This window comes from Lactuca serriola, chromosome 8, assembly GCF_051521515.1.
Source record: "Lactuca serriola cultivar US96UC23 chromosome 8, Lser_US96UC23_V15, whole genome shotgun sequence".
Lineage (NCBI taxonomy): Eukaryota > Viridiplantae > Streptophyta > Magnoliopsida > Asterales > Asteraceae > Lactuca > Lactuca serriola.
The window spans coordinates 75,035,747-75,107,835 of NC_136415.1; the positions used below are offsets into that span (position 1 = coordinate 75,035,747).

Here is a 72,089-nt window from a genome sequence, read left to right on the forward strand (position 1 = left end):
TTTCGCAGCCTCAAGTGTCATCTGGAAGGCTCTTGCCTTCGGCTTTGGTGGAATGTTGGGCCTAGCTGCCTCCTTCTTCTTCGGACAGTCTTTCAAAATATGCCCCTCTTCATTACACCCAAAACACATCCTTTTGTTGTTCGGACATTCATTGGCAAAATGTCCAACCTTTCCACACTTGTAGCAGGTTACATCCTCGCTACATTTCCCAAAGTGCTTTTTCCTACACTTATCACACCACTTCGCTTCGCCTCCTTTTCCTCCAAACTTTTTCGAATCAAATTTCGAAAATTTACTCTTCTTACTGGAACCAGATGTTCCTTCAAACTTCCTTTTCTCACCAACCTCAACTTTGACGGTGGTTCTCCCCTTGATCATGTTCTCCACAGACTTGGCAGCCCAGATAGCTGCCTCTAGAGTAAGTGCCTGACGTACTGGCACCTCGTACTCCCATGGAAGTCCCTTCGCATACCGATCCACCTTTGTCAGCTCGTCTGGAACGATACGCAAGGCAAACTCCATCTTATCGGTGAAGTTATTGGTGTACTCATCCACTGACATGCTACCCTTCGTCAATGTCAAAAACTTGTTCTCCAACTCCAACAGATTTTGAGCCGAGCAGAACTTGCGCTTAAACTGCACCAAGAACTCTGCCCATGACAATTGCAGTGGCTCGCTAGGGCTTAAGGTCTTCCCTAGAGTGTTCCACCAACGAACGGCTCCACCTCGGAATTGTCGCACGGCATAGATAGTCTGCAACTTGCCTCTACAGCCACATGTCATAAAGGCTAACTCCATTTCGGAGATCCAATCCATAACCCCAATCGGATCCTCCTTTCCATTGAAGGTCGATGGTTTACAAGTCAAAAAGTCCTTGTACTTGCATCCCATTCCATCATTCCTTCCATCATGGTTATCTTGCCTAACTATCGGTGGGTTGGCTGGACCAACAGACCCACTGAAGTTTCCACCTTCCGAGTGCCCTTCATTCAGTTCAGGCTCTTCCACACGAATCGACAGTTCTTCACGATTTTGTTGAAGCAACCGTCTAGTTTCATCCATCTGACGATCCAACATCGTCTGAATCATCAATTGCACACCAGCCATGGTTATTGGCTCAGGTGCTGCTGCTACGACAGGTATTGGCTCAATCACTGGTGGTTGATTCCTGTTTTCGTCAGCATTTCCAACTCCACTTCTTGTTCTCACCATTTTGATCTACACCGAATAAGGTGAAATTAGATCCTCAATCATGATGGATATTCAAATCATCCTTATCACTCCGAAACGTTTATATGCTAGTTCTAATATCGTAGACGTACGCTTAGAATCCTACACACATAAGGTTTCTAGATCCGGTCGGCAACAGACCATAGATCCGAACAAATAATATCATATATGGCAACATATAACATTTAGCACATAAATCATTTTAGGCAACTTTCCTAAAATAAACTAGTGCTCGTGTCTAAATCACAACAGACACACATCTCGAAACTTCACTTAGCATTCTAAGTTTAAGTCTAGAAATCCTACAAATTCCTAGTTCGCTTAAACTAATGCTCTGATACCAACTGTGACATCCCCAAAATCTCGGCCAAAAAAGACCGATTTTCATTTATGCTTTTAAATATTTTCAGAGTAAATCCTTTTGATTTGAAAGAGTTGCGGAATTTGTTCCCAAAAACAAAACATGATAAAACATTGTTTACCGAAGCATTTCATAAAAGAAATGTATTTTCATTATAATCAAAACTCGGGGTGTCATGTTCCGATACAGACCAATAAGCATAAACGAATACATTACAAGTCATATAACAAATATAAACATATGCAGACTTGTAAACAAAACAACTTGATGGTTCATCCATCTCATGCCCTTCCGCCACTACCTGTAATACAATTTAAAACTGAGTGGGTCAGGCTTGGGAGCCTGGTGAGCATATAGGGTTTTCAACCCACAATAAATATCATATTTAATTTTCACCAACCAACAATAACCCAATTACCCATTCCCGTTATTCTCACTTTAATGTCCCTAAAACAACTAACATAAGGGACCTAGTCTAAGAATATTTCATCGGGGTGACAACACATGCTTCGGGGGTACCTCAGCAATATAAGTCAAATAAGGCAACCATGAGGGGGATGGAGTACAGCGAATGAACACCCAAGTTCATTAACACCTACAGGTGGCGAACCTGCTAATGTTTCCACAAGACTGTCTAGAATAGCCAGTGGTCGTCATCTAAACTCCGCTAGATGACTCAATCAAACAACAACGAGGCCTCTCATCTGTTTATTACACACCAACGGTCTACCCATGTTCTACCCAACATATTAGTAGATAAAAATATACATTTGTATACATAGTTTAAAGAAAACTTGTATAGCATGCTTTAATCAACACATATATCACATAACAGATGAGGCACACACACACATAACACGTATCTCATAAAGAAATAAGCAGATCTATAAGATAGAAGAGAGTGAATACTCATTCACACATAACACAACCAAATATATACACATAGCACGTATTTTTATATAAAATACTTCGTATTATTGTATTAGAAGAAATAACTACACACTCACTTGATCAGAAGATGATCGGACAGCACTACGGCTTATAAAAGTAGTATTCCTCAGCAGATCTGGAAGATCTCCTCGAAAATCGAACTTCTCGCGGGCAGAGCTTCGACTCGGGAACCGCACTTCTCGGGATCTTCGGGATCTCGGGACTTGCCTCGGGGCTAGAGTATGATATCGGGACTTCGGGATAGCTTCGGGGGTTTTTGCGCAGAGCTTCGACACGAAAACGAGAGGGAATTGGCAAAAATACCCGGAACCCTCGCATCCTATTTATAGGAGGCTGGAGCCTCGGAGTACGCGGGGCGTACTGCGTTACGCGGGGCGTACTGCCCAAAACGTCATTGCTTACGTATCCGAAGTGCTCGAGTGCGAGTGTCGACATCCCTCGGAGTACGCGGGGCGTACCTCGGATCAGATCGGTGACTCCTTCGGATAATGCTTCCGAATTTTGATTTAAAAATAAATACAAAATGATTAATAAACTTCGGAAATTCATAACTTCTTCATACGAACTCCGTTTTCGACGTTCTTTATATCCACGGAAAGGTGAGACCATGCTCTACGACTTTCGTTTAGACTCCGTCGGCTAATTTAGACTTTATTTTTATTAATTATTTTTTTATAGGCCGCGACAGAAAAACTTCGTTATAAATTCATAACTTCTTCGTTTGACGTCCGTTCTTGCCTAACTTTTTATCGTTTCAATACCAACAATGAGATCTTCGATTCTCATTTAGATTGCTTCGGCTAACAACCGCTCGATCTCAAATCGAGTAAAACAGGCTGTATATCGCTACGCCGGAACTTCGATAAATCATAACTTCCTCATACGAAGTCAGATTTGGGCGTTCTATAGATATTCGGAAACCTCGTTTCAACTACTACAACATTAACCAAATATATTAAGTTTATTTTACACTTAAATTTTGACGCTTATTTTTATTCTTAATTAATCAAACCACATAATTAAGCAATTAAGCACAAAACACACAATACTCAAATAATACAATCTTATTATTTCAAAACGGGTTACAGAGGTTAACCTAGACTATTACATTGCTACAAATGGCAAGCCCGAAACACAGGCGTTACAGGCATGTCGGTCGAAATCGCACTTTATAGTTTGTACAATCATCTTATTTTTGACCTACAATGCACAAGGAGGTGGATAGATATGTTAAACGGTATCAAATCTGTCAGGTGTCAAAGGGCACATCTACCAATGCATGACTCTATATGCCTTTGCTTGTTCCATCACAACCTTGGGTAGACATCAGCATGGATTTTGTGTTAAGTTTACCACGTATTCAACGGGGAAATAATTCAATATTTGTGGTTGTTGATTGTTTTTCTAAGATGGTGCACTTTATTCCTTGCAAAAAGATGACGGATGCAGTTAATGTTGGTCAGTTATTCTTTCGAGACGTCTACCATTTGCATGGATTGTCGTCTTCTTTTGTTTCAGAACGGGACACTAGGTTTTTGATTCATTTTTGGCACAGCCTATGGAAAATGGTGAACACTCAGCTCAATTTTAGTAGCGCATATCATCCTCAAACGGATGGCCAAACAGAAGTTGTCAATCGATCCCTTGGTAATATTTTGCGGTGTTAAGTGGGTGATCATGTGAAGACCTGGGATCAGAAGCTTTGTCAAGTTGAGTTTGCTATAATCATGCTATCAACCGAAGTATTGGATATACTCCATTCCAGGTGGTCTATTCTGTTCAGCCACAGGGACCACTTGTTTTGATGTCACTGCCTGTTTCTAGCGTTGTTCACTACAAGAAAAATACCCTTTAATGACGCGCGAACAATGACACTTGCTGATTTATGATACGCATTTTTGTGCGTACTTAAAAATAATGTCAGACTTCCAAAATTTGAAGGATAGACAACACGCATTTTTGCGAGCCCTTAAATTAGTGTCTTTAGGAAAAAAAATTAAAAACATGGAGGGCACTTTATCTTAAACGTGCGTCCTCTATAGGTTTCGCTTTATAATTTTAGTGAAACACGCCTTCAGAAGACAACGGGGGAAAACGAAACCCTAAAATTTTGAAAACCCGCCTTTCTTTTCTACCTTCTTTTTTGCATCTTCACAATCGACTCTCCCTCTTGTTTCTCTATTGTGAGAAGTGACGGAAATAAGGGAGACTGGGATGGATCTGCCGGTGATGATGAACGGAGGTGCTTTCCGGTCAATTTCGGAGATGGTGTTGTCAATTTCGATGGTTGTTTCCCTCTTGCCCTAATTATCTTATCAATTCTCCTTCCTTCCTCGTCCCAATTGCCGCCTAACCCTAGTTATCGATGCTCTTTCCTTCCTTCCTCACTTGCCTTCTTCTCTCTCTCTTTAGTGTTTCCATCTCCTTCCATCTCGGGTCATGTCTTCACAAATTCGACAAAAAGAACTAGGGCTTTGAACCAGATCTCAATAAATGTAATTAAGCTTTTCTTGTTTGTACTTCTACGGTTCTTTGCCTTACAATATCTCCAGAAGTCGATCCCGAAGCTTACCCGTGTCAATCGGAGGTCGAAACTTACGTTGAAAGACAATCATGTCTCTGCCCTTTGTTTATTCTTCGCTTCTATAACCGTCTCATCTTCCTTCATCTTCTCGGTTTTCCATCAGGTAATTATTGGTTTCGCTGCTCTTTATTTTCTTGATCTAAACTTAAGTTCTTCATATCCTATTGAATGATGTTAGTTTTGAATTTCTCAATCATTCTTACACTCACACACAAATAATTTTGATTGTATTTTGATCGAATCTAGGAAAACAAGTTCATCTTCCCTGTTTTGAATTCTACATGTCGATTTATGCATTTGAGAAAGCTCAGAAGTTGGATCCCACTTCAAAACTGTCCATCTTCAACGGCTTGAAAGGTTAAGCACTCTCACTCTCTAATGGTGTTCTGGGTTTGCCCTCACTTTATGTTTTTATCAGGAACATGATCCAAACTTTGTTTCCCTCTCATTTAATTTAAACTTTCTCTTCATTAATTCATACTTTGTTAGGGTTTGAATCTAATTTGGGGATTCTATTGATTTTGGGTGGTAACTCAAAGAGAATTTGGAATATAGCGATGCATAAACTTAAAATCGTATGATATTCTTTCTTTATAGATTTATTAGGTTATTTTTCCAATTTCAATTGACTTTTAGATAATTGTTTTTGGATTGGACATTTTTTCCCTTTCCTGGTCAACCATGTAGTGATACATACCATATTTTCTCCATTCTAGATTGGTCCGGTTCAATTGTACTTTCCCTCTTTCTCTCACAGGTAACGTGATTGATCTATTTTTTTATTAATTTTGTTTATGTTCTTCATCATTTTCTTCCATTCTAAAATTAGGGCTTTTGATAGCTAACGTGATTGATCCTTTTGTATTATTGATTTTGTGTAACAATATTAAACATGTTCATTACAGCCTCTCTAGCAAGTTTAACTTTTAGTTGTATAATAATCTTGATGTGTTTGTTTTTTGTTTGTAAGTGACTGAAATAGGAGCAACTGAGAATTGCCAATCACCTGAAAGGCCAATATATCTTATGGGTCGGGCTTTTGGGACTTGCCTTGTACTTTCTGTTGCTACACACAATCCTGAGATTGATAATCTTTTAGTTTTGTCCAACTCAGGTGTGCGTATGTTTCAACTGATGAATAATTTCTTTTTTCCACCATTAACATATTCAATTAATAATGATGTCTCGTTTGCAGCTACATATTCAATTAATAATGCTGCCATGCCAAAGAAAATTGGTGCCAACTTGCATGATATGCTAAATCTGATCAGATGTATTGAATCAAATTTACTGAAAGCTATAGAGTCCTAAAAAGATAAAGATTGTGAAAAAAATGAGTTAGTAATCACCTGTAGCAAATAAAAATGAGTTAGTAATGCATAATTCCTCTAAAAATAAAAGATAATAAATCAGAAGAAGTTGAATAACAGATGTGAGACATGAGCAAGAAACATGTTTGTGAAGCTAATTTTATTAAGTAACATACCTTGACAGGTTTCATGCTAAAGTTAGAGACATTTCGGTAAAGCAACTATTTTTTTTATGTTGGCCTTTAGTCCAGATGTCATCTCCTGATTAAATAAAATAAAAAGCATAAATAGACAGTATATAATAATATAAGAAATGTGATGTTGGTAAATTTAAAGAAGAAAAGGGGAGCAAAGGCAAGAGTTGTATTACATGAAGCCTGGTTTGAAAAACTTCATAATAACAGAGTCTTCAAAGAAGGTTAATCATGCTACATCTCACAAAGAAGATTCAATAAGTGTTTACTGATGTTGTATATATTGTAATTGCAGGACCCACCACTTCCTTCAGATCTTAAAGGAGAAACCTTCCTCGCCTAGCTGAGTTTCTTGAGGTTGCTGCTAAGCAACTAGTATAGCGACAAATATCAGTTATCTTTTTTATAAATGTCAATTTTCCTTTATTTATTTATTTATTTGTTTGTTTGTTTATTATCTGAATCATCTAGTATTTTTTGGTGTTAGTTGTCAAGGCATTAATAAGTCGTTGATTGAAAATAGTGCAATCACGTTGGATCAATGAAACTAACATCATAGACAACTAGTAGGGTACATTTTTTTTAATTTTACAGATTTACCCTCCATGATCAATGAAACTAGCATCATCCAATATCTATATAGATACTTCATTATCTGGAAATAGTAAGACCACATCAATTACTAGAGCAAATGGTGTGTACTGCTTTTAGAACTGTAGCTGACACTCTTAACCAGACTAGCTTTGGTGGGTTAAAGAATATAACAATAAAAAATCGACCAATTATACATCATCATTGCTTCTGCATTGAAGCCTTTGCAAGGTATGTGTAATGTCTCATTTACAATTTTTAGACACAAGGGTAAAATAATCATTTTTTTAATCTAACTTATTACATTGGCAGTGAACAAGCTACCAGGTGATATGGAAATAATCCAAGATGTAAAACGGCTTTGTGTTGTATTCGAACATGTGGAGAAGCTGCTAACACTTGGCAATGGCAGTGGGAATCAATGGAGTCACCACCAGGGGGAGATTGAGACTCATAGGATTCTTCTAAGTGATAAATGAATTAAATGCTAGATTTTAAAGGTAGCATTTTGTAATCTCTCTAGGTTTAAGAGCCTGTGATAGGAAGTTGTAATTGGCATCTAGAAAGCAAAGTTGTTTCTTATTAATTAATAGTTAATATCATCTAGTATATCCAGTTATTCTAAACTTATTAATTAATAGTTAATATCATCTAGTTTATCCAGTTATTCTGTCCATATGGTTGTTTGTATCTCCCTTCACACTCTCTGTAGTTGCTTTATGTTCTCCTGAACTTTTTATTCTTCTTAATTCTTTTCACAGGGTGTTCTTAATTCTCCAGGAATAATACCTTTGGCAATAAAGGACGTTCTCAACATTATACAGGATGTAAGTGTTCTGAAAGAACTTCCTCTTACATGTATGTGCATACTTGCTTGCATTACATAATACATATATGATATATGTCTGAAATATGCACACATATAATACACATACATACATGTATGTGTGAACATGCTTACATATATGCATAAAAATTTACACACGCACACACACACACACATTCTATGTGCAGTTTTGGTGTGTTTGCTTTATTATTTATATCATGGTTCTTGTTTATAAATAATGAACACCTTGTATTAACTTTTCAGATGCTAGGAAGGGAGTTCTTATTGCGTGTGTCCTACATTGAGATCTATTATAAGGTTACTTCTCTCATGGCCAATAATATATGTAGTTGCTTTATTTTTTATTTGAGGATCATAAATGAACTTTATAAGAAACATTTTTTGATTCACTATGCTCTGCTTACGTGCTTATGCTTTCTCATGTCTTTCTTCATTTTGAAAAGTTTTCATTAATGCCATGCTCATCAAGTAGACATGACTCTTCTTCTTCTTCTGGAAAAGTTTTCATTAATGTCACAAAGCAAAGGTAATAGCATTTTTAAATTTTGCTTTATTCCTGGGCGTAGTATTTCTCTTCTCTACACGATCAATAACAATGTGTACTTGTCTTAATCGTTTCCTGACTGCAGAATTCAACCGGAGGATTAGAGCTTAGCACCAATCAATGAAGGAATTATGATAACATTTTTGCTACCATTAGGATATCAGAGCCTGAACAAATCTTGAATGTCAGAATCTTATATCTTCATCTTTTAATTGTGTTTTATTAATTATACATACATGTTTATATATCTGGTTCATATTCTTCTTGAAATATCTGTTACAACAATGGGATTCATCCAAGTTGATAAGACTACAGTTTATCTTTTGGATCCCCTTCAAAGGTGTCTCAAGGTAACATAACATATCTATTTATTATTGGAGTCTTTATATATTAAGTACATGCAATCAAAATATTGGCACCTTTATATGTAGTGTGTATTTAAATAGTGATTTGTATGATCTTGTAGGACCTAGATGTATTCACTGCAGCTATTGTTGTGAGTATTGGCTTCTCTTTCATTCCTGCTTCGTTAGTTGTTGCTATTATGAAGGTAGGCCACTCTCCGATTGTATTTTTCACATAATTGACAAGGAGCTGTTGTATCTATTCAGACTAGGCTTAGAGCAATGGTTGCAAGAGATGAGTTTAGAAGAAGAAGAAACAAGGCTGCAACTATAGTTCAGGTACTAGGATGAATTATGTTTGTAAAGTATTTAAGAAAATGATTAGAAACAAGGGTGAATTTGTATAGATTAGTTAGCTACTTGCAGGTTGATCTTGAATAAGCAAAGGGGCAATGGATTGTATTTTTTGTATCTAATTTGTTTGTAAATTTTTGTTACAACTTCTATTAATTTGTTTTATCTTTCCATGGAACGATTATTTGGATGACATTAAATTTATGCAATCGATTCTATTTTTGTATATGATATTTTATTTTCTATTATGAAACATTAAATACAAATTTAATTTGAAAATAAGCAAATCTATAAATAATATTTTTTTAAACATTTAAAATTATGATACGCAAAAATGTCTGTCATCTTCATTTATGACATGGCCTTTCTTGACAGCGGCATTCTTGATACGCATTGCATGTCATTAACATGCGCATCGTAAGGTTACGACACACAAATGCGTGTCATCTTCTTTTATGATAGGGCCTTCCTTGACAAGCATTGCGTGTCGTAAACGCGCGTCGTAATTGCGCGTCGTAAATGAGCATCGTAAATGCGCGTCGTCTCTCTTTATGACAGGGCCTTCCTTGACGCGCATTTGCGCGTCGTCTGAGCCTTTTACGACGCGCAATGAGCGTCGTAAAAAGTTGTTTTTCTAGTAGTGGTTCCAAAGAAAGTGTAGGATTTTGTTGATGGACTGCTTGATGTTCATAAGGCTGTTCATGACAACTTGGTCCGAGCTAACTCCAAGTACAAGCAAGGTGCAGATAAAAAATGCAGAAAAGTTGATTTTAAAGTAGGTGACTTTGTATGGGCTGTTTTGACTAAAGATCGTTTGTCGGTTGGTGAGTACAACAAGCTGTCAGCTAAGAAGATTGGACTGGTGGAGATTAGGGAGAAGATTAATTCCAATGCTTAACGTCTATAGTTGCCAAGCCACATTCATTGTTCTGATGTTTTCAATGTAAAGCATTTGCTTCCTTATTATGGGGATTCTTCAGATGATGACCATGGTGCACATTCGAGGTTGAATTTTGTCTACCAAGAAGGGGATGATGCGGGCCCTAGCATGGAGGATCGGGCCCTTACATTCCTAGAGGCCCACAATCATGTGACTAAAGGGGCTTCACGGAAATGGCCATAACTTTGGCTACGAATCTCCGTTTTGGGCCTACGACTAGTCAAATTGAAGCTTGGAGCAAGGAGCACGTCTAGATAAGTACTCGAAGGGGACTTACCCATTTTTGAGTCCAGAAATCGCTTTCTAAATGGAGTTATGAAAAATTTTGTTATTTTTCCTTAATTTTTGGGTTTGTATTTGGCCCATGGAATTTTAGGGTTTCATTTTAATTTCTGCTTCTTATTTAACTATTTTTTATGTAATTTGGATGATCAATCATCAATTTTATGAACTTGCAATTTTCTCCCAAATTTTGTGCGTGTTAACCCAGATTTTGAAGCCAATCCCACGGTATTCGTAGAATCAATGTGGTTTTGAAGAGATTGTCCTGGCTATCCTTTTAGGATCAACAGGTTCATTCTTGGTTATCTTTGTGTTGTTTTTGTGCGCTGCATCACAATCTTATTTCCCTTCAACGAAACCCGGTATCATTATCACTAGATCTTAGTCTAATATTCATTACGACTGATTATTAGTCTAAGTAATATTAATTTTCTCGTATAATATAAGTATTACACAATACATTTCAACCACTATGTACAAACAGGGGCCAGACATGAAACACCGCATGACCTTTTTGGCATTTAAGTTGTTCTGAAATCCAACAACCCTATGCGTACCTTCAAACCAGATTCCTCGTACTGCGATCAATTAAAAGGTATTATAATAACACTTTATGTTTTATAATACTTAGCACATATATTTTTTTATAGGTTCATAATAATGATAATGAACTTAAACATAAGCTATATTTAAAGTAGGGTAAGCATAACTTGCTTATAAGGGGGTTTAGCTAAGAGTAGGGCTCTATAGGGGCATAACTTTTGAGTCGAAAACTCTTCTTCTTGGAGCCTTCTGGTGCTCCAGGACTCGCCTCTAGAACTTGGAAAGTACTAGGGAAAGGGAGGGAGAGTTTAGGAGTACTGAGAGAGAAAGAAGGGTTTTGGTGTGAGAAATATGGAGAATCCTCGCATCCATTTATATGGGGCTGGATGCGAATGTGCGGGGCGTACATTAGATGTACGTCGAGCGTACTCAATACACACAACATCCAAAGTGCTACACTGCACGTACGAGGGCCAGCTGTCAGCTCTGCATATGAGATCCTGGGGAGAAAGCAAGGGCCAGGATTCGGCCACGTTCACCTTCGCATCAGCCTATGCTAAACTTCTAAATTCCATAACTTTCGCATATGAGCTCTGTTTTTTACGTTCTTTATATCCACACATAGGTGGTGATGTAATCTACAACTTTCATTCAGACCCCGTCAGCTAATTTTGAATTTATTTTTAAAATTATATTTTAACAGGCTTACATAAATAAAGTCCGTTAAAAATTCATAACTTTGTCATCCGACGTCCGTTTTCGTCTGTCTTTATATCGTTGGGTTCCTATTAATGAGGTCTTCAATTCTCATTTAGATTGTGTCGGCTAAAAATCGACCGATCTAAAATTCGAATTTTGGGCTGCATACTTCCATGAAAAATCTTAGAAAAATCATAACTTCCTCATACGAACTCAGATTTGAACGTTCTTTTTATTCACGATCTCGGTTTAACGTATAATACGAATTTCATTTAGATCGCTCAGGCTATAAAGTATTTTATCGCAAACTCACTTTTTACGATACATAACGTCGTGCCGGTTTTCTCGCAAAACTTCGACGGGTCATAACTTCTTCGTTATAAGTCAGATTTTAGCGTTCCTTATATCCCCTAAATCCTTGTTACGCTACTTCAACTTTCTTCATAGATATTGGATCTATCTATTGTTTTATTTTTTACGCATATTTTTATTATTATTTTATTGTATCATTATAAGTACATATAATGCACATAAATCACATAAATCACATAATACTCAAATAATTATTCTTCGTTGCTTCAAAATTGGTTACAATTGTTGACCCTAACTATTACATCATCATATTAATGCTTAGCCAGAAACACGAGCGTTATAGTTTAGGCTTGGCGTTGTTTGGGCCTCGGTTGGGCCACTTTCTTGGACTTTGTTGCTTTAGGCCTTTTGGGCCCTCTAAAATCTAGGTTTTTGGTCTACGAAAATTATTGGGCTTTAGGGTAATGCCCATATGGGGATTGGGCCCAATTTTGAAAATTTGGTCGTAAGTGGGTCTTTGTGGATCCATTGGTTTTGGGCCTTATTGGTTTATAGATTTGGGCCTTAGTTTTAGATTAAGATAGGCCAGGGGTAAAATGGTCATTTTACCCCAAGAATGGATTAATTGTTATAGTTTGGAACCCAAGTGTTGACTGGTTGTTATTTTTGTAATAATAGCTCGGGGAGTCATTAGGGCAGCAACTAGGGATTTGTTTGAGTGAGATTGAACATTCGAGATGAGTTTCCTCACTAGGTTTAGCGGGTCTAAGGCACCAATGTCAGACCTTATTGATTATGTTACAATGCTAGGAATCTGTGTGACCCTTGCATGTTTTATGTGCTGCTATATATGTCGAGTGGGGCTCGATGCCAGGCGAGGCCTAAGGACTGGAACATATTCTAGTGTAGTGATCATTATATGTATTAGCAAAATTCTGCGATATAGATTGCATGTGTATAGCAGATGAGGCCCAGTGACACGCGAGGCCTGGGAATAACAGATATGTATACCAAGTGGGGCTCGATATCGAGCGGGGGCCCAGTATATGATTTATTATGTATAGTATGGGATAGTTTGGGGAACTCACTAAGCTTTATGTTTACGTTTTTTAGTTTATGTTTCAAGTACTTTTTATGGTAAGGGGAAGAGCTTGGGGTGACTGCATCGCACACACCATATGGATTCTCTTTATGGTATAAACTCTTTTTTTTATGATGTTGGACCTACTTATTTTGTTTGGGTTGTATAAACAATGATTTGGAATACTGTTTCTACTTAAATAAAAAATGAAATTTTTGGGTCGCATTTTTGGGTTGTTTCAAGTTGGTATCAGAGCCTTGGTTTGATGGATTTGGGCACACTCTCGGGTTTGTATAAACTCAAACTGAGGATTTGTTAAATTTTTTCCAAAAGAAAATTATTTTTTAGAAAAAGGGGTTTTCTAAAATAAGAAAGGGTGTGGTGCATGCAATCAGTCGAGCTCAAGTAAGTTTTCCCAAATTATCCATACATGTTATTTGATATGCGTTGGTCTATGAATCTATGAACCCCTTTCTAGTTAGGGATGAGGATTTTCTCAGTTTTTGCATGATAGAATGCAAGGATAGATGCGTTTGTATGCCTGTTGTATGAGCTTGTAGACTTGCATTGTAGTATTGATCAGTCAGTGATAGGATGGCCTAACTAGGTTATGCTTGATTCTGCTACTTAATGCTTGAATTCTGTTTGCTTTGTGCTTTTAGGACTTCTAACTAGCTTCAACTAACTAGTAAACGAATATGCTAAGTTACATATTATGGGAACTAAATAATTTTAGAAGTTTACATTTCAACTCTATTGTGCAGCTCTTGTTTGAGTTCAACCATTGTAGTGTGAGACCTCTCATTTGAAGAATTATCTAGTTTTAGTGGTATGTGATGGTATTTGTGAGCTAGTTAGAGGGAGATAATGGGAGTTCCTACTGCAGTTGATGGCGGAGTGTGGTATGGAGTTGCCCTAGGAAAACCTAGGATGAGATCTAGTGTTGGGAGCCTTATCTGTGAGGGAAGGTTAGATGGATTTAGAGTAACCTGGTTGAGTCAATGCAAAACTTGAGGTAAGTGCGGATAGATGCGGAGGGTAGTATGGGCCCATACTACTGGAAGCAGAGGATCTGTACTCGATTCAAGGAGGGTTGAAATAAAATCAGGGAGCTTGTAGAGTTGTGATTCCTCTGGTATATATATTTCGATGTATGTGTTCTGATGATTTATGTGGTATATTTTTAGTATGGTGGAATTGTGGGGAAGACCTATCGGCAGTTCTGGTGCTGGGGAGGGTTCAGGCTCAGGATCTGGAGTCGAGCAGATCGATGAGCAGACTAGGGAGTTTCTCTCGTCAGAGATACTCATAGCATTCTTGATCAAACTCCTATTATCTTCGGCTCAGTCAAGGAGGGTATCCTAGATGTTTTGGAGGAGCGTTTGAGCTCGTTTCATTCTAAGATGATGGCCATAGCAGAAGCTCAATCTTTGACATTCAAGGAGTTCTGGGCTTGTGGAGCTCCAGATTATCATGGGGTGAAGGACCCCATTGCGAGAAGGCGTTGGTTAGCAGTTGTTGTTAACACTTTCTGCACTAGTCGTTGTCTTGAGGGGGACAAGGTCAAACTAGCCTACTGTCATTTGAAGGACAGGACACAGGATTGGTGGGAGGAGGTTGGTCATGCTGTGAATGATAATGTTGTTGATGGGATTACATGCGATGATTTTTAGAGCAATTTTCGAGTTGAGTTTGCACCGGTTTATTGAGGTGAAGCAGTTGGCGCGAGAGTTTCAGGATCTCCGCCAGACTACTGAGACGGTGGATGAGATCAACCCTATGTTTAGGGAGAGGGCACTTCTTGTTCTGTCGTATGTGGTGGAATAGGAGCTAAAGAAGGCCCGAAATCATGAGATGTTGAGGAGCAACATTCGGTAGTTTGTGAGACGATCCAGCTGCAAGACGTTGGAGGATATGATAGCTCGAGCCAGGGATAGAGAGATTGACCTAGAGATGGAAAGGAAGAGGAATCCATATGAGGTTCAGACATCAAGGGGTTCGGGAAAGATTCCCAAGGTATCAGAATCTAGATCGAAGGGCCATCGGGTTCATAGCTGTTGTGGCAAGTGCGGTAGGACGCATGAGGGACCGTACATGAGTGGCAGTGGTAGTGCTTTTGGCTGTTTCAAGTGTGGTTGGACGGGTCGTTATAGCAGGGATTCTAACGCTACCACCACCCAGGGATCAGATCTGATTTGCTTTCATTGCAATCAGAGGGGCCACAAGAAGGCCCAATCTCTGAGTTTGTCTACAGCAGGAACGGTGTCAGCACCCGCTTATGCGACTCTTCAGATCACTGACGGCCGTCAGTGTGACATCCCCAATTTCATGGCCAGAAAAGACCGATTTTGTTTATGCTTTATAAAAATCATAGTACTTCTTTAATAAAAGTGTTCCGGAATTTGTCCCTAGAAAAACATGATAAATACGTTATTAAAACATTTTCGAAGAAACGTATTTTATTCATTTTAAAACGTTTGGGATGTCATCGTCAATACAGGAACATAAGCATAAACAGAACTTACATTTATTTACACTAAATATTTACATCACCTTTATTCTCTCAGTGAATTATGTCTTCGTATTGATACCTGTGATACAAAGAAAACTGAGTGGGTCAGGCTTGGGAGCCTGGTGAGCATATAGGGTTTTCAACCCACAATAATACATTTATTATATTCAATTATCAACAATCAACCCAAATACCCATCCCCATTATCTTCTTTAAGGTTTTACCCTAAGAATCGATTACACTTTCTTCATTCATTCCTAAGGGTTCATACAATTGGCACTAGGCCTCATAGTCACCAGGGTTTACTCAATAGGCACTACGTCTCATAGTCACCTGGGTTCATACAATTGGCACTACGTCTCATAGTCACCAGGGTTTACACAATAGGCACTACGTCTCAAAGTCACCAGGGTTTACACAATAGGCACTACGTCTCATAGTCACCTGGGTTCATACAATTGGCACTACGTCTCATAGTCACCAGGGTTTACACAATAGGCACTACGTCTCATAGTCACCAGGGTTTACACAATAGGCACTACGTCTCATAGTCACCTGGGTTTACACAATAGGCACTACGTCTCATAGTCACCTGGGCTTACTCAATAGGCACGAAGTCGCATCATCACCAACTATTCCATCTACCCATGTTCTACCCAACATTTTTGTAGATATAAATACAAACATAATTTAAATCATTTAACACCCATATAAAAACATCAATTCCAAATCCATCTCAAGTAGATAATTAATATATAACACATAGCACGTATTTCATAGCTAATACTTTATATTTATGTATTAGCAGATAGTAACTATGCACTTACGCACATAAACAACAATATATATAAATATACACATAACACGTATTTCATAAAATACTTCATATTTATGTGTAAGATGAAAGTGACTATACACTCACCTGATCAGAAGATGATCCGACAGCACTACGTCTTATAGAAGTAGTATACTTCGATAGATCTGGAAGATCTCCACCAAAATCGAACTCCTCGCGGGCAGAGCTTCGGCTCGGGAATAACGCTCTTTGGGATCCTCGGGGCTTCGGATCTTGCTTCGGGGCTCGGGAATGATACCGGGGCTTCGGGATATGATTAGCACGCAAATCGAGGCAAAACTTAGAGAGAGGGAAGAGTTTGAACAAGAGAAAATGGCTGATTTCGAGTTCTATTTATAGGCTGAGGGTCTGGGATTACGCGGGGCGTAATCTCAAATTACGCAGGGCGTACTCAGTACGAGGGGCGTACTCGGTTACGCGGGGTGTACTTTGACGTCACTGCATGCATCGATCTGTGGCACTCGAGTATTGGTCAGGCAACTTGCATCCGCCTGAGTACGCGGGGCGTACTCAAATTACGCGGGGCGTAATTGACTTGTCGAACTTCTAAATTGCGTAACTTTCGCATACGAGCTCCGTTTTCGACGTTCTTTATATCCACGCGAAGGTTAGACCATACTCTATAACTTTGATTTAGACTCCGTCGGCTAATTTTGACTTTTATTTTTTTATTATTTATTTTTAGAAGGCCAGGACAGAAAAACTTCGTTATAAATTCATAACTTCTTCGTCTGACGTCCGTTCTCGCCTAACTTTTCATCGTTTCGCTACTAACAACGAGATCTTCGATTCTCATTTAGATTGTTTCGGCTAAAAACCGCTCGATCTCAAATCGAGTATTCGGGCTGCATACCGCTAAGTCGAAACTTAGAAAAATCATAACTTCCTCATACGAAGTCAGATTTGGCCATTCCTTTTATGCACGCTCTCGGTTTAATGAAATCTACGACTTTCGTTTAGATCGCTAAGGCTAAATATCGCTCTAACATAAATTCGCTTTTTACGTCATTCAGCGTCATGCCGGTTCTGTCGCGAAACTTCGACAGGTCATAACTTCTTCGTTATAATTCGGATTTTGACGTTCTTTATATGTACGGAATCCTTGTAACATATACTATAACCTAGTTAAGATTATTCATTCTAAATAATCTTCTATCAGAAACTCATTTTTGACGCTTATCGTCTTTAAATTGACTAGCCCTGATCTACGGGCGTTACAATTATCTCCCCCTTAGGATGATTACGTCCCGGAATCATCAATGAAAATAGAACTTGCATAATGATTCCATACGCTATCTCTTCATCCTAGGTAATAACCGTAAATTCTATGTTTCCTCAAAAGAGTATTTAACTCTATGGATTTCTTGATCGCAGACGATGCTCAATCTTGCCTCTGTTTATCGTACTATGTTGTACTTTCAATCGCAACTTTCGAGTTACCAAATAAGTCGTTATTATGGACTCCTTTTTCTTCTCAGGATAAATACTTTCCTTTATCTATTGTAACAAACTGATGGGTCGTGCTCTACTGACCTCTCATCGAATGATGTAATGCTTAGACTCAGGTCTCTTAGAGTTAAATTCCAAAATGGAATATACCTTCCTTCATATTCTAATGTGATATAATCACATTTCAGCATGTAGCATTTCTGCCTACAAACTTCTTTTAACAACGAGCGCGACACTATCAATCGCATTAACTTCAACCTTCTGACTTAAGTCAGATGTTACATCTAACTTGGTCCTCTAGACCACGTAACATACTCCTCGTAGTCGAACTCAAATTTAACCATGACCACTAGGGTCGGAACAAGAACCATCTTACTAGTCATTACCGAAACAATGGTAATGACATACTAGAATAAAATGGAATCAATCACTAGCTTCTTGGTAACCTTGTGACTTTCCCTGATCCAAGTGCGAGTCCTGTGCTTCCGGTAGTATATGCATCTACTACCTTTCACACCTACTCATACTCGTCCCAAGTATTGTCTCTCAGTTGAACCAAGTCACTATACAAAAATCACACAATCATTTAACACATCAGGTACTAAAACCATAAATATCACATAAATATCAAAACCAGGGTTTACAATATAACTTGAAATGATTACACAAAAGTTCAAGTTCACCCTGACTATGCCTTTAATTGGCTACATCATAAGTTGATCCTTGGATATAAATTCCTCATTCTTGATTCGCTTCGTCGAGGATCATGTGGAATGCCCTTGGCTGTGGTGGTGCGTTTTTCTTTGGGCAGTCTCTAGAAATATGCCCTTCCTCGTTACATCCGTAGCACTCCTTTTTGTTAGATGCGCACTTGTTGGCGTAATGCCCCGTCTTCCCACATTTGTAGCAAGTCATATCCTCGCTACACTTCCCAAAGTGTTTCTTTTTACACTTCTCGCACCACTTAGCTTCATCTCTTCCTCCAAATTTCGAGAATTTGGTTTCTTTGTTGATTATTGAAGATCCTTCATGTTTCCTTTTCTCTCCAACTTCAACTCTCTCCAGACCCTTTTCTTTTATTTGGGTTTCAACATTTTTGGCTGCCCAGATGGCGGCTTTCAAAGTGGTTGCTTGCTTGACTATCGGGCCAAAGTCAGCTGGTAATCCATTGGCAAACTTGTTGACCTTGGAAAGTTCAGTTGGAACTAGGTATGGAATAAGCTTCATCTTTTCCGTAAAGCTTGTGGCATATTCAGTGATGCTTAATTCTCCCTTCTTCAGATTCTGGAACTCATTGTTGATTTCCAGGAGATCCTGCTCAGAGCAGTATTGCATTTTCAATTGTACCACGAACTCCTCCCAAGACATCTTGCTAGCTTCCCCTTTGGGCATCGAACCGGCCAGTAACTTCCACCAGCTCAGTACTCCAGATTTTAATAGAGGAATTGCAAGAGCGGTCTTCTGCCTGTTGCTGCATTCGCAACTTTCAAACATAGTCTCCATTTCGGAGACCCATTCCATAACTTGCACCGGCGTCGGGCTTCCGGATAGACATGGTGGTTTGGATGCCATGAAATCCTTATACTTGCACCCACGACCATCATTTCCTCCATACTGGTTATTGCGTCTAACCACTGGTTGTTCGACTTGACCAATGATCCCACTAAAGTTTTCTCCTTCAGACTGCCCTCCATTCTCCTCGGGCTCTTCTGCTTGAATTGACGGTTCTTCACGATTCTGCCTAAGCAGGCGTCTTGTTTCTTCCATCTGACGATCCAACATCATTTGAATCATCATTTGTACACCATCCATTGTTATCGGCTCAGGTGCATCAGCTACGACAGGCACTTGTTGAATTACGGGCGGTTGATTCCTGTTTTCATCAGCATTTTCAACTCCGCTTCTTGTTCTCACCATTTTTTTTATCTACACATCGAATAATTTCACCTTATTACTCCAAACGATTACATGCTAGTTCTAATATCGTATACAATACGCTTAGAATCCTAAACACATAAACCTTCAGATACGGTTGGCAACAAACCGTAGATCCGAACAAATAATATCATATATGGCAACATATGACATTTAGCACATAAAAGCATTTTAGGCAACTTTCCTAAAATAAACTAGTGCTCGTGTCTAAAATTTATCAGACACACATCTCACAGTCTCCACTTAGCATACTAAGATTAAGTCTATAAATCCAACAAATTCCTAGTTCGCTTAAACTAATGCTCTGATACCAACTGTGACATCCCCAATTTCATGGCCAGAAAAGACCGATTTTGTTTATGCTTTATAAAAATCATAGTACTTCTTTAATAAAAGTGTTGCGGAATTGGTCCCCAGAAAAACATGATAAATACGTTATTATAACATTTTCGAAGAAACGTATTTTATTCATTTTAAAACGTTTGGGATGTCATCGTCAATACAGGAACATAAGCATAAACAGAACTTACATTTATTTACACTAAAGATTTACATATCCTTTGTTCTCTCAGTGAATTATGTCTTCGTATTGATACCTGTGATACAAAGAAAACTGAGTGGGTCAGGCTTAGGAGCCTGGTGAACATATAGGGTTTTCAACCCACAATAATACATTTATTATATTCAATTATCAACAATCAACCCAAATACCCATCCCCATTATCTTCTTTAAGGTTTTACCCTAAGAATCGATTACACTTTCTTCATTCATTCCTAAGGGTTCATACAATTGGCATTACGCCTCATAGTCACCAGGGTTTACACAATAGGCACTACGTCTCATAGTCACCTGGGTTCATACAATTGGCACTACGTCTCATAGTCACTAGGGTTTACACAATAGGCACTACGTCTCATAGTCACCAGGGTTTACACAATAGGCACTACGTCTCATAGTCACCTGGGTTCATACAATTGGCACTACGTCTCATAGTCACCAGGGTTTACACAATAGGCACTACGTCTCATAGTCACCAGGGTTTACACAATAGGCACTACGTCTCATAGTCACCTGGGTTTACACAATAGGCACTACGTCTCATAGTCACCTGGGCTTACTCAATAGGCACGAAGTCGCATCGTCACCAACTATTCCATCTACCCATGTTCTACCCAACATTTTTGTAGATATAAATACAAACACAATTTAAATCATTTAACACCCGTATAAAAACATCAATTCCAAATCCATCTCAAATAGATAATTAATATATAACACATAGCACGTATTTCATAGCTAATACTTTATATTTATATATTAGAAGAAAGTAACTATGCACTTACGCACATAAACAACAATATATATAAATATACACATAACACGTATTTCATAAAATACTTCATATTTATGTGTAAGATGAAAGTGACTATACACTCACCTGATCAGAAGATGATCCGACAGCACTACGGCTTATAGAAGTAGTATACTTCGATAGATCTGGAAGATCTCCACCAAAATCGAACTCCTCGCGGGCAGAGCTTCGGCTCGGGAATAATGCTCTTTGGGATACTCGGGGCTTCGAATCTTGCTTCGGGGCTCGGGAATAATACTGGGGCTTTGGGATATGATTGGCACGCAAATCGAGGCAAAACTTAGAGAGAGGGAAGAGTTTGAACAAGAGAAAATGACTGATTTCGAGTTCTATTTATAGGCTGAGGGTCTGGGATTACGTGGGGCGTAATCTCAAATTACGCAGGGCGTACTCAGTACGCGGGGCGTACTTTGACGTCACTGCATGCATCGATCTGTGGCACTCGAGTATTGGCAAGGCAACTTGCATCCGCCTGAGTACGCGGGGCGTACTCAAATTACGTGGGGCGTAATTGACTTGTCGAACTTCTAAATTGCGTAAATTTCGCATACGAGCTCCGTTTTCGACGTTCTTTATATCCACGCGAAGGTTAGACCATACTCTATAACTTTCATTTAGACTCCGTCGGCTAATTTTGACTTTTATTTTTTTATTATTTACTTTTAGAAGGCCGGGACAGAAAAACTTCGTTATAAATTCATAACTTCTTCGTCCGTTCTCGCCTAACTTTTCATCGTTTCGCTACTAACAACGAGATCTTCGATTCTCATTTAGATTGTTTCGGCTAAAAACCGCTCGATCTCAAATCGAGTATTCGGGCTGCATAACGCTAAGTCGAAACTTAGAAAAATCACAACTTCCTCATACGAAGTCAGATTTGGGCGTTCCTTTGATGCACGCTCTCGGTTTAATGAAATCTACGACTTTCGTTTAGATCGCTAAGGCTAAATATCGCTCTAACATAAATTCGCTTTTTACGTCATTCAGCGTCGTGTCGGTTCTGTCGCGAAACTTCGACAGGTCATAACTTCTTCGTTATAATTCGGATTTCGACGTTCTTTATATGTACGGAATCCTTATAACATATACTATAACCTAGTTAAGATTCTTCATTCTAAATAATCTTCTATCAGAAACTCATTTTTGACGCTTATCGTCTTTAAATTGACTAGCCCTGATCTACGGGCGTTAGGGTGAAAGTGCGTTAGATCTGATCCCACATCGGCTGGGAAGGAGAACTAAGCATTCCTTATAAGGGGTGTGGATACCTTCCCTATCACAACGCGTTTTAAATCCGTGAGGGCAGCAGATCCCATAAGAACTCTGCAGTTAAGCGTGCTCGGGCGAGAGTAGTACCAGGATGGGTGACCCCCTGGGAAGTCCTCGTGCCGAGTGGCCCAAAGCGGACAATATTGTGATACGTGCCAGAGGGGGATGTTACAGTCAGGGCCGTGTAAATGCACTTGCGGTGAAGTGCAGGGTTTTCTAGCTGAAGGAATAGGAGGCGTGTGCAGCTCCCAATGTTGTAAAGGGTATGTATTTTCTCCTTATCTCTTTATTTTTATTGAATTGCTAGTGTATGTTTATATGTTTCATTTTAGGATCGTTGCTTGTAAACGGTATCTCTACTTTGGTATTATTTGATTCGGGGGCTACCCAATCAATCTTTTGCGTCGCTTGTTCTTAGCAAGAGATTTCTTGGAGCTTTGGGAGAGCTGGATTATCCTCTTGATTTTGAGATAGCTGATGATAGGACGGTTCGAGTTGCGAGGGTTCATCGGGGTTGTACCCTCTAGTTATTCAATGAGCAGTATTTGGTTGATCTGGTTCCCATCCCTCTACGCGGGAACAAGGTCATCATGGGCATGGATTGACTGTGAGCAGCAGTTAGTTCGGGTTTGGACCCCAAGTGGGGGAGTGTTGGTGATTTAGGGTGAGACACCGCAGCGTGGGCCGATTATGTGTTATGTAGAGAGGGTCGGATGCTATCTTCATCAAGGTTGCTCGGGTTTCGTCACCTACGTCTTGGATATTCGGGATAAGGGTAAGGTGACCGTGGATGATGTGCTGATAATGCATGATTATCTAGATGTGTTCCAAGAGTATTTTCTTAGGGTACCTCCAGAGAGGCAGGTGGAGATTAGGATTGATCTAGTACCAGGTGCGGCTCCGATGGTCAAAGCACCGTATCGATTGGCTCCTCCCGAGATATAGGAGTTATCTATATAGCTATAAGAGGTATTAAACAAGGAATTTATTAGACCGAGCAGTTTGCCTTGGCGAGCTCTGATTTTGTTTGTGAAGAAGAAGGATAGGTCTCATGGTATGTATATCGACTACCGGGTATTGAATAAGTTATCGGTGCAGAACCGTTATCCCCTCCCGGGGATAGATGATCTTTTCAACCAGCTTCTGTGACACCCCGGAACTTCTACCTTGTTCAACTATTCAATACTATCAATGTTAAACTCGTTTTAGCTATCTTTTATCATTCTTTTGAGCCTGTTTTGATGATCTAAAGCCTTGTACAACCAATGTTTGAATTAGGGATGGGTTGGTTTAAGATTTAGGGTTGCAAAAAGGCTAAACACCCCATCAAGAGGAGTGTGTGGCCACACACATGAGTGAGTGGCCGCACACCCAAGTGTGTGGCCACACACCCGAGTATGTGGCCGCACACCCTTTATCTTAATATAGATGAGGCTCATTTTCACTTTATTTCCCCTCTCTTCAACCGCACACACCTCTCTCTCTTTCTCTCTACTTTTATCATCCACAAATACTTCTAAGGCTTCAAAAACGGTCCATTTGTGCTCGAGGCTGCACTTGACACTCAACATCCCTAACGATCAAAAGTACCCCTACATTTTTCTGAGTTTTCATGTTTTCAGGGGGGAATAAAAGCAAAAGTACATGGAAACTTGTTCTCAAAGTATATTATTTTGTTTAACATAATTATATTTTTAGTATGCTTTTAACATGGAAAACAGTTTTTACCAAACGATTAAGAAATCAACTCGTAGAAACAGTTTTCAAAACTAGGGTAACGAACTTGTGAATCATGTAGTAAAATGTATCATTTTATAAAGGAATCATGCAAATCATAAACATGATTTTTAGTATTATTACTTGTACATTTGTTAGTCTAAGTTGGACACACGTCCTTGGTAACACTCTCTCATAAGCAGAGTGTAGGACTAGCACTTGTAACTAGAATCTCTTGTAGGTAGAGGGTGACTGTTGTGTATAGTTCTATACGGGACTGACTATCCTGCACCTCGTTGCTAGCTATAGTGGGACCGGCAGGTCTACGGGTGACAAAGGCATAAGGGATATGGGCCCCGATACGTGCCATATCAAGTTAATGTATGGTTATAAAACTCACAACCCAGATAACAGAGATTTAGTTTTGTAATAATGAATCTAGTGAACTAACCTCAAAGTAATAACTGTTTTGATTACTAGATGGTATTAATAATACCTTCAAGATTTAGTCACCACGTATTTATTAGTTTTATTTATGTAATAAGGCTAATATATTTCGTTGGGAGTAACGAGGGTTTTTCATGGAAACTACGTTTAACGATATAAGTATGGTAGATACTTGTACAATTCATTTTAGAACGGATAACCAACAACCTACTTTTAGGGAAAATATAGGATTTTCCCGAGATAACTCGACCTTTCATAAACGGATTGTTTAACAAGTAACTAACGTGTGTTTATATTCATTGCATGACACCTTGGATTGTACATATCATGTATAAATCTAGAGGTCATGGAAGGAAAGGGTTTTCAAACACACTTTCCATAAGAAAATATAGGATTTTCTTGAGGAACACTTTTCAAAAGGATCAAAGAAACATTTTCCACCAAAAACTAAATGCTTATGAACTCACCAGCTTTATGCTGATATTCTTTCAAACTGCTTGTATTCTCATGAAATCAGTAGACAGGTACTTCTTGGATTTAGAGGAGCCGGAGCAATAAGAATCGTGTCTTTATATTCAACATACTTTTGGTGTATTTAAAAAGTAGTTCCAAATTAATGTAAACACTTTTCATATATATATATATATATATATATATATATATATATATATATATATATATATATATATATATATATACTAGTTGTAATGGTTGTGTTACTATGATTGCTATTGTATAAAGGTTGGGATGCTAAACATGACGTCCTCCACCCTGGAACGATTTTTTCAAAACTAGAAATTTTGGTGCCTTGTAACTACAACACTTATGTCAATTCTGAATCAAAAACATGAAAGCATATATGATGCTTACTCTATGACAACAAAATTTCAATCAAACACTTCATACAAGCACTGCAAATAGTCAACAAACAAATTGGAAACCTTAGTAATCCTTGTTTAAGTCCATTTTGGATTAGGATTTCCTTATTGGGCCCAATGGACCAATAAGCTTACAATTGGAATATCGTGGGCTTGGACCTCTTGAATGGGCTCTAATTGGACCCACCTTCAATTATTTTAATATTTTGGGCCATATTGGGCCTAGAATGAAATAAATTATTTAAATGGACCATATTGGGCCATAACTAACCTAATTTAGCCCTAATAGGTCATAAAAATCACATTTATATTTATTTGGACCAAAAATCACTCAACATAACCATGAAAATTGGGATTAAGCATCTAAGGCCCAAACATTCTCTTTTCCCTCCCCATTCTCGGCCCAAGCCAAACTCAAGAAGAAGGGTTGACTTTTCGTATGCCACCTCACAATTTCCTAAAGGATTTCTATGCAAAAATAACTCATACATCCATGCATTTCCCATATTTCCATGCAAGCACTCTCTTCTCTCCCCTCTCTCTTGCTCTCGGCCGAACCCAAACACACACACCCTCACTTCACTCAAAAATCCTCTCAAGAAACTCTCTCATTTCTTGATCAAATTTTCGAGATTTAGGAGCTTTTCAAAGAAATTTTTCCACAAAAATCATCATCCAAGGTAAGTTAATATTTAGATTTATGATCTAGATTCTTTGTTTTATCAAACATCTCATCTTAACTCATGCAAATTCATGATCTAACTCCCTAGAACCATCTAAGTTCGAAAAATTCCTCAAGAAGTTGCTAAGGCCGAAATCTTCTCTCAAATCTTCATCAAAACCAAATCCAAACCACAAGGTGAGTTCCATACCCCCTGCTTTTCGGTTTTCATGAGTTTTTATGGGGGAGAATACAAGTAAGAGTGTAGATCTATGTGTAATGTATGCTATGTGTGATTTGATGCATGTATGTGTGTGATATCATGTGTTTGTGATGAATATGTTATCCAAAAAGTGTGTAAAAACCGAGATCTAAAACATGAGAAAGGAAATAAAAATAACTTAAACTATTTAACACTAATCAAGACAAGAAAAATAGTTCATATGGTTATGATGAACATACTTGAACATAAAACCCATTTTTGGGCTTAAATTGTCAAAAATAGAAAACTTAGGGTCCAAACCGACAAATTATAGTTTCTGGAGGGTCAAAAGGGTCAAAACAGTTTCTATAATAATTTTTCTGAACAACAACCTTTTTGAGGGACTTAAAATGTAAATTTTGAGTTTAATGGGCTAAATTTTGGCTTTTCGGCCCAATAAGCCTCAAAATGCGAGATTTCTAAAATTGAGGGGCTGAAAACGAAATTTTCTGTAAAACAGGGGATTTGAAGTGTATTAAAACTATTCCAATGGTCAAAAATGCTTTTCAAATTCAAAAAGGACCAAAAATATAAATATTTTCTATTTTGGACCAAAACTGTAAAAGTTGCAAAATTCGGGGTTCAAACCGAGAAAACATCATTCTGGAAGGGCTAAAGTTGTTTACAAAATTAAATTTGGTTAAAACTGTCTTTTCAACGAGTTTGTGATACAAAAGTGTCAAAATAATGTTTTAAGGACTAAAATGAAATTCTTTTATATAAAGGACTAAAAGTGCTATTTTATAAAAGAAAGGTTGTGAAAAACTAAAAATCTTACTTTTAAACAAATTAATTCACTAAGACAAAATACAAGACCCACGATTACCGAAGAAACGGAAAAACAAATACACTCTCAACAACAAATATCGTTACAAAACGAATTGATTCGGTCTCGAATCCATAACAAAACAAAAATCAATAAACCATAGAATTTCAATAAACACACGACAACCATGATGAGTCAACGAACAAACTTTGGGCTTGAAAGTTTCAAATCATGCTTGTTGGGCCTTGCTAGCCCAATAACATGATCTTTGGGCCCGAAGGGAATACACTTACGTGTTAATGGGCCTTCTATGACTCAATTCCATGTAAAAGGACTTAAATAGCTATAATGTGTTATTGGGCCATAATGGTCCATTAGTACTGCTAGTGAGGTCGAGAAGTCAAATGCAAGTTGGGCCAAGTGCCTTTCGCATTCCCGATAGCCATGAATAACTTATGGAAATAAAGGGGGCTTCGTACCCTCCTTTCTCCTTGGTTGACCAGCTTATGAGAATTTGAGTAAACAGATTCGTGACGTTAAACAAGAGAAGTCAGGGTGGTTGGATTATGTGAGTAGTACGGACGACGCCTCAAAGATCGTACGTAATTTGTAGTCATAAACTAGTCATTTTCATTAATGCGTGATTGTAACAACTCACAAACCTTAATTAATCCAATGTCACCTGGGTAATCAAAAACAATCGTCGTTTCGGTACAACAATAAACAAGTCATATAATTTACATATTGGGAAAACGTCGGGTTTTCCCAGGAAGTTCAACATTTTCACCTAAGTGATGTATACAAAGTTCAACAATTATACATGTTTTCTAAATCGACAAGCATATTTACGGATCTTCACACTTTTTATAAACAAATACTTTTTTTTCAGAAAATATCGGATTTTCTGGGTTTTTCAAACTTCACAAAAAATCATTTTTCCATAACATTACTTATGAACTCACCAACATTTCATATGTTGATGTTTTCCAAAATAACTTGTATTCTCAGGTAACAGGTAAGCCGAAGAATAAGTATCAAGTTATGTCAGGGTGTTTTGCTTAGATTATCTATCGAATAGTTTAGGTTATGAAATTGTAATGTTTAAAACAATGTACTGAATGTAAACAATATCAATTGTAAAATTTCAATGCATGGTGATGATTGATGTTATGATTCATGTATAATCATTGTGATGGTATTCAATTTAAGTCACAAGAGCCCTCGAACGTTTCCGCCGCCCGGTTCGGGGTTGGGACAGGTTGGTATCAGAGCTCTGTTTATATTGAACTAGCATATCTAAGCACACATTGATATGCAACTATAAACCAAAACGAGGGACTAACACAACTCTGAACAAAACAAGTAAAACATAACAATAAAAACATCCTTGCTTGTATTAGGAAAATGAACATAATACCAAACAAAACAAGATAATGCTAGTATCTCGGTTAAGCCAGGATTGTTCTTAGTCGTATCAAGGAGTGGATGTAGCCTGATCAACTACATTTCCTCCAAGGTACAACTATCACATGTCCTGAGGAGATCGTGATAGCTAGGGAACCTAAAAACATACCCCTTTACCCCCCAGAAGAGAACATCTGTTCAGTCCATACAATAGTTGTAGCGTCTTAGGAATAATGTTAGCATATTTACGCACTCTCGCAGATAGCATGGCTGGTTTCCATCACCCCGGAAATCCTTACTTCCCTAAACAGGGAAATAATAGATGGTTGGACGAAGAGCCTGAAGAAGAGCTTGAGGAAGACCCCGAGGAAGAATCTGACGGGGAATCGGAGGCAGAAGTCGAGGGCGAACCTGCCGAACCAGTAGAAGAACAGGAGGAGGAAGAAGATGAAGGGAGCTTCGAGGAGGAACCCAGCGATAACGAAGGGGGTGATTCGGTCGCGGAGTCTGAAGTCATCAACCCCCTTACCCGATTAGGGTGCCCGCTTACCTGGTGGGCCCCACTGGCCCTACACCCCCTTGGGGTATTGATCTTTGGAGATGGAGCAGGCAGCAGGGACAGCGACCCCCATTCGACATGTCACGCGAGTTCTTTGACCTGAGGGATGGAGGACCGGCCGATCGAGCCCTTCCGGTCATGGTGAGACGATTACGGAACACCGGCGACCTAGCTCAGAGCACCGCCGGCCAGGTATGCCAGATGTGGGCTAGGGTTGAGCGTGCAGAGCAGGAGACACGCGACGTCCTTCAAGAGTTCCACATGAGGCAGGTGAGGTGGGAGTCCTGACTCCTGGACGTAGAACAACAGGTGGCTCGTCTTCAGGGAGCATCCACTTCCTCAGCCCCACCCCCGGGCACATCTCACCGCGACTAGGGATATCAGTATCAGTCTTTAGTACCATGTCATTAGGATCTATGCTTTGTACCCCGACCCTATGTTTAAGTGACTACACTACTCATAGAGTCGTTATGTTGTCGAACTAGTATCACTTATGTATGCTCTTGCGAGCAAAATTTTCATGTATCAAATGCGGATAATATTAGTAAAAATCTTATATGTTTTACTTGACGTTGTAATATGCTATGTGTTGCATATCCATGATTGTGTGCCAATTTGTGAAAGTACCTAAGTTCGTGCCTCACACCTAGCTCATAGGATCACACTCTCACAAAAAGCACAGATACTCAACATCTTTCTGTTCCATGGCAGAAAGATGCCTCGACGACCAACCCGCAGAAACCCTGAGCCAAACCCTCCCGAGTTCAACTCTGTTGCTTTTCAGGCAGCGGTGTCGGCTGCGGTCACCGTGGCTATGGCCCAAATTCACCAAGGGAACAATGGAGGAGTCAACGGACTAGGCGCCGGAAGTTCGAACAACGGGACGAATCAAGGACCTACCAAAACATGTTCCTACAAAGACTTCACCAACGCCAAACCACGAACCTTTAATGGCACTGGAGGAATGATCAACCTGAAATGATGGATCGAGAAGGTGGAATCGGTATTCGAGATATGCGATTGCCCTGAGGAGATGAAGGTGAAGTTTGCAGCATGCACTTTCGTTGACCAAGCACTCACTTGGTGGAACGGACACGTGGAAGCCATGACACTCCCCGTAGCCAACTCCATGCCATAGGCAAAAATGAAAGAAATGTTGATGGCCGAATACTGCCCTCGTGGTGAAATTCAGAAAATGGAACAAGAGCTGTGGAATCTCACTGTCCAAAACGCTGATATAGATGCCTACATATCAAGGTTTAGCGAACTGTCTCTGTTGTGCCCTGGCATGATTACCTCATAGGGTAAGAAGATCGAGCGATTCATCTAGGGACTAACCTCCCCGATCCAAGGAAACGTGATAGCTGCAAATCCCGAAACTTTCGACAGTGCCAAGAGATTGACCAAGAAGTTGTATGACCACAACAATAAGAAGGGTGAGAAGCCAGTGGAGACTGAAGTTAAGAAGGGAAATGATAGCAAGAAGGGGAAGAACAACAAGAGGAAGGGAAGTCAAGGCTCCGAATCATCCAAGAAGCAGCAAACAGTGGCAGTTAATGCTGCAACCACTCAAATTCCATCCACACCACATGCTCCAGCCTCAGCTGCTCCAAGTGCTCCTAGATCTTATTCCGGTAATCTTCCCAAGTGCACCAAGTGGGGTCTCCATCACAATGGAGAATGCAAAGAGATGCAGTGCACCAGTTGCAATCGAAAGGGACACACGGCAAGGTATTGCAGGACCTACCCTCCTCAGAACCAACAACAGGGAAACAACAATAGCAATAACCGCAACAACAACAACATCAACACTGGCGGAAACAATGCAGGACCTAGCCACACCTGCTATTGATGTGGAAGGACTGGGCATTTCCGTCGAAATTGCCCCAACAACGACAATCCCGGAAATGGAGGAACATGAAGGGTGCTGACCATGGGTCAGGGAGAAGCGATTCAGGATCCCGCTGTTGTTACCGGTACGTTCCTCCTAAACCACACTTATGCATGCATCCTATTTGATACCGGAGCGGAGCGACGTTTTGTGAGAAATAAGTTTAAACAATTGTTAAAACAACAACCCCAGAAGCTCAATGAAACCTTTACGGTGGAAATGGCCAATGGGAAAACCGAATCCACTGGGGAAATCTACATCAGATGTACCCTAACTGTAAATCAACACGTCTTCCGAATAGACTTAATGCCTGTTTCCATTAGGAGTTTTGATGTGATTATTGGCATGGACTGGTTAAGCCCCCACCATGTTGAAATTATGTGTCACGAGAAGGCCGTTCGCCTTCACCTTCCTGATCACGAAACTCTAGTTATTTACGGAGAAAAACCTAGCACAAACCTTCGCCTCATCTCATGCATCCAGGCACAGAAGCATCTGCGAAAGAACGATTTGACGTTCCTGACTCATATAGTGGATAAAATCAAGGAAGAGGTTAGCATTCAAGACATTCCAGTAGTGCGTGAATTCCCAAACGTATTTCCTGAAGATCTTCCTGGAGTACCCCCAGAGAGACAAGTTGAATTCCGAATTGATCTTGTTCCAGGAGCAACTCCCCTCACTAAATCGCCTTACCGATTAGCTCCTACTGAGATGCAGGAATTGTCCAGCCAACTCAGCGAACTCCTGGGCAAAGGATTCATCCGACCCAGCTACTCGCCATGGGGAGCTCCGGTTCTCTTTGTCAAAAAGAAGGACGAATCTTTTAGGATGTGCATCGATTACAGGGAGCTAAACAAGCTCACTGTCAAAAATCGCTATCCACTCCCACGAATCGATGATCTATTTGACCAGCTCCAAGGAGCTAGTTACTTCTCTAAGATAGATCTACGATCTGGATACCATCAACTCAAGGTCCGGGAAGAGGATATTCCCAAAACCGCTTTCCGAACTCGTTACGGACATTATGAATTTGTCGTAATTCCCTTCGGTCTAACGAATGCCCCTGCCGCATTCATGGACCTAATGAACCGAATCTGTCGACCATTCCTCGACAACTTTGCTATCATTTTCATTAACGACATTCTAGTCTATTCCCGAAGCGAAGAAGAACATGGCCAACATCTCCGACAAATCCTGGAAACCCTGTAAACGGAGAAGCTATACGCAAAACTCTCCAAGTGTGAGTTCTGGCTCCGTAGCGTGAACTTCTTAGGTCATGTTGTTAGTCAGGAAGGAATACATGTGGATCCTTCTAAGGTCAAAGCCATCGAAGGATGGGCAGTTCCGACGACACCCACAGAAATTCGCCAATTCTTAGGCCTAGCAGGCTACTACAGGAGGTTCATTCAGATTTTCTCTAAGATCGCCAAGCCACTTACCTTGCTTACACAAAAGGGCGTACCGTTCAAATGGACGGACAAACAAGAAGTTGCATTCCGAACTCTGAAACAAGCACTCTGCAGTGCCCCGGTACTATCTCCACCAGAGGGAACAGAAGATTTCGTGGTCTACTGTGACGTGTCAAATCAGGGTTTAGGTTGCGTTCTCATGCAACGTGGAAAAGTGATATCTTACGTATCCCACCAACTAACAACACACGAAGTGAATTATACAACCCATGATCTGGAATTGGGAGCACTGGTCTTCGATCTGAAGATTTGGAGGCATTACCTCTATGGTACAAAGTGCACCATCTTCACGGACCACAAGAGTCTCCAGCACATCTTGAATCAAAAAGAGCTGAATATGAGGCAACGAAGGTGGATTGAACTATTAAACGATTACGAGTGTGAAATCAAGGACCACCCAGGCAAGGCCAACGTGGTAGCTGATGCCTTGATCCGGAAAGAGTACTCTAATCGTCGCGTGAAAACTCTCTCAATAACCATCCAATCTCACCTAACCACTTAGATCAGGGAGCCCAATCAGATGCCATGAAGGCGAAAAACAGAGCAAGCGAAGCATTACGCGGAAAGGAGAAGAATTTCGAGGTGAAAGAGGACGGAGTATACTATTTCATGAACCGTATTTGGGTCCCTAAATTTGGAGGATTTAGGGAGGCAGTTATGAATGAAGCTCACAAGACGCGATACTCCATCCATCCATGTTCGGATAAAATGTACTTGGATATTAAACAACATTATTAGTGGCCTAACATGAAGGCATAAATTGCCACCTATGTCAGCAAATGCCTTACTTGCGCCAAAGTAAAGGTGGAGTACCAAAAGCCCTCGGGGTTATTACAGCAACCAGAAATCTCCGAGTGGAAATGGGAAGGGATTTCTATGGACTTTGTGACCAAGCTACCCAAGACGTCGGATGGATTAGACACTATATGGGTAATAGTTGACCGACTGACGAAATCCGCCCATTTCCTGCCAATAAAAGAATCCTACAAGATGGAGAGGCTGACAATAATATACATTCGAGAAATCGTGAGGCTTCACGGAGTGCCAGTGTCTATCATCTCCGATAGAGATAGTAGGTTCACTTCATGTTTTTGGCAATCACTTCAGAAGGCACTTGGAACCCATCTCGACGTGAGCACCGCTTATCACCCACAAACGGATGGTCAAAGCGAACGAACCATCCAAACGCTCGAAGACATGCTTCGCGCATGTGTGATAGACTTTGGGAAGTCCTGGGATACCCACTTACCCTTAGTTGAATTCTCGTATAACAATAGTTACCATTCGAGCATCAAAGTCGCTCCTTTCGAAGCACTATATGGACGTAAGTGTATGTCACTGTTGTGTTGGGTTGAGGTGGGCGACACCCAGCTAGCAAAGGAACTAGCATCAGACAAGACATTAACAGGACCGGAGATCATACGTGAAACCACGCAAAAGATAGTTCAAATCAGAGCTCGACTACAAGCATCGCGCGACCGACAAAAGAGTTATGCTGATAGATGGCGAAAGCCATTGGAGTTTCAGGTCAAGGATCTAGTACTGTTAAAAGTTTCACCCTAGAAAGGGGTCATTCGTTTTGGAAAACAGGGAAAACTGAACCCACGGTACATTGGACCTTTCGAGATCCTTGCCCGAATAGGTCCAGTGGCGTACAGACTGTAGCTACCCGCTGAGCTTAGCAGCGTACACCCCGTGTTCCATGTTTCCAATCTAAAGAAGTGCCTATCCGATGAAACTCTTGTCATTCCCCTTGACGAAATTGAAATCAACGAGAATCTCCTGTTCGTTGAAGAACTAGTCGAAATCATGGACAGGGAGGTGAAGCGTACTAAGCAAAGTCGCATCCCGATCGTGAAAATATGGTGGAACGCAAAGCGTGGGCAAGAATTCACGTGGGAACGCGAAGACCAAATGAAACAAAAGTACCCTCATCTATTCTTGCATTCTCAAATCCAGCTTTCAAAAGAATTTCAGGACGAAATTCCCTCTAACAGGGGGATGATGTCACAACTAGAAATTTTGGTGCCTTGTAACTACAACACTTATGTCAATTATGAATCAAAAACACGAAAGCATGTATGATGCTTACTCTATGACAACAAAATTTCAATCAAACACTTCATACAAGCAATACAAATAGTCAACAAACAAATTGGAAACCTTAGAAATCCTTGTTTAAGTCCATTTTGGATAAGGATTTCCTTATTGGTCCCAATGGACCAATAAGCTTCCAATTGGAATATCATGGGCTTAGACCTCTTGAATGGGCTCTAATTGGACCCACCTTCATTTATTTTGATATTTTGGGCCATATTGGCCCTAGAATGAAATAAATTATTTAAATGGACCATATTGGGCCATAATTAACCTAATTTAGCCCTAATAGGTCATAAAAATCACATTTATATTTATTTGGACCAAAAATCACTCAACATAACCATGAAAATTGGGCTTAAGCATCTAAGGCCCAAACATTCTCTTTTCCCTCTCCATTCTCGGTCCAAGCCAAACCCAAGAAGAAGGGTTGACTTTTCCTATGCCACCTCACAATTGCCTAAAGGATTTCTATGCAAAAATAACTCATACATCCATGCATTTCCCATATTTCCATGCAAGCACTCTCTTCTCTCCCCTCTCTCTTGCTCTTGGCCAAACCCAAAGACACACACCCTCACTTCACTCAAAAATCCTCTCAAGAAACTCTCTCATTTCTTCATCAAATTTTCGAGATTTAGGAGCTTTTCAAAGAGATTTTTCCATAAAAATCATCATCCAAGGTAAGTTTATATTTAGATTTATGATCTAGATTCTTTGTTTTATCAAACATCTCATCTTAACTCATGCAAATTCATGATCTAACTCCCTAGAACCATCTAAGTTCGAAAAATTCCTCAAGAAGTTGTTAGGGCCGAAATCTTCTCTCAAATCTTCATCAAAACCAAATCCAAACCACAAGGTGAGTTTCATACCCCCTTCTTTTCGGTTTTCATGAGTTTTTATGGGGGGGAATACAAGTAAAAGTGTAGATCTATGTGTAAATGTATGCTATGTGTGATTTGATGCATGTATGTGTGTGATATCATGTGTTTGTGATGAATATGTTATCCAAAAAGTGTGTAAAAACTGAGATCTAAAACATGAGAAAGGAAATAAACATAACTTAAACTATTTTACACTAATCAAGTCAAGAAAAATAGTTCATATGGTTATGATGAACATACTTGAACATAAAACCCATTTTTGGGCTTAAATTGTCAAAAATAGAAAACTTAGGGTCCAAACCGACAAATTATAGTTTCTGGAGGGTCAAAAGGGTCAAAACAGTTTCTATAATAATTTTTCTAAACAACAACATTTTTGAGGGACTTAAAATGTAAATTTTGAGTTTAATGGGCTAAATTTTGGCTTTTCGGCCCAATAAGCCTCAAAATGCGAGATTTCTAAAATTGAGGGGCTGAAAACGAAATTTTCTGTAAAACAAGGTATTTGAAGTGTATTAAAACTATTCCAATGGTCAAAAATGCTTTTCAAATTCAAAAAGGACCAAAAATATAAATATTTTCTATTTTGGGCCAAAACTGTAAAAGTTGCGAAATTCGGGGTTCAAACCGAGAAAACATCATTCTGGAAGGGCTAAAGCTGTTTACAAAATAAAATTTCGTTAAAAATGTCTTTTCAACGAGTTTGTGATACCAAAGTGTCAAAATAATGTTTTAAGGACTAAAATGAAATTCTTTTATATAAAGGACTAAAAGTGCTATTTTATAAAAGAAAGGTTGTGAAAAACTAAAAATCTTACTTTTAAACAAATTAATTCACTAAGACAAAATACAAGACCCACGATTACCGACGAAACGGAAAAACAAATACACTCTCAACAACAAATATCGTTACAAAACGAATTGATTCGGTCTCGAATCCATAACAAAACAAAAATCAATAAACCATAGAATTTCAATAAACACACGACAACCATGATGAGTCAACGAACAAACTTTGGGCTTGAAAGTTTCAAATCGTGCTTGTTGGGCCTTGCTAGCCCAATAACATGATCTTTGGGCCCGAAGGGAATACACTTATGTGTTAATGGGCCTTCTATGACCCAATTCCATGTAAAAGGACTTCAATAGCTCTAATGTGTTATTGGGCCCTAATGGTCCATTAGTACTGCTAGTGAGGTCGAGAAGTCAAATGCGAGTTGGGCCAAGTGCCTTGCGCATTCCCGATAGCCATGAATAACTTATGGAAATGAAGGGGGCTTTGTACCCTCCTTTCTCCTTGGTTGACTAGCTTATGAGAATTCGAGTAAACAGATTCGTGATGTTAAACAAGAGAAGTCAGGGTGGTTGGATTATGTGAGTAGTACAGACGACCCCTCAAGGATCGTACGTAATTTGTAGTTATAAACTAGTCATTTTCATTAATGCGTGATTGTAACAACTCACAAACCTTAATTAATCCAATGTCACCTGGGTAATCAAAAACAATCGTCGTTTCGGTACAACAATAAACAAGTCATATAATTTACATATTGGGAAAACGTCGGGTTTTCCCAGGAAGTTCAACATTTTCACCTAAGTGATGTATACAAAGTTCAACAATTATACATGTTTTCTAAATCGACAAGCATATTGACAGATCTTCACACTTTTTATAAACAAATACTTTTTTTTTAGAAAATATCGGATTTTCTGGGTTTTTCAAACTTCACAAAAAAAATCATTTTTCCATAACATTACTTATGAACTCACCACCATTTCATATGTTGACGTTTTCCAGAATAACTTGTATTCTCAGGTAACAGGTAAGCCGAAGAATAAGTATCAAGTTATGTCAGGGTGTTTTTCTTAGATTATCTATCGAACAGTTTAGGTTATGAAATTGTAATGTTTAAAACAATGTACTAAATGTAAACAATATCAGTTGTAATATTTCAATGCATGGTGTGACATCCCCAAAATCACGGCCAGAAAAGACCGGTTTGTTTATGCTTTGTTTAAAAATCAGAGTTACATTTTAAATGAAAGTGTTGCGGAATTTGTCCCAAAACAAAAATATGATAAAGATTTATCAAAAGCATTTCCATAGAAATGTATTTCATTAAAAGACTCGGGATGTCATGTTCGTATAGATCAAAAGCATAAACAGTACAATATAAGCCTTACTACATTATTTCATATCTACAGGCCTATATCCGTAATCCCTCGTCCAAAACAGCACACCTATGCTCATGCGCCACTACCTGTAATACATAAAACTGAGTGGGTCAGGCTTGGGAGCCTGGTGAGCACATAGGGTTTTCAACCCACAATAAATAAGTTTATTAATTTCATCGATCAACAATAACCCGATTACCCGTTCCCGTTATCCTCACTTTACGTCCCTAAACACCTATCATAAGGGACCTAGCCTAAGGATCATCATCGGGACGAACACTACTGCTAAGGGGATTCCTCAGCAATAAATGTCCTAAAGGCAACCATGTGGGGGATGGAGTACACCGGTGAACATATCGTTCACAAACACCTACAGGTTGCGAGCCTGCTAGTGTTCCACTGGACTGTCTAGAAGAGTCCGTGGTCGTCATCCATACTCCGCTAGATGACAGAATCAACAACATCAACATCGAGGCCTCTCATCATTTTATCACACATCACCTATTGCATCTACCCATGTTTACCCCAACATTTTCGTAGATATAAAATACATATACAGTTTAAATAATTGAAAACATGTATAACAACGTTCATCTAGCATAGATAGCAAGCATTCAGATAATCTGCACACATAGGACGTAATTTATATAAAATACTTCATATCTATGTGTAAGTTGAAAGTAACTATGCACTCACTTGTTAAGGTGATGATTCCAAAATCGGGCAGCGCTTGCTTCTAACGATTCTATTTTCCTTCGACGAAACCTAGCATTATTATCGCTAAATTTTAGTCTAATATTTACGGTGACCAACTATTAGTCTTAGTATTATTATTATTATATAAGCGTTAAACAATATTTTCCAACCACTATGTACAGACAGGGGCCATACATAAAACACCGGAGGGCAAGACCATTTTGGCATATAGCACTTCTGAAATCCAACAACCCTATGCGGCCCTTTAAACCAGATTCCCCGTACCGCGAGTAGTTAAAAAAAATATTATAACGACACTTATATAAGTTATAATAATAGCTCAAATATTTATTATAAGTTCATAATAACAATACTAATTTTAAATATAAGCTATATTAAAATAAGGTAAACATAACTTACTTACAAGGGGGTTTTAGCTAGGAGTCGGGCTCTGCAGGGGCAGAACTTCGTCGCTGAATCTTTGTAAGCTACAGAAAGAGATGTCGAATCACGAGGGACCGAAATGCTCGGGGGATAAGGAGAGAAAGACTTTTGAATCAAGAGAATGGTGCAAGAAATATGAGAGCCCAAGGCTCTTATTTATACTAATTTAATTTTCAAAAACTACCCTCCATAATTACTTAATGACCTTTTAGTTATATAAACAACTAAACACCCCTCTATAATACTATTATAAATGGATTTAATGATATTTGTACTAAACTAATGTCGAAAGAGCTCAACATTAGTCTTATAATGATCGCATCGTCGATACCTTTCTAATGATATATACATATGTATATATGTGTGTACGTATACATGATTTATACTTTATTTTAATACGTAAATATGCTATTATAATTTGTAACTCGTTCATACGAACTCCGTTTTTGACGTTCTTTATATCCACGCGTAGGTGAAGACATACTCTACAACGTTCGCTTAGACTCCGTCGGCTAATTTTGACTTTTTTTTAAAGTTATATTTTTAACAAGCCGGGACAGGATTGGTCTGTTTAAAATCTCATAACTTCTTCATACGAAGTCAGATTTGGGCGTTCTTTTTATCGATGTTCTTAGTTTAACATATTCTACGACTTTCGTTTAGATCACTAAGGCTAAATCTCGCTCTATCGTAAATTCACTATTCACGCTTCCCGGTATCGTGTCGGTTCTGTCGTGAAACTTCGACGGGTCATAACTTCTTCGTTATAACTCGGATTTCGGCGTTCCTTATATGCACGGAAACCTTGAGACATATTCTACAACTTTATGTAGAGATATCGGGATTATCTCACACTTTAATTTTGACGCTCATTTTTATTCTTTATTAATTATACATTTATAATTAAATAATAAACACATATAATTCACATAATACTTTAATATTTCATCTTTATTACTTCAAAAAGAGTTACAAGAGTTGACCTAGACTATTACATTGACAAAAATGCTTAGCCCTGAAACCCGGGCGTTACAATTCTCTCCCCCTTAGGATGATTCCGTCCCGGAATAATGCATCAGCAAACAGATGTGGATAGCGACTCATCATGTCATCCTCTGTTTCCCAAGTGAGATTCGGCCCATTCGAATGTTTCCATCGGACTAGGACCAAGTTGACCATCTTGCGTCGTAACTTCTTAGTCTTACGGTCAACAATTGCCTCAGGCTCTTCGATCAACCTTTTATTTTCATCCATCCTTAACTCTGAGATTGGAATTATGTCGGGAACATCTCCCGTGAATTTCCTCAAATAACACACATGGAAGGTGTTATGAATACCATTGAGTTCTTCGGGCAATTCCAGCTTGTAAGCTTGGTTCCCTATCTTCTGAAGAACTTTGAACGGTCCAATAAACCTTGGACTCAACTTTCCTCGTTTCCCAAATCGTATAAGTCCCTTCCACGGTGAGACTTTAATCAAAACGGAATCCCCAACTTCGAAAGTTATCGGTCATCTTTTCTTGTCAGCATAGCTCTTCTGACGATCCTGGGCTGCTAACATCCTTTCCCTAATCACCTTCAACTTCTCAGCAGTCTCATGGACTATCTCGGGGCCCATAAACTGCTTCTCTCTAGCTTCAAGCCAACAAGACGGCGTACGACACTTCTGCCCATACAAGGCTTGATAAGGAGCCATCTTGATGCTCGAGTGAAAACTATTGTTGTAGGAAAATTCTACCAGAGGTAAGTGCTCGTCCCAATTCCCTTGGAATTCGAGGGTACATGCTCTCAGCATATCTTCCAGCGTCTGAATCGTTCTTTCGCTCTGACCATCAGTTTGCGAATGATAAGCAGTACTTAAACACAACTTTGTACCTAACTCCTCTTGTAGACTCCTCCAAAACCTTGACGTGAAACGACTATCACGATCTGATACAATCGTAAGAGGGACACCGTGAAGTCTTACAATTTCCTTCACGTAAGCATTTGCGAGCTTATCCATAGACCACTTCTCGTTGGCTGCTATGAAGTGTGCACTCTTGGTGAAACGATCCACAACTACCCAAATCATGTCGTGACCGTTCTTCGTCCTGGGCAGTTTAGTCACAAAATCCATGGTGATGTCTTCCCATTTACCCATGGGTACAGGTAAAGGTTCCAAACTCCCATACGGTTTCTGATGTTGTGCCTTAACCCTCGCATATGTTACGCACTCGGCCACATACTTCGCAACATCGAGCTTCATCGTCGGCCACCAGTAGTAGGGTTTTAGGTCCCTATACATTTTAGTGCTACCGGGATGAATCGATTACATGGTCTTGTGTGCTTCTTCCATCAGAAGATCTCTTATTCCTCCCGTCTTAGGTACCCAAATTCGATCTTGGAATACCTTCAGTCCTCGGCTGTTTGTACCAAACACTAACGTTCTTCCCAAACGTTCTTCCTTTCGGTCATTTTTCTCTAAAGCTTCTTCTTGAGCTTTCCTGATACTTTCCACAACCGTCGAGACGACTTCAATTCTTAACGCTCTTGGCCTTTTCCTTTCCAGATTGACTTTCCGACTGAAAGCATCAGCAACAATATTTGCTTTACCTGGGTGGTAAAGTATCTCACAGTCGTAGTCCTTGAGAAGTTCTAGCCAGCGTCGTTGCCTCATGTTCAACTCCTTCTGATTAAAGAGATACTGGAGACTCTTATGATCAGTGAAGAGCTTGCACTTCGTGCCGTAGAGGTAATGCCTCCATATCTTTAAGGCAAAAACTACCGCTGCCAACTCCAGATCATGAGTGGGGTAGTTCTTTTCGTGCTCTTTCAATTGTCGAGATGCGTATGCTATCACCTTTTCTCTTTGGGTCAGAACACAACCCAACCCGACTCCAGAAGCGTCACTATAAACCGCGAAATCTTCGACTCCATCGGGTAGAGAAAGTATCGGTGCTTCACATAACTTCTTCTTTAGCTTCTTGAATGCCTCATCGTGTTTCTCACTCCACGTATACGTAGCTCCTTTATGAGTCAAAGCTGTTAATGGAGCAGCTATCGAAGAAAAGCCTTGGAAAAATCGTCGATAATATCCGGCTAATCCTAGAAAGCTTCGAATCTCCGTGGGACTCTTTGGACGTTCCCACTTCATTACAGCCTCGATCTTTGCGGGATCAACCATTATTCCCTCCTGGTTAACAACATGACCCAAGAATTGGACTTCCCGTATCCAAAAGTCGCATTTAGAGAACTTTGCAAAAAGCTTCTCCTTCTTCAACACTTCTAATACTTCCCGTAGATGCTTACCATGCTCCTCTTGGCTTTTCGAGTAGATGAGAATGTCATCGATAAACACTATCACGGATTTATCGAGGAATGGTTTACAAACCCTATTCATCAAATCCATGAATGATGCGGGAGCATTGGTTAGCCCAAATGACATAACCAAGAACTCGTAGTGTCCATATCTCGTTCTGAATGCAGTCTTCTCAATCTCCTGCTTTCTCACCTTTAGCTGATGATATCCTGACCTAAGATCGATCTTTGAGAAGTAGCTCGAACCTTACAGCTGATCGAATAGGTCATCAATCCTCGGCAATGGATACTTGTTCTTCACCGTTGCCTTATTCAGCTCTCGGTAGTCTATACACATTCTCATACTTCCGTCCTTCTTCTTCACGAATAACACCGGAGCTCCCCAGGGTGATGAACTAGGTCGAATAAAACCGTTGTCCAACAGCTCTTGAAGTTGCGTCATGAGCTCCTTCATCTCCGTCGGTGCTAATCGGTAAGGTGCCTTTGCTATCGGTGTTGTTCCTGGTAACAAGTCTATACGAAACTCCACTTGCCTATCAGGTGGTAATCCGGGAAGATCTTCGGGAAAGACTTCCGGATAATCACACACAACCGGTATATTCTACACCTCTTTCTTCTCCTTCTTGGCATCGATTACGAATGCCAAGTATGATGCATATCCTTTGGACAAACATTTCCTGGCTTTCATCAGGGAGATGATTCCAGAATTCACTCTGCGTTTGTCCCCATACACCATAAATGATTTTTTTCCGGGTGGGTTTACCTTTACTATCTTCTTTCGGCATTGAATCTCAGCATCGTTGGCGCTAAGCCAATCCATACCTAAAACGATGTCGAAACCGTTTAACTCTATGGGTAATAGCTCTTCGTGGAATTCGTTTCCGTTTAGGTCAATGACGATGTTCCTAATATGATTACTAACAGGTACGAATTTGCCACTGGCAACTTCTACAATCAGGGCATTATCTAGTTTTTCTACAGGCAATGCTAATTTCCCACCAAATTTATGCGACACAAAGGAGTAGTTGGCTCCGGAATCAAATAGTATATTTGCAGGCAAACCATTTACAAGAAAGGTACCTGAAGCAACGTCTGCTGCCTCCTTTGTAGCCTCGAGCGTCATCTGGAAGGCTCTCGCCTTCGGCTTCGGTGGTATGTTGGGTCTTCCTGTCTCCTTCTTCTTCGGGCAGTCCTTCAAAATGTGCCCTTCTTCATTGCACCCATAACAGGCTTTCTGGTTGAGGGTGCATTCATTGGCGTAGTGCCCAGGCTTTCCGCACTTGTAACAAGTGACCCCTCTGTCACACTTCCCAGAGTGCTTCTTCTTGCACTTGTCACACCACTTCGCTTCTGATCCTCCTCCCCTCGAACCAGACTTCGAGAATCTACTCTTCTTGTTGGACTTCGAGGATCCATTGAACTTCCGTTTCTCACCAACCTCAGCCCTCTCCAGACCTCTTTCCTTTTGTTGGGTCTCCACGTTCTTAGCTGCTCGAACAACTGATTTCAGAGTGGTTGCCATCTTGACTGTTGGGCCAAAGTCAGCCGGCAGTCCGTTTGCGAATTTCTCAATTTTGGAAAGTTCAGTTGGCACTAGGTATGGAAACAACTTCATCTTTTCCGTAAATGCAGCAGCATAGTCATCGATGCTCATTCTCCCCTTCTTCAAATTTTGGAACTCATTGTTCAGATCAATCAGGTCTATCTCTGAACAGTACTGCGCCTTCAGTTGTTCCAAGAACTCATCCCATGACATTTTCAGAGCTTCTCCCCGTGGCATTGTATCTGCCAATAGCTTCCACCAGCTCAAGACTCCAGTTTTCAATTGTCTCACAGCGAAGACAGTCTTCTGCTTCTTGCTGCAGTCGCAGCTCTCAAACACCATCTCCATCTCGGAGATCCAGTCCATAATCTCAATAGGCTTTGGGCTTCCTGAGAGACTTGGTGGTTTCGCACCCAAGAAATTTTTGTACATCCGCCCATCCTTGTTGTTTCTCCCTTCTGGGCCATCCTTTTGCTCACCTTGAGTCCCTACTTGACTCACTTGGCGGCTATAGTTCCCTTCCTCAGATGGCTCGGGAACTGGCTCCGTCGGTTCAACATGTATGGTAGGTTCGTCCCTATTTTCGTGGAGCATCCGTCTCATTTCTTCCCTTTGTTCAGCTAGCATAGCCTGAATCATGGCTTGAACTCCAGCCATGGTGACTGGCTCAGGTGCAACTTCTTCAACAACAGGTATTTGCTGAACCACTGGGGGTTGGTTCCTACCTCCATTTGCGTTCACGTTTCCGCTACGGGTCCTTGCCATCTTGATCTATACACCGAATAAGGTGAATTTAGATATTTATTTAGGATAGACGTTTTAAATCGTCCTTATCACTCCGAAACGTTTACATGCTAGTTCTAATATCGTAGTCGTACGTTTAGAATCCTAAACACATAAGGTTTCCAGATCTGGTCGGCAACAGACCATAGATCCGAACAATTAACAGCATATTATGCACAAAGCATTTAGCACATAAAAGCATTTTAGGCACAATTCCTAAAATAAGCTAGTACTCACACCTCACAATCATCGCTTAGCATTCTAAGTTTAAGTCTAGAAATCCTACAAATTCCTAGTTCGCTTAAACTAATGCTCTGATACCAACTGTGACATCCCCAAAATCACGGCCAGAAAAGACCGGTTTGTTTATTCTTTGTTTAAAAATCAGATTACATTTTAAATGAAAGTGTTGCGGAATTTGTCCCAAAACAAAAATATGATAAAGATTTATCAAAAGCATTTCCATAGAAATGTATTTCATTAAAAGACTCGGGATGTCATGTTCGTATAGATCAAAAGCATAAACAGTACAATATAAGCCTTACTACATTATTTCATATCTACAGGCCTATATCCGTAATCCCTCGTCCAAAACAGCACACCTATGCTCATGCGCCACTACCTGTAATACATAAAACTGAGTGGGTCAGGCTTGGGAGCCTGGTGAGCACATAGGGTTTTCAACCCACAATAAATAAGTTTATTAATTTCATCGATCAACAATAACCCGATTACCCGTTCCCGTTATCCTCACTTTACGTCCCTAAACACCTATCATAAGGGAGCTAGCCTAAAGATCATCATCGGGACGGACACTACTGCTAAGGGGATTCCTCAGCAATAAATGAACTAAAGGCAACCATGTGGGGGATGGAGTACACCGGTGAACATATCGTTCACAAACACCTACAGGTTGCGAGCCTGCTAGTGTTCCACTGGACTGTCTAGAAGAGTCCGTGGTTGTCATCCATACTCCGCTAGATGACAGAATCAACAACATCAACATCAAGGCCTCTCATCATTTTATCACACATCACCTATTGCATCTACCCATGTTTTACCCCAACATTTTCGTAGATATAAAATACATATACAGTTTAAATCATTGAAAACATGTATAACAACGTTCATCTAGCATAGATAGCAAGCATTCAGATAATATGCACACATAGCACGTAATTTATATAAAATACTTCATATCTATGTGTAAGTTGAAAGTAACTATGCACTCACTTGTTAAGGTGATGATTCCAAATCAGGCAGCGCTTGCTTCTAACGATTCTATTTTCCTTCGACGAAACCTAGCATTATTATCGCTAAATTTTAGTCTAATATTTACGGTGACCAACTATTAGTCTTAGTATTATTATTATTATATAAGCGTTAAACAATATTTTCCAACCACTATGTACAGACAGGGGCCAGACATAAAACACCGGAGGGCAGGACCATTTTGGCATATAGCACTTCTGAAATCCAACAACCCTATGCGGCCCTTTAAACCAGATTCCCCGTACCGCGAGTAGTTAAAAAAATATTATAACGACACTTATATAAGTTATAATAATAGCTCAAATATTTATTATAAGTTCATAATAACAATACTAATTTTAAGTATAAGCTATATTAAAATAAGGTAAGCATAACTTACATACAAGGGGGTTTTAGGTAGGAGTCGGGCTCTGCAGGGGCAGAACTTCGTCGCTGAATCTTTCTAAGAAAGATTCGTGCAGCGCTTCAGCGCTCACCTTACTATACTAAGCTACAGAAAGAGAAGTCAAATCACGAGGGACCGAAATGCTCGGGGGATAAGGAGAGAAAGACTCTTGAATCAAGAGAATGGTGCAAGAAATATGAGAGCCCAAGGCTCTTATTTATACTAATTTAATTTTCAAAAACTACCCTCCATAATTACTTAATGACCTTTTAGTTATATAAACAACTAAACACCCTTCTATAATACTATTATAAATCGATTTAATGATATTTGTACTAAACTAATGTCGAAAGAACTCAACATTAGTCTTATAATGACCGCATCGTCGATACCTTTCTAATGATATATACATATGTATATATATGTGTACGTATACATGATTTATACTTTATTTTAATACGTAAATATGCTATTATAATTTGTAACTCGTTGATACGAACTCCGTTTTTGACGTTCTTTATATCCACGCGTAGGTGAAGACATACTCTACAACTTTCGTTTAGACTCCGTCGGCTAATTTTGACTTTATTTTTAAAGTTATATTTTTAACAAGCCGGGACAGGATTGGTCTGTTTAAAATCTCATAACTTCTTCATACGAAGTCAGATTTGGGCGTTCTTTTTATCGATGTTCTTAGTTTAACATATTCTACGACTTTCGTTTAGATCACTAAGGCTAAATCTCGCTCTATCGTAAATTCACTATTCACGCTTCCCGGTATCGTGCCGGTTCTGTCGTGAAACTTCGACGGGTCATAACTTCTTCGTTATAACTCGGATTTCGGCGTTCCTTATATGCACGGAAACCTTGAGACATATTCTACAACTTTATGTAGAGATATCGGGATTATCTCACACTTTAATTTTGACGCTCATTTTTATTCTTTATTAATTATACATTTATAATTAAATAATAAACACATATAATTCACATAATACTCAAATATTTCATCTTTATTACTTCAAAAAGAGTTACAAGAGTTGACCTAGACTATTACATTGACAAAAATGCTTAGCCCTGAAACCCGGGAGTTATAATTGGGTGAAAGTGGGTAAGATCTGATCCCACATCGGCTAGGAAGGAGAACTAAGCATTCCTTATAAGGGGTGTGGATACCTTCCCTATCACAACGCGTTTTAAAGCCGTGAGGGCAGCAGATCCCATAAGAACTCTGCAGTTAAGCGTGCTTGGGCGGGAGTAGTACCAGGATGGGTGACCCCCTGGGAAGTCCTCGTGCCGAGTGGCCCAAAGCGGACAATATTGTGATACGTGCCAGAGGGGGATGTTACAAATGGTATCAGAGTCAGGGCACGGGTCGATGTGTTCTACGGGGACGTCGAACCCTATAATGGGGGGTGAAAGTGGGTAAGATCTGATCCCACATCGGCTGGGAAGGAGAACTAAGCATTCCTTATAAGGGGTGTGGATACCTTCCCTATCATAACGCGTTTTAAAGCCGTGAGGGCAGCAGATCCCATAAGAACTCTGCAGTTAAGCGTGCTTGGGCGGGAGTAGTACCAGGATGGGTGACCCCCTGGGAAGTCCTCGTGCCGAGTGGCCCAAAGCGGACAATATTGTGATACGTGCCAGAGGGGGATGTTACACATGGTGATGATTGATGTTATGATTCATGTATAATCATTGTGATGGTATTCAATTTAAGTCACAAGAGCCCTCGGACGTTTCCTCCGTCCGATTCGGGGGTGTGACAGATTTCGCCGTTCCGGTTTCGGGGTGTGACAGATTGGTATCATAGCCTTTGTTTATAGCTAACTAAGTATACCGAACCTTACATTGTACACAACCATAAACACTACGGGGCCTAAGTGCTCTAAACTAAACGTATATTTTCAAAATATAAAGTATTTTATAAAAAGTATACTACTATGCATACGTAATAGAACCAAAGTCATAGATAGAACGAAACAAAAGTATTTGGATGTTGGGACACTGCGGTTAAATCTGGGCAGTTATGTAATCATGTCTAGGATCAATATAGCCTGATCAACTATATTCATTCGAGACATGACCAACATGTGCTTGGGAGTGATTGTGGTGTTACAACAAGCCTAAAACTTACCAAGAACAAAAGCATCCAACATAAAATACTATAGGAGTATTTTAGCTAGAGCCAAATTCAGTATATAGATTTGTTCCAAGTGTTGCTACCTCTTCTTTCTTAAGCAATAACTTACTTGCATTAGTAACCTTTCTGTGCTTATCACTTGGTAGAACACTTTTATTGTCAGGATGAGATATAACTTATTTCATATATCTTGAGGACTTACCTTCCTCTTCTTCCTAGTTGTTTCTAGAACAAGATGTCCCCCGACGAAGACCCATCAGAAGAAACGATGACACCCCACCACCACCACCCCACAGTTCGACCCCGTCATGTTCCAAGCAGCAGTTACAGCTGCTGTGACTGCAGCAATGACACGAGTGAACTCTGGTGGGTTGGAGGTGGAACCGACCCTCAAAGACAAGATGGAGGTCAGCGACATCAAAAGGAGTGTTCTTACAAGGACTTCCGCAAAACCCAAGTCCTTCGACGGAAATGGAGGTGTTATCACTCTGACTCGATGGTTAGAGAAGGTCGAATCCATCTTCGAAATTTACGCCTGTTCCGAAGCAAACAAGGTGAAGTTTGCCGCCTGCACTTTCACCGATATAGCTTTAGCCTGGTAGAATGGTCAAGTCAAATCCCTGACTCTGCCAGTGGCTAATTCCATAGGTTGGGAAAGACTGAAAGAACTCATGATTGCAGAATAATGCTAGAGGGGCAAGGTGAAAAAGTTGGAGCACGAACTCTAGAACTTGAAGATGAAGGGTTCTGACATCGCTGCCTACACCGCTAGATTCTGTGATCTGGCTCTCCTCTGTCTGGGAATAGTCACCCCGGAGAGCAAGAAAATAGAGAGGTACATTTGGGGACTGACACAACCAACCAAAGGAAATGTCTTGGCTGCTCGGCTAGCTACATTTGATAGCGCCAAGTGTCTGGAAAAGACTCTGATTGATCATGGAATCGATCATGATGAGGTGACAGCTGTTCCTGAACCACAGAAGGAGGGTGGTGGGAAGAAGAAATTTTGGAACAAGTGCAAGGGCCAGTCCTCTCAGGAGCCCTCCAAGAAACAACAAATAGTGGCATTCCACGCGGGTACTACTCCTGCTGCAGTCCCTGTTACTCCAACGAACCCCATTCGCTATGCTAGAAAACTACCTCTGTGCAACAAGTGTAACTACCGTCATCAAGGACAGTGTCGGGAGATGTCATGCACCAGCTGTGGCAAGAAAGGACACACAACTCGATTCTACAAAGGATTAGTCCAACCAACCAATCAGGCTCCTGGAGCGGGTGCTGGTCAAGCCTGTTATGGATGTGGAGAGGTTGGGCACTTCAAGAGAGATTGTTCCAAGGCAAAAACAGGTGGCAATACAGGAAGGGTGTTGGCAATGGGCCAAGAGGAAGCGGTTGCTGATCCTACTGTTGTTATAGGTACGTTCCTCCTTGACAACTCTTATGCATGCATTCTTTTCGATTCTGGTGTGGAGAGGAGTTTTGTTAGTCATGCATTCAAACATCTAATCAAATGTAAATCCCAACCTTTAACCGAAACATTCACTGTCGAGATGGCTAATAGAATGAAAGAGAGCACTAGCGACATATTCATAGGTTGTACCCTTACCCTAAACGACCATTCGTTTTCAATTGACCCCATGTCCGTTTCCATAAAAAGCTTCGATCTCATCATTGGAATGGAATGGTTGATCCCCAATCATTCAGCTATTCTTTGTTATGAAAAAGCCATTCGACTTAATTTGCCATCCGGTGAAACCCTCATGATCTATGGCGTTAAACTCAGCTCGAACCTTCGTATCATTTCATGCATCAAAGCCCAAACGTATTTGAGAAAGGAATACCATGCGTACCTAGCTCATGTTTTTAATGAGAAACAGGAAGTTAAAGACCTCGAGAGCATCCACGAAGTCTGCAACTTTCCTGATGTCTTCCCTGAAGATCTTCCTAGTATCCCTCCCGATCGCCAAGTTGAGTTTCGTATCGACTTAATCCCCGGAGCTACCCCTGTATCCAAGTCCCCATATCGTTTAGCACCAGCTGAAATGCAAGAATTATCTAGCCAGCTCAATGAGCTACTCAACAAAGGATTCATCAGACCGAGTTTCTCACCTTGGGCAGCCCCGATTCTATTTGTGAAAAAGAAGGATGGATCCTTTCGGATGTGCATAGATTAACGTGAATTGAACAAGCTTACCGTCAAGAACCGTTATCCCCTACCCAGAATCGACAACCTATTCAATCAACTTCAAGGAGCCAGTTACTTCTCAAAAATAGACCTGAGATCAGGGTACCATCAGCTACGAGTCCACGAGAATGATGTTCTCAAAACCACATTTCGGACTCGGTACGGTCACTACGAGTTTGTAGTAATGCCCTTTGGTCTAACCAATGCACCCACGGTATTCATGGACTAATGAATCGGGTGTGCCACCCTTTCCTAGACAAGTTTGTGACAATATTCATTGACGATATACTTGTCTAGTCTCAGAGTGAGGAAGATCACACACAGCACTTGAGGTTAGTTTTAGAGACATTAAGGGCGAAGAAGCTATACGCAAAATTTACCAAGTGTGAATTTTGGATCAGGAAGGTAACGTTCCTCGGTCACGTGGTTAGCGAGGAAGGCATACACGTGGACCCATCCAAAATTAAAGCGATTGAGAATTGGTTAGCACCGAAAACACCCATGGAAATCCGTCAATTTCTGGGTCTCGCTGGCTATTATCGCAGGTTTATCCAAAACTTCTCTAGAATCGCCAAGCCTCTAACCACCCTAACTCAGAAAGGTGTACCTTTTTGCTGGGGACAAAAGCAAGACACTGCGTTTCAAACCATAAAGTGTAACAACGTAAATTTTCAAACAAATTTTTCATTTCAAAATAAAGTGTTTTCATTCAAAACAAGGCATAAACATTCCAAGTGTCATGTCAAAATACAAATCATATGAATCCCAAGATCATAAAACATCTATCAGTGTGTACAGATCACGCTGGCGCCTTCCCACGGTCCTCGCTAGTACCTGAAACACATACATAACAACTGTAAGCATAAATGCTTAGTGAGTTCCCCAAAATACAACTTACGCACATACGCCTTTCCAGGCCCTGACCTTCCGGTCCATGTGTCTCAGGGGACTTTCGTCCCTGCTGGGTAAACCTTCCGGTCCTACCCACGCCAACCTTACGGTCCAGATTACACGCCTTCCGGCCCATAACATAATGCCTTCCGGCCCACATAAACATACATAGTACGCATAACAATTATCTTATCACATATAGCACATATATCACATATCATATCCGACCTTCCGGTCACACAGTTAAACCCTTTCGGGTACGTATAGTGAGAAGACTCACCTCGTGAATATCGAAAGCTAACAAATCCCGAAATCACTCGTACTCGATCCGCCGAGCTACAATCTCCCTATAACACCATACATCTCTTATTAACACTTTTATCTTCTAAGTTTGACTATCCCTAAGAAGTCAAACATAGGTCAACTCTGGTCAACGGTCAACGGTCAACGGTCAACTTGACCGGACTCGGCGAGCGCTAGGACGACTCGGCGAGTCTAGACGTCCTCACCAATTCTCTAAGATTCCCTTTCTACTCATCGAGTATCTCCCCTGACTCGACGAGTTCCTCCTGGAAGAATCGCGGGGCCACCCCGACTCAACTCGCCGAGTCTGAAGAACAACTCGGCGAGTCCCAGTTAATCTTCAAGCTACTCGCCGAGCCTGTTCATCGGACTCGGCGAGTCCATGCCATGCAACCGCTCAAACTGCTTTCTAAGGTCAGATCTGCTCTGACCATTCATAGGTCTGGCCTTCCTAGACTGGTTCATCACGTAAAGTCCTCATTTCGATGCTCATAGTACACCCCATGACTCATAATTCACGTTTTGACCTAAGGCATAAGGATTCCAATCCAAAACCTCCATTGATTCCCGAAAAGCTCAGGCATGGGACATTCTGGACTTCCAAGGGTCCCAATATAGGATTCCAATCGCTTGGGGGACTAAGGAAACACTCAATCTAGCCACAAAAGGGTTCAATAAACCCTAAATCCATATACACACCAACATAGAAGGGATTAACTCGAAATTATTACCTGAATAACGTTGCTCTGTGTCCCCAACCCTCAGAATGTGGCTTCTCCTGCTGTTCCCTTAACCAAGCCTCCTCCTTCTTGCAAAATAACACTTCCAAGATCAATAATGGTCTTCTACCTTGCTCCAGATGCTCACAATCGAATTAGGGTTTCACTCACAGGACTAGGGTGAACAATGACGGCCATAAGGCCCCTTATATGTGTCCCAAACCTGAACGGTTAGGGTTTCGCTAAACAGCGCGGACTCGCCGAGTCCATACCGGACTCGCCGAGTCTAGTCGCGAACCCGCGACCAGATCTGCGATCCTACTCGGCGAGTCTGACCTCCAACTCGTCGCGTCCCCTCTTAAAACACCCAAAATCATAAATATAACAATACCTGGAATTCCGGGCTGTTACAACTCTCCCCCACTAGGACTAGACTTCGCCCTCGAAGTCTCACTCTGAAAATAGCTCCGGATGCTGCTCCCGCATCTGACGCTCTGGCTCCCAGGTCATTTCCGATCCCTTCCGGTGCTGCCACTGAACTAACACCAGATGTATCTCCTTATTCCTCAGAACCTTGATCTTCCGATCTCTGATGGCCACTGGTCTCTCGGCATAATTCAGGCTCGCATCCACCTGAATGTCCTCTAATGGAACCACTACCGACTCATCGGCTATACACTTTCTCAATTGCGACACATGAAAAGTGTCGTGGATATGTCTCAATTCCATTGGCAACTCCAAACGGTAGGCCACCCGGCCTACCCTCGCAATCACACGAAAAAGCCCAATATACCGGGGCCCCAACTTGCCCCTCTTCCTGAATCGAATCACTCCATTCCAAGGGGAGACCTTCAGGAGTACGAAGTCGCCGACCTGAAACTCAAGCTCGGACCGACGTCTGTCTGCATAACTTTTATGTTGGCTCTGGGCGGTCAATAACCTCTGTCTAACCTGCTGAATCTGCTCTGTCGTCTGAAGCACGATCTCTGTACTGCCCATCACTCTCTGTCCCACCTCTCCCCAACAAATGGGGGTCCAACACCTCCTACCATACAACAGCTCAAAGGGTGGCATACCAATGCTCGAATGATGGCTGTTGTTGTAGGAAAACTCTGCCAAGGGTAAATACGCATCCCAGCTACCCCCGAAATCTAACACATACGCTCGAAGCATGTCCTCCAGCGTCTGAATCGTCCGCTCGCTCTGGCCGTCTGTCTGGGGATGATATGCGGTACTAAAATGAAATTTAGTACCCAGCTCCTCATGGAATTTCTTCTAGAATCTGGAAGTGAAGCGCACATCACGGTCTGAAACAATCGAGATCGGCACCCCATGCCGAGATACCACTTCTCTCACATATATCTCCGCCAACTTCTCCGCTGAAGAACTCTCACTGATGGCAAGGAAGTGAGCGCTCTTCGTCAATCTGTCTACAATCACCCAAATTGCATCAACTCCTCTGGCAGTCCTCGACAATTTGGTGATGAAATCCATAGTGATCTGTTCCCACTTCCATTCGGGAACCTCCAATGGCTGCAACTTGCCATGCGGTCTCTGGTGCTCGGCCTTAACCCTGCGGCAGGTCAAGCACCTCTCAACGAACCATGCGACGTCCCTCTTCATACAAGGCCACCAATACTCTTTCCTCAAATCCAAATACATCTTTGTAGCCCCCGGATGGATCGAAAACTTCGGCCGATGAGCTTCTTCCATCAAAGTAATACGCGTACCACCCACGAACGGTACCCAAATCCGACCCTGAAACGTCATAAGCCCTCGTCCATCCGTAACGAACTCTGGAACCAAACCAACGACCCGCTCTCTCTTCTGCATCTCTGGTCGCACAGCCTCGGCCTGTGCCCCACGAATAGCATCCAATACGGAAGCTATCACAGTCAACCTCAAACATACATCTCGTAGTGGAGTGCTCTCCCCCTTACGGCTCAACGCATCTGCTACCACATTAGCTTTGCCCGGGTGGTACAGAATCTCGCAATCATAATCCTTGACCACATCCAACCACCTCCTCTGACGCATGTTTAGGTTGGACTGGTCCATCAAGTACTTCAAACTCTTATGGTCCGTGTATATCGTGCAACGAACCCCATACAAGTAATGACGCCAAATCTTGAGGGCGAACACTACCGCCCCCAGCTCTAGATCATGCGTGGGATATCTTGTCTCGTGAGGCTTCAGCTGCCTCGATGCATATACTATTACATGCCCTCTTTGCATCAGAACTGCACCCAACCCCGAAATAGATGCATCACAATAAACTACAAAATCCTCCATCCCTTCCGGGAGAGCTAACACCGGGGCTTCGCACAATCTCTGGCGAAGTGTCTCAAAAGAGGTCTGCTGCTCAGGTCCCCATGAGAATGCAACCCCTTTTCGGGTCAATCTAGTGAGTGGCACTGCAATTCTGGAGAAGTCCTTAATAAATATCCGATAATACCCTGCCAATCCAAGGAAACTCCTGATCTCAGAGGGTGACTTCGGCACCTCCCAACTCATCACCGCCTCAACCTTGGCCGGATCGACCAATATCTCTTCCTGATTAACAACATGTCCTAGGAATTGGACCTCCCGCAACCAGAAGTCACACTTGGAGAACTTTGCATAAAGCTTCTCCGATCTCAAAACCCCAAGGACCTCCCTCAAATGTTCCTCATGCTGCTCTCTAGATCTTGAATACACCAAAATATCATCGATAAATACAATCACTGACCGATCCAACATCGGCCTACATACCTTGTTCATGAGATCCATGAACACAGCCGGGGCATTGGTGAGCCCGAAAGGCATCACCACAAACTCATAATGCCCATATCGCGTCCTAAACGCTGTCTTCTGGACGTCCTCATCCCGCACTCTCACCTGATGGTACCCCGACCTCAGATCGATCTTGGAGAACCAAGATGCTCCCTGCAACTGATCGAATAGATCATCGATCCTCGGTAACGGGTAACGGTTCTTGACCATCAACTTGTTCAACTCCCGGTAATCAATGCACATCCGGTGTGAACCATCCTTCTTCTTGACGAACAGAATAGGGGCCCCCCACGGCGAGCTGCTCGGCCGAATGAATCCCTTCCCCATCAACTCCTGAAGTTGCGAGGACAACTCTTGCATCTCTGGAGGTGCAAGACGATAAGGAACCTTAGCGATAGGCGCGGCCCCCGGAACCAGATCGATACCAAACTCTACTTGCCTCACAGGAGGTACTCCCGACAGCTCCTCGGGGAAAACATCTGGAAACTCACGCACCACCGGGACCTCCTCAACTGATCTCGGTCTCTCGGAAACCTCCCGCGTATCCATCACATACGCGACAAAACCCTTACAGCCCTGCTGTAGACACTGCCTCGCCCTAGCGGCCGAACAAAAAGCTGATCCCGAACGGGTACCCTCGCCGTATACCGAAAGAACTCCCCCACTAGGGTCTCGTATAGTCACCAGCTGACGCTCACAGTCGATGACGGCGCCGAATCGGCTCAACCAGTCCATGCCCACAATGACACAGACATCACCCATCGCAATAGGAATCAGATCAATCGGAAACTCAACCCCGAAAATCTCTAACACACATCCCCGGAGAACCTCCGTGGCACAAATCACTCTCTCGTCAGCTATAGAAACTCTCAAAGGCCGACTCAACGACTCACGACTAATGCTGATATGCTGACTAAAGGCCAAAGATACAAAGGACCGACTCGCACCCGAGTCAAATAACACTAAAGCAGGCACAAAGTTCACAAGGAAAGTACCTACGCATATCATAACATAAGCATAACATCTTGACATCAAAATAAATACATGAAATAAAGCATACCTGCCACAACATCGAGCGCAGCGCGGACCTCCTCCGCTGTCAGCTGAAAGGCTCTCCCACGAGCCCTCGGGGCCTCAGCCTTCACCGGTCGAGTCTCAGTAGCCCTGGCAGTAGGTGCAGATCCCTGAAGAAGCTGAGGGCACTTGGCCTTCCGATGGCCTGTCTGGTTGCAATGAAAGCAAACCATAAACCCCTTGGGGCAATCCCTAGCGATGTGCCCCTCCTTGCCACACTTGTAGCAAGCACCAGATCGACATGTCCCCTCATGACCCTTGCCGTACTTTCCACAAGTGTGGCCCTTCGGACCTCCCGTCCTCGAATCGGCGGACTTAGCCCGCTTAGCTGCCGGCTGAGACTGAGCCGGCCGCCGGTCCACCCGCTGAGACTCGGCCTCCTCCCTGGCCTGGGTCTCCAACTCGATCTCGCACTTCCTGGCATTCGCCTGAAGCTCAGCAAAGGTATGATAGGTGGAGTTTGACACAAACTCCCGGATATCCCTCCTCAAAACACCCAAGTACCGGCTCATCCGAGCCTGCTCTGTGGACACCAGCTCGGGGCAGAACATCGCCCTCTCATGAAACTTCCGCGTGATCACCGCAACCGAATCAGTACCCTGCTTGAGGGTCAAGAACTCCTGAACCAATCGTTCCCTCTCCACCGGGGGAACGTACTCGTCTCTGAACATAGAGGTAAACCCCTCCCATGTTACCGCTGAAATCTCTGCCAAAGTGAAGTTCGCCGTCACGAACTTCCACCAATCCTTCGCTCCCAGACGGAGCTGGTTCAAAGCGAACCGTACCCTCAGATGCTCCGGACATGAACAAGTGTAGAAGCACCCCTCAATATCAGCGATCCACCTCATCGCAGCAATCGGATCCTGCGTCCCATCAAACTCAGGTGGCTTCGTGTTGCTGAACTCCCGAAACAGCGACGAGTCACCCCCCTGTGGCCTGGCAGCGGCCACAGCTGCGGTAGCTGCAGCGGCTGTAGCCTCAGTCAATGCGGCGTACCGCTCATCAAAAGTCTCCATCAAGGTGGTCTTAATAGACCAAAACATCTCCGGAATCTCAGCCCGGATCGCTACAGCCACCTCCTCATGAATCATCTGACGAATCTCCTCGTCACTCCCACCGCTCGTACTCGCTCCGTGGCGTGGTCTAACCATGATGTCTCTGAAATACGACATAAAACTATCAAAGACTCCATCGAGTATAATAGCACTCGATAACGCAACCCTACTCAGTCTCCGATATCCAGGGATTCTTACTTGGGCCTCCCACTGACCCGGTGTCTCTGGTAGTACGGGCCCAATACTACCGACCACACCGCATCAGCATTCATCCCAAATCTTCCTCCCCAAACCCCGGATAGTGAGTACTCTACTTTTGATATGCACTATCTATCTGTACGCTATCAAAGCATCTCATATCGGCAAACTTCCCTAGACTAAGGCATCACAAATCAGGCCACTCTAGTCCTATCATGAATACCTAGTCTTCTAGCATGCATAACAGTTCACATCATATCTTATCTCTTAACATAACATTGTAAGGTATTTTAGGGATCTTTACCGTTCGGGCGCTGACTGATCGTACACACTGCTTCTTTCTTGTTTACCACAAAATCAGTCACAAAAGTTTATGCCTTTATTTTAAAAGTTTTCCTCAAATCCTCGGTTTGAGTTTAGTTACGCCCGAAGGTGTACTCGAATCCCTCAAACCAAGGCTCTGATACCAATTTGTAACAACGTAAATTTTCAAACAAATTTTTCATTTCAAAATAAAGTGTTTTCATTCAAAACAAGGCATAAACATTCCAAGTGTCATGTCAAAATACAAATCATATGAATCCCAAGATCATAAAACATCTATCAGTGTGTACAGATCACGCCGGCGCCTTCCCACGGTCCTCGCTAGTACCTGAAACACATACATAACAACTGTAAGCATAAATGCTTAGTGAGTTCCCCAAAATACAACTTACGCACATACGCCTTTCCAGGCCCTGACCTTCCGGTCCATGTGTCTCAGGGGACTTTCGTCCCTGCTGGGTAAACCTTCCGGTCCTACCCACGCCAACCTTACGGTCCAGATTACACGCCTTCCGGCCCATAACATAATGCCTTCCGGCCCACATAAACATACATAGTACGCATAACAATTATCTTATCACATATAGCACATATATCACATATCATATCCGACCTTCCGGTCACACAGTTAAACCCTTTCGAGTACGTATAGTGAGAAGACTCACCTCGTGAATATCGAAAGCTAACAAATCCCGAAATCACTCGTACTCGATCCGCCGAGCTACAATCTCCCTATAACACCATACATCTCTTATTAACACTTTTATCTTCTAAGTTTGACTATCCCTAAGAAGTCAAACATAGGTCAACTCTGGTCAACGGTCAACGGTCAACGGTCAACTTGACCGGACTCGGCGAGCGCTAGGACGACTCGGCGAGTCTAGACGTCCTCACCAATTCTCTAAGATTCCCTTTCTACTCGTCGAGTATCTCCCCTGACTCGACGAGTTCCTCCTGGAAGAATCGCGGGGCCACCCCGACTCAACTCGCCGAGTCTGAAGAACAACTCGGCGAGTCCCAGTTAATCTTCAAGCTACTCGCCGAGCCTGTTCATCGAACTCGGCGAGTCCATGCCATGCAACCGCTCAAACTGCTTTCTAAGGTCAGATCTGCTCCGATCATTCATAGGTCTGGCCTTCCTAGACTGGTTCATCACGTAAAGTCCTCATTTCGGTGCTCATAGTACACCCCATGACTCATAATTCACGTTTTGACCTAAGGCATAAGGATTCCAATCCAAAACCTCCATTGATTCCCGAAAAGCTCAGGCATGGGACATTCTGGACTTCCAAGGGTCCCAATATAGGATTCCAATCGCTTGGGGGACTAAGGAAACACTCAATCTAGCCACAAAAGGGTTCAATAAACCCTAAATCCATATACACACCAACATAGAAGGGATTAACTCGAAATTATTACCTGAATAACGTTGCTCTGTGTCCCCAACCCTCAGAATGTGGCTTCTCCTGCTGTTCCCTTAACCAAGCCTCCTCCTTCTTGCAAAATAACACTTCCAAGATCAATAATGGTCTTCTACCTTGCTCCAGATGCTCACAATCGAATTAGGGTTTCACTCACAGGACTAGGGTGAACAATGACGGCCATAAGGCCCCTTATATGTGTCCCAAACCTGAACGGTTAGGGTTTCGCTAAACAGCGCGGACTCGTCGAGTCCATACTGGACTCGCCGAGTCCAGTCGCGAACCCGCAACCAGATCCGCGATCCTACTCGGCGAGTCTGAGCTCCAACTCGCCGAGTCCCCTCTTAAAACACCCAAAATCATAAATATAACAATACCTGGAATTCTGGGCTATTACATAAAGCATGCCCTATGTAGCGCACCTATCTTGTCTCTTCCTGAAGGGACAAAAGACTTTGTTGTCTACTGTGATGCATCCAATCAGAGCTTAGGTTGTGTGCTTATGCAGCAAGGAAAGGTTATCGCCTATGCCTTGAGGCAGCTGAAAACACATGAGATCAATTACACAACCCACGATCTAGAGTTGGGAACAGCAGTCTTCGCATTAAAGATCAGGAGACACTATCTCTACAAAACCAAGTGCAATGTCTTCACTTACCATAAGAGCCTACAACATATTTTCAATCAGAAAGAGTTGAACATGAGACAACGGAGATGGGTAGAACTACTCAACGATTATGAGTGCGAGATACACTATCATCCAGGCTAGGCCAATGTGGTAGCAGATGCCCTCAGTCGGAAAGAGTATTCAAGTCGTAGAGTGAAGGTACTGACAATGACCATCTATTCCCATTTATTCGCACAAATCAAAGAGGCTCAGCTGGAAGCCTTAATACCGGAGAAAATATTAGATGAATCCTTAAGGGGAATGTAAAAGAAGTTGGAGATCAAGGGAGACAGAGTTCACTATTTCATGAACCGGATCTGGACCCCAATGTACGACGGGTATAGGGAGATCGTCATGAACGAAGCTCACAAGACTAGATACTCCGTTCACCCAGGTTTGGATAAGATGTACCTGGATCTCAAGAAGTTATATTGGTGGCCAAACATGAAAGCAGATATCGCTACCTTCGTGGGAAAGTGTCTGACTTGCGCTAAGGTGAAGGTTGAATATCATAAGCTGTCAGGATTACACCAGCAGCCAGAAATACCCGAGTGGAAGTGAGAGAGGATTACTATGGATTTTATCACTAAATTGCCCAAATCTCCAAGTGGGTACGACACCATATGGGTAATCATCGACCGATTGACCAAATCTGCCCACTTCCTGCCAATCAAAGAAACATTCAAAATGGAAATACTTGCACGAATTTACATTCAAGAGATAGTTTGTATGCATGGTGTGCATGTGTCCATTATCTTCGATCGGGATAGCAGATTCACATCAAGATTCTGGTAGTCACTGTAGAAGGCTCTTGGAACTAAGCTGGATATGAGTACAACTTATCATCCACAAACAAACGCGCAGAGTGAGAGAACCATTCAAACCCTCGAAGACATGATGAGAGTGTGCGTTATCGATTTCAACAAGTCATGGGACACCCATTTGCCCTTAGTTGAGTTTTCCTACAACAACAGCTACCATACTAGTATCAAGGTTGCACCGTTCGAAGCCCTCTATGTCCGTAAGTGCAGCTCCCATCTGTAATGGGCTGAGGTGGGGGACACGCTTCTAGCTAAGGGTCAAGTCCCCGATAGCACTCTCACCGGCCCAGAAATCATTCGAGAAACCACCAAAAAGATCGTGCAGATCCGAGAATGACCGAAAGCCTCCAGAGATAGACAAAAGAGCTACGCTGATAGAAGAAGAAAACCATTAGAGTTCCAGGTTGGTGAACGTTTTACGTTGAAGGTCTCACCCTGGAAAGGCATGATACGCTTTGGTAAGCGTGGAAAACTGAATCCAAGATACATTGGGCCATTCCAGATCCTCGCTAGGATCGGCCCCGTAGCATACAAACTCTAGTTACCCCATGAGCTTAATAACATTCATCCCGTCTTACATGTGTCAGATCTTAAGAAGTGTTTATCAGATAAAACGCTTGTGATCCCTATTGACGATATCGAGATCAACAAGAACCTCAATTTCGTGGAAGAACCAGTCGAAATAATGGATAGGGAAGTCAAGCGGATGAAACAAAGTCGCATCCCGATAGTGAAAGTTCATTGGAATGCCAAGCGAGGACCCGAATTCACTTGGGAGCGCGAGGACCAGATGAAAAAGAAATATCCACATCTTTTCCCTAGTGCGTAATTCTATCAATTTAGAATTTCTGGACGAAATCCCCTTTAACGGGGGGATGATGTGACACCCCAGAACTTCTACCTTGTTCAACTATTCAATATTATCAATGTTAAACTCGTTTCAGCTATCATTTAGCATTGTTTTGAGCCTGTTTGGATGATCTAAAGCCTTGTACAACCAAAGTTTGAATTAGCGATGGGTTAATTTATGATTTAGGGTTGCAAAAACGCCAAACACTCCATCAAGAGGAGTGTGTGGCCGCACACCCGAGTGTGTGACCGCATACCCGAATGTGTGGCCGCACACCCGAATGTGTGGCCGCACACATGAGTATGTGGTCGCACACCCGAGTGTGTGGCCGCACACCCGAGTGTGCAGCCTCACACCGATTATCTATATATAGATGAGGCTCATTTTCACTTCATTTCCTTTTTCCTCAACTACACACACCTCTCTCTCTACTTTTATCACCCACAAACACTTCTAAGGCTTCAAAAATGGTCCTTTTGTGCTTAAGGCTGCACTGGACACTCAACATCCTGAATGATCTTACATTCGAATCACACGTCAAACGATGAGTTCATACCCCTACATTTTTCCAAGTTTTCATGTTTTCAAGGGGGGGAATACAAGCAAAAGTACAAGGAAAATTGTGCTCAAAATATATTATTTTGTTTAAGATAATGTTGAATCATAAAAGTCACCCTCTTGAACTCAGCTACCGCAACTATCTCTCTACCACAACGGTTCAGCACCCGCAGCTAATTCAGCACCCGGAGTCAGTTCTTCTTCAGCAACCGCAATCCGTCTTTTGCCACCACAATCTACTTAACTAGATTACTTTACTTGTCTCTATGTAATATACTCAATTATCCAGTATGCCTTGCACGGCTGCTTATAGAGTTGTAGTTTAGTTCAGAGACTCTATAAATAGAGACTCACTCTATTGTATTAAATACTCTTATCTCTCGATCACTGATGACTTGTGAATTATTCTGAATATATTTCTAAGTTATCTTCTTCATTTCTATATCTTTCTACTCTTCTTATTATAAATTGTTACTGAAACAAATATGACTATAACCTCTCTCCGGAGCAAGTCTTTTAGACTTAATCACTAAGTTTGATCTTCTTTATTAACTCGGAGTGAATGCATTCCTTGTTACGAATTAGCTTAAGCGTATTCTTGATATAACAAATTGCTGTCATTTATGTTTCTTTACTTTCTGCAACGAACTATCTAACTATCTAACTATATTATTGTTGAGCTTTTAGATCCTTGATATTAACTATTCCGCAATACACTTGTTCTAACATTTGTTCAAGTGTATCTCCAAGTTTTTCTCTCAACAATTGGTATCAGAGCCAAAGTGGTTGCTTTTTGGATATCGGAACTCTGATTTTTCAAAAAGCCTTCTATACCAGTAAAGCTCATTTCTTAAAAAAAATAAAAAAACAAAAACAATCTCAAATGGCACAATCGTTATCTCTGAATGTTTCCAACAGTGTTGGTGGTTCTAGCCGAGCTCCAATACTAGTAGAAAATGAATATCATCACTGGTCACAAAGAATGGAGAGGTACTTAAGAAGAATGGGAAGAGATGTATGGCGATCAGTAGAAGAAGGACCACATGTTCCAATCCTTACACCAGTCCAAACTGACGGCGCTGCAACCAGGCTAGGAGGAGGTCTACCAACCATGCGCCGTCCCACCAAAGATGATCTCGAAAAAATGGAAAATGATGTTGTTGCTTTCTATGAGATTTCCTATGGAGTTGCTCCTGACAACTTCGATATTATCATAAACTGCAAATCAGCAAAAGAGATCTGGGATGTTCTCAAGAACTTGTACGAAGGTTCAGAACAAGCACAAGACAAGAAGCTCACTACCGCACTCAACGATTTCAACAACTTCAAAGCTCATACTGGTGAGAGTTTGGAAAACTCCTTCAAAACGTTCAACCTGATAGTCACAACGTTATCCAATGCGGGTACCATCCACAGTAACCATGAAACCAATCTCCAGTTTCTTAATGGCTTAGGAAGACATTGGACTACGGCTAAGATGATAGTCCAAGGCGACAGGAAGATTCACTCTTTGTCACTCTACAAGCTCTATGGAGAACTTCAAGCACAAGAATCCACTGTACTCAAAGATTGTGCAGACTTCGGAGGATCGCTTGCTCTCATAGCACAAGCCCCACCGCATTCACCTTACTCTTCATCGTATGACACTCCACCGCAGTCATACGAAGCAGATTCTGAGTATGACGATAAAGAAGAATTTCAGAAGGCTATTGCTCTGGTTAGCCAACAGTTCAACCGTATACCACCTGCTTCCTTCCGCCAGAATCAACAGTTCAACAAACTTCCATTCAACCGTAACTTCAGTTCTCAGAACAACCATTCTCGATATCCCAAAAGTTCACATCCCCCACCGCAATCCCAGAACAATCAACTAAAGGAGGTACTGCAGTCTCCTCAGATCGCTGACTCCGATACTCAATCAAAAGACAAGACTGATGTTGTAATTTGTCACAAATGCAACAAAGAAAATCACTTCGCAAAAGATTGTAAGGCCAATGTAGTCAAAGACAGAGCATTCTACCTTAGAATGGCTCAAGAGCTGGAAGAAAAAGAAAAGACAAGGGCATATGTGGCCCATGTCAAAAGAGACCATCAAGTTTGTGATGGGTTTTAGCTATAAGAACATCTTATGTGCTCATACAAACCCTAATGCTTGGATCTAGGTTTCTCTATTATACATGCATCTCATCCAAGACTTCAAACCCTAGATCTAGCATATGATAATCAATATAACATATGAATAAGGGTTTAGATCATACCTTGATTGTTATGTAGCAATAACAATCTCAAATCCTTCTTGTATTGACTTTAGAAAGCTTAGAGTCACAAATGTCACTCCTCTAATGGTTCACAAACACCAAGAGCAAGAGGATGAAGAGGAGAAGAGAAGGAGGCTGCCCAAAACGTGTAGAAACCCTAGACAACAAGTTCACCACGTTTTTTAGCCATAAGGGTTCTTTAAATAGAGAGGCTATTAGGGTTATCTAACAAGGAAACCCTAATTTGGATGCTTAAGCCCTAAGCAACCCATGTACTCCTTCCTTAAAGGCCTAGGATGATTTTTAATGGGTTTCCCCATAGAATTTGTCCACCCCTTTAATATGGAGGTTATTAGCTCAATATTCAACTATCATACAAATGACAGTTCTAGTCCCTTAAGTTTAATTAATGTCTTTTAGTCACAAACTTAATTCTTATTAATTCTTGACTAATATTAACTAAACAATATGATTTCTCCTTTAATATATTATTCTCATAATATATTAATAAATCACAATTAATCCTTTCTCTCCATAATTCATCCTATCAAGTTGCTTTGGTGAAGGCAACCCAAAAGGACCATGCACCATCGGGTCAAGTACATACCAAAATAGTTATGGACTTAGACACTAATCCAACAGTCTCCCACTTGGATAAGTCTAGGAACTATTCTGCGTATGACTTCAGATCCTGATCTGCAATCGTACCTTTCCAAAGCCGCTGTCAACTCTGATCTTATCAGATACGCGTTTCCTTTAGATAAGGGATCATATATTCCGCCATTCTAGATATCGTATAGATATGACACATGAAATATAATCATTCTCTTTATATTGTTTCCCGATTTTCGATTTATGACGACTGATAACAGACTACAATTGATCACATCAAATTAGTCCCAGCTTGGCCAAGCGTTTAGGTGCCATCCTTAAACCATCGAGGGGCCCACAGATATCTCTTTTATCTTATATTGGATAAAAGGAGCGGATAAACTTTAACTCAATGCTCGCTTACACTCACTCACCGAATCACACACAACAATATATTTTATATCACCAAGTTACTGGTGCGCTTACATATTATCAATGTGCAACCGACTCGCAAGATACAACTCACACATCTCGGTTTCAAGAATATAAGATGTTATCATCTCACCAATCACTCGTGAGAAAATCCATGAAGTGATCCAAGTGAGCGTAGGTTTAATCCAATGCTCAAATCATATTCTTAAGCATCATGAACGTTGCAGCAAACATTTTCTTATGTCTAATACTCTTTAGACAATCCACACACCAATTCACGACAGTCTTCATTCATATCTACTTCCAACATATGAACGACTGTGGCCCGTTCGAATAATTTGACTGTTCTCAACCAATAAATTATTCAGGAAGTCAAAACATGCAAAGTGAAACACAAGAATAATACTAATCCCATATGGCCTCAAACCTTTGAGTATAAATAAAACACCTTATATTTATCACCATATCCATTACTCATTATTTGTTGTTTCGGGTAATCAACTTCTTACTTGAATTATTACTACATTTGTCCCATGCTCTTAGCATGCACACAATGTTTACCTACGGTTCTTACTTTGTCAAATAGATCAAATGAACACATTTCTAATCATACTCATTTCACAACTCCTAATCCTTTTCACAAGTGAAAGAATATCAAATTCTTGCCACTTATAGAATATGTTAGATTCTAACATTTTATGCAATGATCCTTTCGTAATGTCACTGCACTAAAGTCACAATGACTATTGCCAATGAAATTACAAAGTCCTCTATCGGAAATTGTTACAAGAAAATTCCATAGATGTGATGTCTCTCACTCAAAGTACATTCCTTTGAACATCATTTTGCATAAAATTTCTAATCTAGACACAGACTTTCAATATCCAACTCCCAATATGGAAACATTTCCATATTTGCCATATGACAACTCGTTCTTAATAGAATCTTATCTATTCATAATACTATCGATATGGTCCATCCAATACTATACTTCCAACTACTCACAAGCGACCAATCCTCGGCGAACTTTAGATTGTCCTTTGATAGTTGTTTAATTATCTTAGTCAAAACCGATTCTTGTCCTTTTTCCCTCTAAATGCGCTAGACATTTGGAAAAATTTAGAATGGTCAAATATTATAGCATTTGCAATCGATCCTATACCTGAAGCGTATGGTACACGATGCATAATGTCTTACATGAAGATTTGATACTTTATCAATCTTCTGCTATAATATTTTATGTGCTACGTTCTCACAATTCGAACTATGAAGAGGAATGTCGTAATCATAATCGAAAGTTAAGAACGCACTATGTATCCTTGACTAAATTTATTAACATCCCACAACCTAAGCCTTTAGATTTGAAATGAAGCATAATATTCTCTCCCTTAATTATAGCAAAACAACTTTACAACCCTTACGACTTTGCAAGGTATAACTCTTGTTTTTCTATAATTAATATTGCTAACTTGCAATACTTGCCTTAATAATCATACAAGCATAACATTTATGCTCCCACTATCACGATGATTATTATAAACATAACACTTATGCTCCCACTAGCTTTGACATGCATTTAGAAATATCTTAACTTTCAAAAAAACAATGCCTATTGAATTTCTTTAAGTTCATATTTCTAATACCCAATGCTTTGATAATCTTTTATCAAGCCTTCTTAAACTTATACACCTTTGCCTTAGATAGCTTATATGTGCGTCTAAACAACTCAGACTAATTGCCAAATCTCACGATTCGAATTATGGAAAGGGATACCGTAACCATAATCGAATTTGAGAATACAATTTTCACACTCACTATCTTCTTAAAATCTCTCTTAGTGAAAGCATTTCCTCACAGTCATTTTCATGAAGGAGGGAATCTTATGACACATAGATTTTAATGGTGTATGTGTTCCTATCCATGTGAATTTGTTAAAACCAAAGTTTATGACAAATTCAAACTCATATGGACCGAACCTTCTCAATCTTGATTTCTCGCCTTATGGTAACACGGCTGCCCACCATGTCTTCCAAGTAGTTAAGCAGTTCACCCTTTCCTATCAATGTACTTTTCATTGATCAAGGTTCTTGCCTTTTATTCATTCAAATGAGAACTTTATAGGACTCACATGCATAAGTATCTCAATTGGAACGGCACAGAAACAAGATAGTGTCAACACGATAGGTTGTAAACCTCAACTCGTGTGCTAGTGATGATCGATAAGGTTTATTCTTGATTAGTTCTTGAACTTTTTCAAGACCATTAAGACTCCCACTGACTCCTCGACATATAAGATTCTTTTGTCAATAAACATTTCTTGACAACCAAATATTCAAGAGTTAGTACAGCTTTTATGAAGACAAAACACTTCATAAAAAATGTCCTAGTTGGTCTTTGTCTTATCCTAGACATCACAACTTACCAATTTCAAATGTGCAAGAATAAGAAAACCTTTTTCCAAATTCTACATTTGATGAATGTTATAAACCTTCTTAAGACTTGTCATTCAATGTCACAATCATAACTCTAAGACTTGTTTTTGGAACGAAGCATGATTGACTTCTTGATTTAACCATTTCTTCAGTTCTTAATTCCTCTTCTCAGACATACAATTGTACTAAGATTTTCTTAGAAGATCAATTGAGATATGGTTCTTAATCATTATGACATATCATAAGACATAAAAGGTACTCTCCCTTCTTCTTAGAATAGAGAAACTTTTATATTTCTACCTACTTGATTCTTCTTATTCGTTATGCTATTGATTTAAACTCTTTGAATCAATTCAGAATTACACTTAATCTTATAAGTATAATCATAGTTACTAAACCTTTAGTAAACCATGATGAATGTCTTTGTTACTCTTGTGGTGGACTTGATCAACACACAACTTTGTGTACTCGATCTCCTAGTCCTTCACTTGACACTTTGTCAACGAATTAGTCTAATTTCCAAATATGAAATTTCTCATTCATCGTGCAACCAAGTTGCATGATTCCAAGTTTCTGTCCAATTAAAACTTGGGTGATGAGAAACTTTCCCTATTTTGTAAATTCTTGACATTTCCACTATTAACATAATTAAGAATCACATCCATTCGTTGTAGAAATATGCAAACATCAATTTTTCATAACGATTTCATTGCAAGGAAATAAATAAATGAGTCAAATCAAAATTTATTTTATTCATAAAAGCAGCGGAAAACATTTGTCCTTACAATGCAAAATCAACTGAAAACTATGTAGAAAAATTCCTAACAACTCTATCATAACTTTCTAAGCTCAAAATCTAATCTTCAAATCCATGCAATCGAGATCCATTTCTTCGTGATTAGATTTATCTTTCTTTTCTATCAAGCTTCCTCTCTTTTCACTGATCCTGCAAAACATTCAAATGCAATCTTATCACATCATGTATTAAGAATCAACGAATAGGAACTTAATGGAGTTAGATAGTGGATTTTACCTGAAGCACAACCATACTCTTTGACTCTCCCATCTTCTGGACTCTTCGGGCTCTTAGGGCAGACTTGTATCCAACGCCCTTTCTCTTGGCAGCAAATGCAGGTCGGTTCTCCTAGAACGTCCTCGGAAGCATGGTTGGTTGACTTTCCCACAAATATGCTCCATTGCTTTGCCAAATCATTTCTGATATCAACAGCAATGAGCATGTAAGTTAGGTCAATAAGGTTTTCGTCATGATGCATCATATAATACTTTCTTTTGAACTCATTATATGATTCAGGGAGTGACTGCAAAACCCAGTTCACAGCCAACTTATCAGGGAATGACGCACCCAACATTACCAACCTATCGATGTGTGATTTCATTCCTAGAATGTGGGCACACACGGGTTTACCATCTTCATGTTTCATTTCCAATAGGGCTTAGTGACATTGAACCTTTCAATTCTTTGATCTTGTGGGTTAGGGAGAATAATTGGAGGAGGAGGAGGAAGTGAAGCATGATCTCTTGTTCCTCGATCGAATTGTGGAATATCATCTTCGTGTGGAAAGCTTGTTCCACAGGATTTGGGAAGACTATAGTTGTCGTACCTTGACATCTACAAAACGGGAGAAAAACAAATTCAAGTTAGTTGATTGATTGAGTCCTTAATAAATCACCCAAATGAGATATTAAGGCTAGGACCCAACACAATATTCCACAACTCGGGAAAGGGATGTCGTAACCCAAATTGCAGAACATTTGAAGGTAAGTGAATGACGATTCACTAATTTTCCACCATGAAAAACGAAAAAGAAATTTAAGTTTTAAATCTATGAAAACTCCTTGTGACAACCGTCAAATTCTGGTCAATTCAAAGTCAAATAAAGTCAACAAGTCAAACCGGTCAACTCAATTTGCCCGTAGGTACTAGAGTTTACGTTATGTAATTTCTAAACAACTCTCTATTCTAATGAGAGATCATAAATCGAAAAGTGCGTACATCTAGATCTCCTTAACCTAAAACTGTGGTACGTGGCGAGCCAAACCGATAAAACAATGTTACATACTCATCGGGAGTATGCAAGATCCTTAAACAAGGCTTAACGGACCTTGCAGTGCGAAGCCGGACACTCAAAAAGGTCACCAATGAAACCTCTCTCAATCGTTTTCACTCCATCTCTTCTTATCAGAAATCTCTCCCAAATCTCTCTAAGAATGTGAAATCTCTCCCACATATCTCTTTGTATGAGAAATCTCTCCAAGAATGTCAAATCTCTCCCAAATCTCTCTAAGAATATGAAATCTCTCCCAAATATCTCTCTGTATGTGAAATCTCTCCAAGTATGTCAAATCTCTCCCAAATCTCTCTAAGAAAGTGAAATCTCTCCCAAATATCTCTCTGTATGTGAAATCTCTCCAAGTATGTCAAATCTCTCCCAAATCTCTCTAAGAATGTGAAATCTCTCCCACATATCTCTTTGTATGAGAAATCTCTCCAAGAATGTCAAATCTCTCCCAAATCTCTCTAAGAATATGAAATCTCTCCCAAATATCTCTCTATATGTGAAATCTCTCCAAGTATGTCAAATCTCTCCCAAATCTCTCTAAGTATGTGGAATCTCTCTCAAATCTCTCTCGAAATCTCTCCCAACTTTCTATAATCACTCGGGGCATTCCAACCCTCGAATTTGGCAAAAACAGCCCAAAAACGGAAGTCTACGCGAAAAACGGACTTAAGGAACCGAAACCCCTCTTAGGAACCGAACCCTTCTGAGCCGAAGGCTGCTGAACCGAACCCGAAAGGTCCTCTCGGGCCCGAACCTCGCATGCCTCAACCGAACCCGAACGTTCGGCACCTTTCGGATCTGACCCCTTCTCTTCTGATGGCCTGCCGAACCCTCGCATCTGACCTTCGGACCGAGCCCTCGGACTAAGCCTCGCCTTCGCCTTCTTCTTCTGGCTCGCATTCGCTTCCGGCTCGGCACCAGCCTGACCGAACCTCGGCCTAGGACCGAGAGGTCTCGTTGGGAAGCCTTTTTCTCCCGGTTTTCGACTAAATTTGCATTTTAGGCCCGTTTTTAATTATTTTAACACGGGATTTTCACCCAAAACTTTATTTTAACATATAAGGACCCTTAACTATTAATTAATCACATTTTTAAGGATAAAACCTTATCCAAAAGAGAGTGGGTGAAGTACAAAGGTAGAGTGTTGACTTTACTTATTTCTATGACACAAGCAACCACTCCCATACCCACTCCATGTCACTATTCACCACCAGCCCATCCCTAGTCACTTCATAGGTCCTTTCTCACTATTTTCAACTATTCCCACGTTCTTAGGGCTGGAACATCCATCCTCTCTCCTCACACTTTAATCATTCTCTCATTTTTATCAAGAATCACACTCCAAACTCTCTCATCTTTTTCTCTCTAATTCGAGAATTTCAAGGCATACTCCAAGACTCTTCTCCTACAATTAGTAAGTATCATCATCTTTCTTATGATTATTACACATCCTCCTACTCAAAATCAAAGATTGCTTACACAAACATCATCACATTCTTGTTAGATCTTCGAATCTTCAAGTGATTCTTCAAGTGTTCTTAGGTTGAACACTTCTCTTCTTCAACACTTACCTACTGAAATCACTCAAGGTGAGTTCATACCCCTACATTTTCATGTTTTCTCAAGTTTTTAGGGGGGGGGGGGGGGAATACAAGTTAAAACACCAAGAACATAACTAAACTTTTCTAACAGCCTTCATCAGAAAAGTTCAACTCCATTCACGGACTGTTTTGGACAACTTAAGCATTTTAGTTTTCAAAACTGTTTTAGGTGCATGTAGTTCCACTTCTTAGCTTTAAAATGACTACTTGCACATCCCCATACGATTTTTCTACAATTTATGGTGATTTTTACAAAACTGCCTATCATTTCAAACATCAATCCGGACCAGTCTGTGATTATGGACTTTTTCACACAAGTAAGAGGTCATTAAAAATTATAATAAAAATTATGAACAAACTAGACTCATCTTCCAAACTCTCAGAAGTTACAGAACTTGATTTGGACATCTTATGATTTTTCTACAAATTTTCCAATAACAGTTACAGAAAACATTATTAACAGAAAAACACTATAAATTTCATTTCACCTTGTAACATTTTGAGCAAGGTATACATCA

General features: G+C 40.8%; 2 pseudogenes; both read left to right on the top strand.

Moving 5' to 3' along the window:
- Window positions 1-22,571: 22,571 nt before the first annotated feature.
- On the top strand, window positions 22,572-22,689 carry LOC145071809 (5S ribosomal RNA; annotated as a pseudogene).
- A 24,690-nt stretch (window positions 22,690-47,379) lies between these two features.
- On the top strand, window positions 47,380-47,497 carry LOC145071818 (5S ribosomal RNA; annotated as a pseudogene).
- Window positions 47,498-72,089: the final 24,592 nt, after the last annotated feature.